We start from the raw sequence: 64,205 nt of genomic DNA on the forward strand, positions 1-64,205 counted from the left end.
TGTCATTTAGTCAATTGATTGAGGAGCCCCTGTGCTTTTGTCCTTTTCTCAGGAATCTTTATGAGCACATGCAATGTGGATGTTCGCTGGTTTCCTTTTGACATTCAGAAATGTGAGCTGAAATTTGGCTCTTGGACGTACGACGGCTGGCTGCTGGACCTCCAGATGGTCGACGCTGACATCTCCGGCTACATGCCCAACGGAGAATGGGACCTAATAGGTGAGTAGGGGAAAAAGTTTGCATTGCATTCACTTTTATTCAGGCATGAGCAACCAAACTAGTTTCTCTCCTACTTCCAGGAGTTCCTGGAAAGCGTAATGAGGTCTTCTATGACTGCTGTAAGGAGCCCTACACGGATGTGACATTTGTTATTACAATAAGGCGGCGAACGCTTTACTACGCCTTGAACCTTCTCATCCCATGTGTGCTGCTCTCTTCTATGACGTTGCTCATTTTTGTGCTGCCTGCTGACTCCGGGGAGAAGATCTCATTGGGTGAGTGGATCAAAAACATGTTTTAAAAGACTTCACAGAAACATGAATCCCCCCCCCACACACACACACACACACACATTTAGGGTAAACCAGTCTGAGAATCAATGCAAGCTCATTTGAGTTAAAACATACTTTGTAATTTTTGCAGTTTCTTGCCTCTAGTCACTAATCTGCGTGTAGCCAAGAAACAAAGGGACACCGGTAAAATACCAGGGAACTGTAAAGCAGGTAATCATGAATGCAAACAATGAAAGCTTCAAGTGCAAGATGCACACAGTGTAAAGAGTAAACCTGAAGGAAAATAGAAACTTCAGGCACATAAACTCACTACACAGCCAAGCTGCTGTAATACATGGAAGAAGCGAGGTGTCTTCTATGAAAAAGATGGTGCCCCAAAAGCAGCACGTGTGGCCATGACTTTTTGTAGTTTTTAATTGCTCTGCTTTCAACTTTCTCCAAGCATGTTGCTGCAAATGCAGTAAGACTTCCAAATGTCCCTTATATGATTGAAACGACTTGCAGGTTTTACACAGTGTTCGGGCTTTTTGAAACGAATGTATATATTTTGTAAAAAGAACGTGTCAAATATGCAAAAATCTCCAACTTGCTCCCGGGTTTGAGTGAAGTAGTTTATAGGCTGCCAAAAACTGAGCTCACAACAAGCAAGCCATCCCGGAATAAATTCAAGAAAAAAAAAAAAGAATCGAAGGAGTGGCACTGGAGACTACGGGGAGGCATGAAACAGACAAAGGGAGAGGGGTGGGGAGCTGAGAGAGGAGAGGGATTACAGGATAAAATAGAAAGATGAGAAATGCGAGGAGGAGGAACACAGACCGATGGGTGTGGGAGGGAAGCAAAAAGATAACACCGACAGGAGAAGAATTCGAAAAGGATCAGAGAGGACAGCACAAAAGAGAGAGGGACGACTGATGAGGAGGAGAAGGGGAGAGACATCCAAATCGCACAATAATGGGCTGGAAGAGAGAGAGAGAGAGCATTGCCGGGATCAAGCAGCAGCTGCAAATATGTTTTAATATCTGCTTCAACCTGTTTAGAGATGACTAATGTTCATCTCCTCAGGACATTAAATAGTCCAGATTTCACGTTATCTGACATTTATAGAGGTAAAGCTGTTAGGCAACTAATGGAAGAGGGAAGTGGTTGAAAAATTATGACTATGTTTGGGAAACCGATTAAGTTTTATAAAGTAAAAATAGAGAAAAAGTCTCAGCTTTACATTTTTTTAATCTAATTTAATTGGTTCAAGATTTTTTTGTGTCACTTTTGAATTTTGTGAAATTTTGCATTATTTTTTCCACCATTTATTTGACTAATTGTTTAAGAAAATAGAAAATTGCAGCTTGATATTGCATTAAGTTCACCTTGGTAACTGGATAAATCTAAATGCTCTTTGACTCATGTCTGCTTGGGAGGCAACAGCATTGTCAAAGCCTGACCTCACCCCCGATGCAGGATGCATTACGCAGCATTTCTCCATAAAAGGAGGAGGTGGGGGGGATGCCAAGCCTTACACACACGGACGATTAACCTATTGATGTAATTAAAGCTAGTGAATTGATTGGGGGGAGAGCTTACACACTGGCTTCCAGAAAAATACTCTGTCACTTCAGTTGATGGAGGAGACGCGTGCACCGAGCGGCCGAGCCGTTAGGGTTAGAGGAGCATGCTTTTAAAAAGAATAAATGTCATATGTGAAGAGAAAAAGCGACATAAAAGACGCATTTTTAATTCACCTAATATCCTTAAAGAGCATTCATATTTTATCTCTCGGCCTGGGAGTTTAATTGAATGCCTCTGAATGGGGACAGTTATGCCAGCAAAGCACTCCCTAAATTCCGTTTGCTGGAGAAGTGAGACAGATTGCGTGGCGGTGGATAAATGAAGATGGAATTGCGGTTCGCGTGCACACCGGTGGTGTTTGAACACCTTTAAAAAGGGTTATGTGCTGTGTATGCGGAAGTGCTTTTTTTTTTGCTTTAGAGATGCACAATGCCAAAAAAGTGATTCACTGTACGAGCGTTAGCCAGTCATTTACATAAATCGAACCCGATCTCCTCCTGAGTGTAACTATTTATCAAAATACCAAACAGACTAATGCAGTTTCTCAGAAGTAGACAGAGCGACTGAGGGGAGGAGACCAAACCACTGGATCGATGGCCTAACAAAATGTATTATTTCTCTTTCTATCTGCAGGTATCACCATCCTCCTGTCTCTCACTGTTTTCATGCTGCTGGTCGCAGAGATCATGCCAGCCACATCTGACTCCGTCCCTCTCATAGGTATGTGAAAGATGGATATATTCATAGGAAAAAGAATCTGCTGCCATCGCAACACACAGCATTAAATCAGGCTGTCTGACTCACTGGAAATACTGCATGCAGTTTCTATCTGATGGGCGCGATCGATACTTTGTGCTTGTTTTTTGTTTGTTATAATTGATAGTTAGCCTGTGGATGCTGAACATGTTGATTAAACAGTTAGGCTGATAATTCGTTGGGAAAAGACACATTTTTTTTGTAGTTTCGCCTCTGTGTGTCACCTCGGTGGATTTTAAACCAAACAATTAAGATGTGATTGAAGTGCAGGCTTTAATTCGAGGCTTTGATTCTGGGGTTTTACAACAAATTTAAATGAACTGTTTAGGAACTACGGTGACTTTTGTACACAATTCCCCATTTTCAGAGGCTCAGGAGGAATCGTACAGACTAATATAGTTTTAAATATCAGGACTGTTGGAGTGAAATCCAAGGCTCAACTCTAGAACCCGTGAACATCACCAGATGTTGTGATTCCTCCCTTGAGATGCTCTGCTGGGCGTTTAGTGCAGCCACCTTCAGTTGCAGGCCTAAACATGCTGTCTTGGGTTGACATCAGTGACCAACCATTTGAAGAAAATCCCATTTCCTCTCCTTGAGAAACTCTTGGGTTGCTTTAGTAGTTTGGTTTGAGTCATTATCCATTTGCACTGTGCAGTCCACTTTAGACTCTGAGCAGGGAGTACAGCCCTGTGCACTTCACAATTCATCCTGCTGCTTCTATCAGGAGTCACATCATCAATAAGCACTAGTAGTCCAGTTCAGTTGGCAGCCATACATGCTCATGCCACAAGATTGCCTCTACCTTGTTTCACAGATGATGTGGTAAATTTGGATTGATGAGCTGCGTCTGTCCTTCTTACTTTTCTCTTCCCATCTTTTAGGACAAGTTCATCTTGAAGGCTCTGCTGATTGTAGATCAGCATCTCTAAGAGCCTTGGTGACTGTTAGATGTTGTGAACTTGTCTTCTGTGGTCTGTTAGACATTTTGGTGTTGGCCAGTGCATTCCTTCTTTTTAAAAAACTGTTGAAATTACAAATACTGTCCAACAAATAATGGACCTAACTGTAGACTTTCCCAAGGTTTCAATGACCAAGTATCAATTTAGATGGGATACACAAGTGTCCCTGTGACCATTCAGATGGTGTTTTTATATGCTGATAATGCTTTCGGGTTTACAGGTTTTTTTTAAATTCATTAGCTGAGTGATGCTGCCTTTTATACTTTGCCTTCAAGGCTGAAACGGAGGAAGTATGTTGTCTTCTGCAACGGTCTTACTGCAGTGCAAGAGTATAACATGAACTATGAATGGATGAAAGGAACATTACCCAATTGCAGGCTGCACAAAATGTTCCCATCAGCTGCTGTTCTGATAATCTGAGAACCCTGAAACTACATGAAAAGCTACCAGAGACAGTAGTTCTCACTTAACCACTTTCAGTGGAATGGGACTTTTTTGTGTTTTTTAAGCCATTTAACAGTAACCCATGGCTCATTCAAGCATGTAACAGGCTCCTAACTCCAGACACAAACCAGTGTTATTCTTATACATGACAGAAAACTTCATTTTAAATTTATTAGCAGCCTGTTGCAAAAACATATACATTGTTCCACAGTTTGGCAGACATAAAACAGTATTTTTGCACAAAGTCATATTCAGTGAGCTGTTAGCTGAAAACTTGGCATTTCTCTGGATGATGTGCAGTGTGTTCTAAAACATTTAAGGAAACTTGACAAGTGGAGGAAAAAAGAAGTGACCTAAAAAAAGTATCTACAGCTGATGAACAGTATCCGAAAGTCCTGTCCTTAAGAAATGGGAAAAAATGCAGCAAAGACCTGATAGAGGACCTGAGAAATGTGTCTGACCCTTCAGTTGATCCATCTACTGTTCACTGGACCCTCATCAGAAATAGTCTGAGTGGAAGAGTGGCTTTCAAAAAATCCATTCTTAGGGAAGGGAAACAGGGAACTGCAGTGAAAATCAGTGGTAACAGTGATCTTGTCAAAATTGATGAAATTCTGAATACACAAAAAGTGCAGTCAGGTTTTGATCCATAATGCAATACCATCTTGAAAGTGTCTGATTGACGACAGCTTCATCTTTCAGCATGACAATGATCCTAAACACACTAAGCAGTAAAACCACACCTGGATAGAAAAACTCACAATGCAGCACCATCAGTCATGGACTGACCTACCCAGAGCCCGGACCTCAACATTACTGAAGCAGTGTGGGATCATCTTGACAGAGAACAGAACAAAAGGCAGCCAACATCCAAAGAGGAGTTTTGAATGTCCTTCAAGAAGCCCGGAGAACTATTCATGAAGACACACTTAAAGACACAACAAGAAAGCTTCCCTAAGACAGAAGAATAAGGGTGGTCATACCAAACACTGACTTTCAAGCTGTTTGAATTGTACAGATTGCCTTATACACTTTATTTCCATGGATTTCATTTTGCACATTTTAATCAATTTTTGCACCTATTTCCCATTTTCATTGCAAAACATGGAAAATTGAGGGACTTTTGCACAGTACTGCACTACAGGAGACCAGAAAATCTACACAATGCTCCCCCCCAAAAAACTGTAATCACAGGATTTACTGTGGCCACCTGCTCACCTTAAAGTTTAATAGTCTAAATTGATTGTGGGCACGCTGCTGGAAATTATGTTTAGCAAGCTTAGACGGCAACCGACACAGATGCAAGGCCATCTTTGCCTGAAGACACAAATCCTGGTCATTAAAAGCGTAAGAGAAGAAAAAAAAGAGTCATAATCATTAGTGTTTTCCTTTCTGCTTGTTTTTTTAATTAGGAGAATCTGCTGTGGATTTAATCTGTTTGATGATTTTTCCCCCAGGAGTATAAACTTGGCAGAAGTTGTGTTATGAAGACATCCACCTTGAAAAAAACAGGAACACACCATCCTTAAAAATTCACATTTTTCTTGAGAATCCCATCATAATGTGTTTCAGTGAAATACCTCATCTTGCTGACCTTAGAGTCCTTGAAAACAGACATTAAGCCATCATTTTGTAGATCTTTTACTTCTATACAACGATTGCTGGGCTGTTTCCTAAATAACAAGCTGTAGCAGATATTGTGAAGCTCAGTGAGGCAGTAGGAAATTACGGTGTGACTTAAAAATGAAATATTTTACTCTCTCCCACTCCTCCCAGGTCAGTACTTTGCCAGTATAATGATCATCGTTGGGATGTCAGTCATCGCCACAGTGGTGGTTCTGCAGTATCATCATCACGATCCGACCGGAGGAAAAATGCCCAAATGGGTGAGCCTAACTCCACAAACATCATCACTTACGAGTCTTTCTAATTCACGCAGATATATTCAAATGAATCTTTTTGTTAATCTCTGTTCAAGCTTCAGTATAATTCTTCTGCTCTGCCATTTTCAATAACATGTCATCCATTTGTTAGCTCTATACCTGTGCTCCTCTGCCAGTTTTCTTTCGCTTTTTATTCTCCGACTTCCTCGGCTGTGACTCATCCAGCAGTGTCAGTCTGCCTGAGTGTGTTCATCAAATGCCTCACCACAGACTTCAACAGGAGTGCATTTCAAAGCACTCTGGATTTGTGGGAGGATTTGATTTGCCTCATTCCTTCTTTTTTTATTTTCCTCGCCTTTTTAATGATAAAAAATTCATCAAGCTTTGTTTTAACAAAGGTTTTGTCATAACGTGAATTTTTTAAAACATGAAAAATGTTGAAAGAAGGTGTGAAATGAAAATAAATGTCATGTAATGTAATATTAACCAACATCTTGAGATGTATTTATCCGGTGATTTATGTGTGGACTGCAGAGACGAACTGACAGGCCTGCAGTTTTCAATACATGTGCATCAGCTTTACTGCATGACGGCGCAGATGCTTGATGTATCGACACAATTCAAGGACGCTTTGTTGATGAATGGCTCGTTCAGACAGTCCAATGGCCAATTAACAGGCTAATTGATGTGGTTCAGATGAGGGCATCGAACCAGCGCAGTTCATAATTACAGCCCTTGAAAAAAACCTACGTCAACGGCAGCAGCAACAGAGATGGTTACCTGGCTGGTAAACATACTCTGTCGAGTGTAATTGAGCAGTCATCTGGACATTAGCTGCTCATTAGATGCCAGACACCCATCTGGACTCTGCTGGGCCAGAATGACTTTCAGGGGACTTGGAGTCTTTTTTGTATTTTTTGGGAGAGCAGAAGCGAAGGTTTCAATTTGAATAAGGTCTCTATTTAAACATTGTTTAATGAAACATTACAGCAAACTTGTTAGAGTCATAAAACAGTAATGTGAGCACTGCTCTCAATATTTCCACAGTTTGAATGTATGCCTATTTCTAAGTTTCCTCTCTGTGGGGAATGCAGTCAAAGAAAAAAAAATCTTTTCCTCAGGCGACCCTGGTGAGGATCTCGTACTTCTACAAGTGCAGCTGCAGTTTGAAAGAGACAAATAACTGCCTATTAGCCCAGCTTAACTGGCGTTAGGTGCAGGTCAGGATGTGTAGCTGCTTTTAGTGCTTTGTGGCTGCTTTCTTATGTTTTCTTTTACTTCTTTGAGTGCTTTTATGCTCTGTGCTCCCTCGAGTCCCCCGCTCTCATCTCTACATATCTCAGTGTCCCTCTCTCTCTCTCTCTTACTAGGTGCGGCTCGTTTTGCTGCAGTGGGTCGCGTGGTTCCTGCGGATGAAGCGCCCGGGTGAGAGTGACGACCCAGAGCGGCCACCTTGCGCCCCCCACCTGCGCCGCTGCTCCTCGGGGTCACAGAGCGGAAGCATCCCTAACCCTCCGGACTCCCTCCACCCGCTGCACCCACAGAACCTGGCTCCCCTCCAAACAGGGCCGCTTCATGCAGGGCACCCTCACCTCCAGGCTCAGACGAGTGCTAACAACAACGGGAATCTTCTATATATGGGTTTTCAGAGCATGGACGACCCCTCGGTGCTCCCGGAGAGCATCCAGAGAAACAACATCTCCGCTGGGCCTCTGCGAGTGGCGGGAAGCCCACCTCCACACCTGCCGTCACAATTTTGCAGCTCCCCTCCACCGCCTACCCCTAATGTGGAAACTGTAGGATGTCCCAGCACTGTCTCCAGTGGTGGGGGCTTTGGAGGTGGGGCCGGAGGTCTTGGAGGGTGCTCCACTGTAGGGATGGGAGACCCCCAGCTCCAGGCCATCCTGGAGGAGGTGCGTTACATGGCGGACCGCTTCCGGGAGCAAGATGAGAACGAAAGCATGGCGGAGCAGTGGAAATTTGCAGGCGCTGTGATTGACCGCCTCTGTCTGGTGGCATTTAGTGTTTTCAACATCATATGCACCATCTCAATCCTCATGTCTGCTCCCAACTTTGCGGACGCTATTTCAAAAGACTTTGTCTGAAAACAAAGAAAAAGAAAAAAAAAAGAGGAGGAGAAACGTGAAGGAAAGGATGAAAGAAACTAAATATGGGATAAAAGATGGAGTGGGCCCCGATCCAAGGAAACCCAATTTCCAGTGGACTGTAGGCTCTATGATTTGTGATTGCAAAGCAATCGGAAACAAAAAAAAAAAGGTTTTCTTTGCAATACATTCTGTTTTGGAACTGAAATAAAAGAAGAAAACAGATGAAGAAGGGGATGGAGAGTGAAGGTAAAATGAGATTACGGCAAGCAGGGTGCTTTATCAGATTCTTGAAAAGGTGAAATGGATTCTTCTGGTTAATTCAAAGACTTTCCTCCAAAATTAGGGTGAGCGCTGAGCCAGAAATGGATAAAGAAAGGGAGGATTATCAGTGTAATCCAACCTGGAGTAAGAAAGCTCTTAGAGCAAGAGAGAGAGATTGAAAGAATAAGGGTGGAGAAGAGAGAGGCAGATAGATAAATGAGGCAGACATTTTACTGTTTTATTTTCTTGAAGAGAGAAGACAGCCCCAGACTCCCACATGTTCAGAAAATACTGCATCATTTAGAGTGATGTGAGGACGAGAGGGCGGGGAGAGGAGACAGAGACTTTTACAAGGACAGACAACAAAGAGCAGTCGTGAAGGAACGAGACTGCCTCTCCCACGGCACTGGCACAGTGAGGCGCAGTAAGCGGCTTGTTGCTGGATACGCAAAAGTGGACCGAAGAGCAAGAAAGCACAGAGGAACAGAAGAGGATCTCATCTATTATTCAATCGCACCCATCTAATGACCGTCAAATTGAAAGACCTCGGATAATCTTCAAGACTAATAAGCTTTTAAAAGATGAAGTCCCTCCACTGCTCGCGAGCCACTTTAAATTTGCGAGGCCTTATCTCTTTGAGACGATTGCCAATCTGCAACAATCAGCAGAGATCAAAGCTCCTCAGCAGTGTGCACAGTGTGCGGCGCTAATCATGACTGGGAAACTGAATTAACTGGTCATCAGTGATGCAGTGGCCGGTAGCTGCACCACAGCGGAGACCTGAACCGATAATAACTTACGAGGCAGTCATCTAAGTGGATCTGGCAGCTCGTAATAGACCAGCGAAACTCATTGGATTTCGTATTAAAAGGTTTAATAACTCAGAGGGGAGGTCAGGGTTTTAAAAGGGCACGAGAGGCAGAAAAATAGGGCTAGGGCATTCTAAATAAAAAATATATATTACAGCGAAAAAACATCCCATCAAATTTCTGTACGATCTATTGAAAGGTTTAGAGTCACCTCAGTGATCTAAAATGAGATAAGAGAATTTAATAGGATCATATTTTCCATGAAATACACTGCAGTGGCATTTTGAAGGTTTATGCCAACACACAGACTACTTATATGGACAAAAGTAATGGAGCACACCTCTTAATCTTTGAATCCAAATGCTTTTAGTCCCATTGCTGCAGGTGTATAACAGCAAGCACTCAGCCATGCAGTCTGCATTCAAAAACATTTGTGAATGGGTGAGCGAGTGAATTACAGCGTGGTACTCATATTCAGTTTGTGAAGCTTATATTGATATTTAAAGATCAGCTGTAGCATTGCTGCTTTCAGCTGCTACCCTGTCACTACAGGGTCGCTGCAGCGGGTAGCTCCACGTTTGCCGGATGTCCCGCAAGGCAAATTAAAAACAACAACAACAGCAAATAGTAAAATGCTGCAAAGGCGACCAATACACAACGGAAATAGAAAAAAAAATGCAATAAAAGCTCACAAAAAACCAAAACAGCTAATCCTGACAGCTAATGATGATAATATCATTAGCAGTTGTCTTTTTCTGCCACACAGCACAGATGAAGCCTCTGCTTCCTTTAAGCGTGTCTCAGTACAGTTTGCATATTTTGGTTTCTGTCACATCTGCAGCTGTTCCATCACACTTCTGTTGGGTTTCGTGTGCTTTTTCCTATTTGCTGGTGGGTTGTTTTTTTTTATTTTAGTTGGAGTGCATGTGAACCCTCAGAGGAACCATACGGATGCCCTTCCTGAAGTAATTTGTATTATTGTAGTGTAGAAGTGGAAGGAAACACAGCAACTCTGACACATGAAGTTACAGAGCGGTGTTGTTGAACGCTGAGGTGCATAGTCCGTAAAAGTTGCCAATCCTCTGCAGAGAGATAACCCTCCCCTGACGTTAATATCAGCACAATATCTGTTCGCTGGGAGCTTCATAGCATGGGTTTCCATGGCCGAGCAGCTCTTGTAGAGGCAGTGTGCCAGTGCTTTTGTCCATACAGTGCAAGTCCAGTCAAACAAAAAATGAATTGTCTCTACAGAACGCATATAAAAGATTAATGCAGAAATCGTGATGTCAGCGATGGTTAGCAAAGTCCCCATCCCAGTCCAGAGCCTGAGCTGAGCATGCTGGCTGTTTGCCATCTTGATGATTTAAAACTGGAAACGATGAGGAGGGAGGATGTGACTGAGAAACTGAGGGATGCTGCATGCTCGTAGGGTAGCAACTTGTCAGTCACAGGACAGGCACGCCCTAATGCACACACACCCTGCTTTATCTACCTTTAAGGACAGTGAGGAGATCATATTTTACTAAATAAACATCGTATTATCCAAGAATTGAAAGTAGCAATCACAATCATAAACTCATCAAGAGTGTTTATTGAAATCAAAGATAAAGTGAGTAGGATATTTGTTTTCCCCATAGACTATTTTTGGTCTGAGACAGTTATGTATTGGCTGCACCTTTTAGACTCTGTAGCTTTATCTACCTTTTATATATGCTTTATATTTGGGTGTCTGCAAACAGTTTGAAGGTATGCAGAATGCAAAGTTAGTCCTGTTTACAAATATCTATGGATTAATGGAGCTTCTCCACTCCGGTCTCGACAAAGTTAGACTCGCTTCCCTAACTTTGAGTGTTTCTCAGCAATTTACGGTAAAAAGAGGAGGAAATTGTAAAAAAAAAAAAGGTCCAATGTGCTTTCATTGTACTTGCACAGGATGTATCTAAAAGTGTTCCCTCGTTGTTATATAACACAACACGAGTGCACTTAACAAGTCCCAGAACTGAATGGAAATGTAACATTGTGAAAAATACTAAAGTCGTGCGACCCTACATTTAGTCAGTGACAGCGGAGATGGGAAAGGAGAATTTATAAGTGTCTGAAATCTCAATTTGATCCTCACTATGGAGTAAGCTATACTGAAATAATGGGAGTTTAATGATGCGGGGATTTTGAGCACAAAGATTATAAGGGAAGGATGAGTCATTGAAACAGCTAGGATAGAGCCCACCTTTAACAGCTCAGAGTCTCCCAGTGTTTCACTGATGCTATTATCTGAGCATTTCAATGTGAATTTCTATGTGAGTACAATTCTAGTGCACAGCTACTAAAAAATGTTCAAACTCCCACACAAATCAGAATTGGATAAGTGGTTAAAAAAGATGGAGGGATGAATGGAAATTGTTCAAACTAGTCTGTGTGTTGCTTTTGAAAGAGATAATACGAGTGGTTGTCTATTAGGATGTAATGCAAATACAGCAAAGTCCATCATTTGATGGTCGAGACACAACTGTTATAGTTTTGCGTCTATACACCACTACAGAGGATTTCAAATCAAACAATTACAATGTGACAACCACTTTTATACGTATTCCCCCATTTTTAGACTGGACGTGAGTCTGCAGCATCCTAGAGAAAAAAAAACATCTTTGAACAGATGAAACTAAGATGAATTTGTACCAGAATGATGGGAAGAAGGAGAAAAGCAGCTCATAATTTGAAGCCTACCACATTTTCTGCCAAACTCAGTCGAGCGCTTCACAGTGCAAATGGCCAAAGGCAAACTGCAAAAGTCAGTGACCTGATCTCAGCCCCAAAAAGCATGCTTTTCACTTATTAAATACAAAACTGAAGAAAGTGAGACTCATTTCAAGAGAGGAAGCCCAGCATTTGGTGATATCCATGGGTTCTAGACTTCAGGCAGTGACTACAAAAAACTTTCATACAAGTGCTTAAAAATAAGTCCATATATATTTAATAATATGTTAGTAAGTCCAATTAATTTTGAGCCTCTGGAAATGGGGGAGTGCGGATGAAAAAGGCAGTAATTACTAAGCAGTAAATTCAAGCAACACTTGAATTAAAACTGCACTTTAATCACATATTCAGTGTTTGCTTTAAAATCCACTTTGCCGGCGTGCAGAAGTACAAAATATGCCGTGTCTTTCCAAACACGGAGCCTTAAACAGCCCACAGAGGTCTGTTTTAACATTAAACTGTGGATAACATGTGTTTTCTTCAACTATGTGGCAGGTGTTGGATCTCACTAAGCTCACTATTGGACCATACCTTTAAACTGTAAGCAGAGACATAAATCACTTTCATTCAGTTTACCTGACTGCTGTGTGGGAGAATATCCTCAGATACTAAACAACCCACTGAAGGATAAAAGCAGAGTTTCTCTGTATTTTTCAACAAATCCCAAGGTTGATGCTATTTTTCTTCTTTTAATTTGAAAAAACAGCTAAGCAGTGCACTTTCTAGCAAGCGTTTTACACCGTCAGACGCACATTTGTTGCTGTTCTTGCAGCAACAGAACAATGGCTGAGGGATTTACCCTGATAAAATACAACAGAGCCCGTGTTCATCATAACAGAGGAGCATGACACTCAGTGTGAAGTGTGGCTCATTAATGCGTTCCTCAAAATTTTATGACACAAAGGAAAAGGAAGCTTTGACCACACAGGCAGTCATTTCAGCAGATTTGTTTTAGTTTTAATGGGACTTGATGATAATAAACAAAAATCTCCTACTTTACTCCTCTAGGACAAAATATGTTTACTGCATTACATTCCTGACCAGCACTGTCTGTGCACATGTATTTTCTCACTGTGAACTGATAGAGTGTAGAGACAGCTGTACAAGTCCTTTATAACTCCTCTCTACTTGCCTTCATCTTTTGTCTTCTCTCTCTTCCTCTTTAAAGCAAAGTCCTCTAGCAAGGCAGAAGGTAAACTTCCTGCCAGAGGGTTTACGAAAGGATGTTTTCCTTCGAGCACATACTGACACCTGAACACTCACATCTCTGTACAGAGCATTTCTCATCCTGAAAATAAAAGATTCTCTCTTTTTGTTTTTCCTACTGCCTTTGGTCTTTTCTGCTCCCTATCCTGTCGTGTTGGTGGTGGCTGGCCCAACACCCGAAAAGAAGAAAAAAATGACAGGGAGGGGATAAGAGGAGGAGAGAAAGTGCTGACGTGCACTGAGCGCTGGACAGGGCCTTAATTGATCACTCGTTCAGGAGGGAGAGAAGAGGGAGGTGGGCAGTAGGGGAGGGTTAATGGAGGAAAGAGGGGGGATACTGGGTAATTCATTGGATTTATGAAGGACAGCGGCAGGGGAAATAGGCTCGCAGACAAGTATAGCTCAGTCACAGACATTAGACGAAAGGCCATGCACTATATCACACCGCAAGGGAAAATATATACATATTTAAATTGAAGATTCACGGTTCACAACTAAAGACAAACACTTTCTCACTAAAATCTATTTATATAGCACTTTTTAAGACAGGAATCTATTACAAAGTGCTTTACAGGGAATATAATAATATCTTTATCGACACTAATCGTTGTCGGTAGAAATATTAAGAGGAATTCTTTACAAACGACCTCTCCAGATCTCCAGCCAGGAATTCCAGTAAAAGTGTCTGTTTCAAAGCTGTCAATCTTTAAAGGCACAGTGTTTAAAATCTCACCACTAGATGTCAGTAGATTACAGTCAACTGATTCCTGTTTTCTTACCACTCCTCCTAGCGACGGTGGTCGCTATAGGACAAACAACTCTGACTATCATTCCTCTGTAGTTCAAGTGTAGGCTCTCAATCTGCTGTTTAGCTGGTGTACACGCCGAGGCTGTAAAACTGTGTGAAAGGCGTTCAATACAAAGTCAATGAGTCTGTGAAGCTCACTTCTGTCCAACGACAGCGATACTGAAAGAAGTTGTTGTGCATATCCTGAACTTTTCTATTGGTAACGCCTGCTGTTAGCCTCTGTTAGCTGCTATTAGCCGGTGTTAGTGAAACTTTCTTTGAGGTAGACTTTGACACTTAGTGAATAAACTCTCATACAATATGAGAATTTAATCAAACTGTTAATCAGAGGGAAAGTGTAATTGTTAGGACACTGGAGCCTAACACTAGCTGGCATAATGTTAGCATATAGCCAGCTGTTTTTACTGTTTAGCCAGTTTGTTGTCAGCTGTCCAGAGACAGGAGGTCACATGTCCAGTCCGCTGACAATAAGTAATTGTGATAATATTGGGAATAAATGAGCAATCTGCCCAGGTTTTTTTTGTATTAAGTGTCCTGACATCGATTGAAGAGATCAGGCTTGAAGTGAGGAGGAAGACAATGTGTTATCTAAATACTGGTTGCATTCTCTCTTTCCTTCATGTTTTTGCTTCTTTGGTGAAGTGGACCCCATTTTACGTGACAAAAAATTATCCCTCATATGGGTAAATTTAAATTTACCTCCATGGCGTCTGAACGCCTCCAAGTTCCCTCCTCCTCCTGTCACGGTTAGTGGTCAGAAGGACTCATAATGCAGACTCTCGAATCCTCTGTACAGTGCATTTATTTACAGCGACAAATGATTACACAGAAGAGCAACAATTTGGTGTCTGGGTTCTGAGCCAGCTGGAAGTCCTGAAGGCTCCAAGCCTCATTCCAAGCCAGAAGCAACAGCAGAAACAGGTCCACAACCCTTGACTCAAAGTCCAGAACACTCACTCTTAAGTCCACTCTTACCAGGGTCCGGGACTCAAATTCAAATTCAAATTCAAATTTTATTTGTCACGTACACAGTCATACACAGTACGATATGTAGTGAAATGCTTGGACAACTGCTCGTGACCTAAAGAAAAAAAAGGAAAAGGCTATGAATAAGATAGGAAATAAATATGAAAAATTAAAAAGGGTAAATTTAACTAGGAAGGAATAAAATATAAATTAAGGTTAAAAATGAAATAACTGTACAACACAAATTAGAATGAAGGGTAAATTTAACTGGGAGAATAAGATAAAATATATAAATTAAAGTTGAAAATAAAATAACTGTACAACAAATACACAATATAGAACTATATAAGAATGTATGAAGAAATATAAATAAATATATACACAATAACAGCAGCGTGATTTAAGTAATGAAGTGAAAACAATGTCCAGAATGTCCAGTGTGTGTAAGAACTGTATGTGTGGGTCAGTACTGTGTGGTGGTGTGATTGAGAGACCGTATCGCCTGCGGGAAGATGCTCCTCCTCAGTCTCTCTGTGTTGGTCTTCAGGGAGCGGAATCGCTTTCCTGACCTCAGCAGAGAGAACAGTCCGTTGTTGGGATGGCTGAGGTCCTTCACGATCTTCCTGGCCTTGGTCCAGCACCGCCTGCTGTAGATTGAGTGCAGGTCAGGGAGCTCGGAGCGGATGGTGCGCTCAGCTGACCGCACAACCCTCTGTAGAGCTCGTCTGTCCTGCATGGTGCTGTTCCCGAACCAGGTTAAGATGTTTCCCACCAGGATGCTCTCTATGGTGCACGAGTAAAAGTTCCTGAGCACCTTGGAGGGCAGTTGGAAGTCTCTCAAGCGTCTGAGGTGGTAGAGACGCTGTCGGGCCTTTTTCACCACGGTGTTGATGTGACAGGACCATGACAGGTCCTGCGTGATGTGAACTCCGAGGTATTTGAAGCTGTCCACTCTCTCCACTGGGCACTCGTTGATGACGGGGTCTGGTAGTTCCTCTCCTGCTTAGTGCTGAAGTCCACTATCAGCTCCTTTGTCTTACTGACGTTTAGAAGGAGGTTGTTCCTCTGGCACCAGTTCTCCAGATTCCTAATCTCCTTCAGGTAGGCCGTCTCGTTGTTATCAGAGATCAGGCCCACCACGACGGTGTCGTCAGCAAACTTGATGATGGTGGTGGAGCTGGTAGTGGCCACACAGTCATATGTGTACAAAGAGTACAGCAGGGGGCTCAGAACACACCCCTGGGGGGCTCCAGTGCTGAGAGTGGTGGAGGCTGAGACATGTCCGCCCATCCTTACTGCCTGTGGTCTGCCAGTTAGGAAGTTGGAGATCCACTGACACATAGATGAGCTGAGTCCCAGATGCTCCAGCTTGGTGGTGAGTGTGGAGGGAATTATGGTGTTAAATGCAGAGCTGTAGTCTATGAAGAGCATTTTAACATAATTCCCCCTTCTAGTGTCCAAGTGAGTGAGTGATGTGTGGAGGAGATGAGAGATGGCATCGTCTGTGGAACGATTTGGACGGTAAGCGAACTGTAGTGGGTCCAGTGTGTCTGGTAGTGAAGAAATGATGAAGTCTCTGACCAGGCGTTCAAAGCACTTCATCACTACTGAGGTGAGGGCTACAGGGCGACAGGACTCTAGCTTAGTCAACATTCTGGCAGTTAATGAATATCTTCTTCTGCTTTAAATGGAAACTGGCTGAAGACCAAATCCCTGGCAGGTGTGGTATTTAGCCCAGGTGCAGATAGGCTGGGACCGGTGGAAGACACACCTCCACAAAGCAAGGTATGTTTAGTGACAACAGACAGAGAGCGAGAGAGTGAGAGATATGCAAGGAAACCAGTAGACTGGAGGACCTTCACACCTCTGCCTTTGGTGTACTACATATGTGGCTGGTCTCAAGCAACATACATAAAACACAGTTAGGCAGATGTTAAGATGTTCATCTTGGCCACCGTATTCATGATGGCAGGGAAACATGGGAGCTCCAAATAAACTGAACCTGCTCTTTTTTATGTTTGCTAGAATAGTTAGAAATCTGTGAGAACACATCAGGTGATGGAAAACATAATTACATGCTAATCAGTGTATATTTATGAGCACAATATTCTGTTTTTCTGTCAAATAACCTCAAAGCAAAAAATAAAAGGACTGACTTTGCCTTCAAAGTCTGCTCTGCTCCTGGAAGACTGTTCGTGTGAATCAATGCTCTATCACAGCAACTTTCACAGGACCTTGGTATTGTACAGATGAACAAAGCAGGAAAATGCTACGAAAACATTTCTAAAAACAAACAGAGGAAAGTGTGAGCTGCTGCTGTTGTCGCTCAGAGTGGGCATCCTGCAGAGATCACGCCAGGACCATGTGCACTCCTCTTAGCCAGGAATAACAGCAAAGCACCTGCAGAAGTTCCAAAACCCAGCTAAATCCTGTGTTCATGTGTCCACTTTGAGGAATACCAAAGGAAAAAGCTGCTTGTGTTAACTTTGTGAAAGACCACCTAGATCACAGATGTCAAACTCATTTTAGATTGTGGGCCAGACATCAGCCCACTTTGATCTTGTGGGCTGGAGCAGCAAAAACCATCTTTCTCTCAGTGTTAAGAAGTTTAACTAGACATATAATCCTTGAGATATCTTAATACAGCATAAAAAAGTGCAATTTCAACAGAATGTCTCAAATTTTCTATGAAGAAAATGAATGAAATCTGCCAGCACGACTCTGAAATGACATCAAAATACAGTTAAACGTCTCAAATTTATGTCCTCTGGGTTCTGGTCCTTATGCTTGACACCCCTGACCCAGATGTGTCCTGGATTGAAGCATTTTAGGAATAAAATAAATAAATAAATCAACAACATAATGTTTGCAAAATACACAAATTCATGTTTTGGAAAAGGCAAGCCAAATTCTTTACTTTACCCAAATTGAGATGCTGTGGCCTGAACTGAAGACTGCTGTTCAGTCAATACATGCTCAAAATATTGATGAAATCAGACAGTTTTTTTGGGAGGAATGATCCAATATCCCCCCTCATCTCCTCAGACATCTCATTAGCAGCTACAGGACAGCTACAGGGAATATCTGCTAAATAAGATCACAAGTTACTGAATTTCTGCCTGGATTTAGACCTCGAATCAGTCCACTCCACTGGGTTAATGATTCATCTGCCATCCTGACATTAAACAGAGGCTTTTCGATCAAAGCGTTAATCGGTCCTATGAGCACAGCAGGAAGACTAAAACTCGGCGCCACGGGTGGGATTATCATCATTGTCAAGCTGTGGTCAAACGATGGAGTGAGACAGGCATCTTTTAAACAGCCAGTGCTCCCCCTCCACACGACAAATGAAGGAACAGGCTGTACAGCTTTTACTTCTTCTTTGCTAAACCCTTTAACGCCTGCTAAATCCAGCTTTTTTCTTTTTTTTTTTTAGCTTATTAGTGCATCAGTATAGACTTTAAACGATATTAGACTCTTGTAAATATGTTTGTTCTCTAGTAATTATCTGGGAAACCTCTATAGGCAGCAAATTGGAGTGAATGTAATATCAAACTGAAGACAGAAGAGAGGATCTGAAGGATTATTTTGCAGAAATCCTAGTAATTCAAAGGATAGTGCACCAAAAAACAAAAACAAAAACCACTATGTATTTTAACACATCGATAAACCCATCAAAGGGGACTCTGAGTGTTTATGTGTGGCCTTCACTGTCACTCAGTCAGTGTGTCAGACTGAGTAAAGAGTCAGGGAGTGTATTTATAGTAGTATTCTGGTCCTTATTCAGCCAAGGCAAGGCTCCCTGCTTGATGAGCCAACTTGAGGGTCGAAAAATGTGCAGCGCTAGCAATCTGGCAGCACTTAGATTTACTGTGTTCACTCAGATGGAATAAAAGAAGAGCGAGTGTGCGAGGACTGTGTGTGTTCATGGGGAAGATGAGCCTCAGGGTTCGGGTATATGCACAGAATCAATCGTGTTTTTTACCCCGCTTTTTGTTTTTTTCTCTCCTGATTCTCATTTAATAAGGGCGCACAGACCTAAAGGTTTCTCTCAGGCTTCAGATTTTATCAAATGGATGAGTCAACTAAACCTCACTAGAGGCACATGCAGCCAGCTTTATGTAAGCTAAAAAGATGCAATTACTGCAATGTTTATAAATCAAACAGAAAGAAAACAAGTTAAGCTAGAAAAAAAGGACTTAAAGCATAAGGACATCTATTGCATGAGCTAAAAGCAAACTACAACAAAACTACTGACATTTGCGTGGCTATAACACATTAATTACATGTGTAAACACATGCAAATGCACCCACACATGAACAACCACACCTGTTCTTTCTGAGCATCCCACTGCGCTGTGCTGCTTGACTGCATCCCAGCATCTTGCGGCTGAAGCCAATCAATGCCTTTTAATTACCAAGGGCCCAAAGCACTGGTCGATGCAGCAGAGAGAGAGAGAGATGCTCCAGACTTTGATTGATGCTCACTCTTCCCAGTGAGCCTACCTACAGATGTGTCGTTAGACTTGATTAATCCTGCCAAGCCACATCCACTCACTTTACAGACCGCCGTTTAACCAGCCTGGGCTGCTGCGGTCACAAGGTTAAGTGGACATGAGGTGTCTGCACGAGGAACACGGACCCCTAACAAATAAGGCAGGGGTGGCTGACTGCGCTTTACATTACTGGCTAGTTGCCTGCTATATTCTAAGCTCACTGACTAGCGGGAGATACTCTCAGCATGCCAAAACAAAAATCCTTCCAACAAATATATACTCAGTGATCATAGAGCACTGGCAAAGACATGAATCCTTAGAAGTTTTTACTCCACTTTTAAACAGAAATAATGGACTGAGACTAATCTCTTCAGTCATCTTTTTCAGTGTGCTCTCCATTGATGTGACATTTCACTTTGATAAAGTTGGGAAACCAATACAGAAAAGAAATTAAACTTAAAGCAGCAGAAGCAGAAATATTCTGACCTAATGTTATATGATTAGATCTCCCACCTATTCGACAGCTCCTGGCTTTTTAATCTCATTTGAAAAAAAAACCCCTACAATGCATGATTCCTGTTTAAAAATATCCTGCATTTAAGTTTTGAGTTAAATCTTCAGAAGACCACTGTAAGCATTGGCGTCTTTTTGTGACATGTAAACTAAATAATGGTGTGATTTGTGGGATATATTTATGCAATAACAGACTGTCTTATGTTTAGTTGTTGCTCTCTGGAAAATCTGCAATTCACTGCAAACCCAAAGCAGTGTGTAGTGACCTGATACTCCAACTACTTTTAATTATGCATTTCGTTATTATATAACACTATTTACGATGTCAAACTACAAAATAAGAAGAGAACACTTAAATTAAAAAAGCTATTTGCTTCACACATTGAAAAAAATACACCAGAAAGGACACAGAAAGAATCAATCAAGGAGTAAAGATCCTCTCAGATGGCTCTGTGTTAAACTGAGAATGGCACATCGAAAAGACTCCCACACTGTTTCACTGTGACTTCGACACAAGTGGACATTAAGTGGACTCAACACATTTTCCCTCAGGTGTGACCACAAGATAAGCAGCCACTCTGTGGGTCTGAGGACATTGTTCCAACCTGACAGATAAAGTGGCTTGACTGTTCGGCAGACAGGCCTTCTTGTTCCTCCTCCTCCTCACCACCACCACCACATCTGATCGATCAAACAGTTGCTGTAGCTCCATCTTAGCCCTCAACTCTGGTCTGACTCTGGACTGTTTATACTACTTATTGATTGGTGAATTTCAGTAAACAATGGTGGAAGCAATACTGTAATATTGTACTTGAGGATCAATGGTCAGTGTAAAAATACTGCACTATTAAAGGTCAACTGCTAGCCTTTTATTAAATATACTTAAAGGAGACTCCCTTGCTCACTTAAGGAGTCCCCACAGTGGCTCAGTCTGGCTCCATCCTCTTTTCTTGTGTGAAACCAGCCCTCTACATCCATTAATCTTCTCTGTGGTCTTTTCCTCCTGCCTTGCAGCTCCATTTTCAACATAATATCCCCAGTATATCCACTATCCCTCCCCTGCACATGTCCAAACCATCTCAGCCTGGATTCTCCAATTTTGTCTCCATCCTGTGCTGTCCTTCTGATGTACTCATCTCTAATCTTGTCCATTCTGGTCACTACCAATGAAAATCTTAGCATCTTCAACTCTGCCACCTCCAGCTCAGCCTCCTTGTTTTTTTGTTTTTTTTGTTTGTGCCACTGTCTCCAAATCACACATCGTAACAGGTCTCACTACCATTTTTTAAAACTTTCCTTTCACTCTTGCTGATGCTCGTCTCCACCCTGCCTGCGCTCTCTTTCTCTCTCATGAGTCTGTTGCCTTACATGTTTGACCACATCGGCCTTCACTAGCTCTACTCCTCGCATCTTTACCTGTCTCCATCTTCATGCATCATGTATTCTGTCTTGCTTCTCCTGACTTTTACTCTTGTCTTCAGGGCATACCTCCACCTCTCCAGGCTCACTTCCACCTGCTCACTACAGATCACAACATCATCTGCAAACTCCACAGAGCAGAGGTGGGACCAAGTCATTGTTTTGCAAGTCTCAAGTAAGTCTCAAGTCTTTATCCTCAAGTCTCAAGTCAAGTCTCAAGTAATGTCAGGCAAGTCAGAGTCGAGTCTCAAGTCACTGGTGTAAAAGTCCGAGTCAAGTCACAAGTCTGAAACTTTGAATTTCAAGTCCTTTCGAGTCTTTAAAAAAAAAACAACGAAAAAATAATGTTGCAGTTATATGCTAAATGTAAATATTAGACCATGTAATTTTAAAATCTGTGTTTTTCTCAACACATGACAAAATAGTGAACTTAGAAAATATACACAAATTGTGAAATTGCACCTCTTTAAAATGCAGCTCAATTAAACCTAGCTCCAAGAATAATTTTCACCGACAGTTCTGAGATAAGCTGCATGTTATTCTTGGATGCGGTTGTAGGACCAGCTTTAAAATCGCATGACAAAAATATCATACACATTAAAAAAAACTGTATCACCAACGTAGCCTGGACAACATTTGCTAGTTAGATGAAGTCAGCTATCTCATCGTAGCATATTTATATGCATATTTATAATCATACGGTTCTTGGAGTGAGCGCATACACTCATGAAGTTTAGTAACTTCAGGTCACTGCAACAAGCCCAGGTACAGTTTACCGACGGATGGGTGCAGGACCTTGAAATGCACCGTGTAGAAAGTAAAGACCATCGTACGTATCATAAGTTTACCAGTCTCACAAATTGTCGTCATAAATACACATTCCTTAACCGTTTATTAATAGGACCTTTGAGCTCAACGGTAATCAATTAGTAGTGGAAATAATTTCTGGTACGAGTTACAGAAATGTAGCAGTGACAACAATATTGTATGCTGTAATCGTACTGGGCAATTAGTGATACAAAAAACCTGTTTTATCCTGTGAATAAAAGTATATGTTTTTGTCAATGTACCATAATAACAGAAGCGAAACGCAATATTGTGTCAGGACAATTCACTATTTATGCACAATAAATAAAGGAGCATAGCGCGACAATTTCTGTTCAGCGCCAGACTTGCTTGTAACCTATATCACTAATTATGTTGTGAAAATGACGTATTAACTACAACAGCAGACTGACCTTCGTGTAAATGCTTGGAGCAGACTAACATGTGAGCTGGTGTTCTGGGATGTTATATTTGATCTTTGAATGGCTGCAATCCAGTCGCCTCTTTGTTACTTCGGAAACATGGCTCGAACAATTTCTCTTCAATGACGTAATCCGATAACAACCGATCTCTTTACTCGTCGGCTTCCCGTGGCTGTCATGTGACCGGCTATTGCAGTTAATAATACAACGGCTTCTTGACATTTTTGTGTTTCTTTTTATCGCTGTATAACTGATTTTAATTGAAAGCCTGCGTGCGCTAGTACCGCTTGCCACGAGTTCCCAGAATCCTTTGCGGTTCTACCCGTGAATGACGTCACATTTTCAATCTCTATATAATATGCATGTTAAATTTTATATTTGGGGTCAAATATCAAGTCTTTTCAAGTAAACCGGTTCAAGTCCAATTCAAGTCCCAAGTCATTGGTGTAAAAGTCCAAGTCAAGTCACAAGTCTTACAACATTTTTTCAAGTCAAGTCTAAAGTCATAAAATTAATGACTCGAGTCTGACTCGAGTCCAAGTCATGTGACTCGAGTCCACACCTCTGCCACAGAGACTCATTTGTTAACCTATCGTCACTACAAACAGTAGCAACTGTACACAATTATACCATACAACATTTATAGCTATAAACACAGATGCCAAACCCAGCAGCAGTTTAAACTTGGCTTAATCGGGGAGGAGCTAAACTGCTTATTTCACACAGTAGATGAAATGAAGGTCCACAAAAGGCCCATAAATGATGATGTACCATGAATAAAGCAAAGCTTCTTTGGCAGAGTAAAATATATAGAGAAAAATATCGAAATTGTTCTAGACTCTTTTGAGTTTGTGTTAAGCTAAAGACCAGTACATACAGCCGTGCATTTGTTTATATCAAAATATTATTTGCTCACCTAAAGCGGAGTTTTTAATGGTCAAATGCAGACCTTATTATCTCCCCAGAGAACTCACTTCTATCATACTCACTGCAGTGTATATCCCCCCTGACTCTAATGCTAGGTTGGCCATGAAAGAACTTTCTGCAGCCATTAACAAACACCAGAACAAACACCCCGAGGCTGCTTTTATAGAGATTGAAAATGTGACGTCATTTCCGGGGTAAAACCGCAAAGAATTGTGGGTACGAGTGGCGAGCGGTACTAGCGCACGCGGGCTTTCACATGAAAACAGTCACGCAGCGATAAAAAGAAACACAAAGAATGGCAAGAAGCTGTTGTATTATTAACTGCAATAGCCGGTCGCATGACAGCCACGGGAAGCCGACGGGCAAAGTGATCGTTTTTTATCGGATTCCGTCGTGGAAAAGAAATTGTTCAAGCCGTGTTTCCGAAATAACAAAGAGCCGACGGATGGCCTGGATTGCAGCCATTCGAAGACCAAATATAACGTTTCAGAACACTTCAGCTCACATGTTAGTCTGCTCCAAGCATTTCCACAAAGGTAAGTCTTCTGTTGTAGTTATTACATAATTTATCACAACATAATTGTTGATGTAGGTTACAAATAAGTCTTAATTTTAATTGAATTTGTTGCACTATGCTGCTTTGTTCGCGGTGGCTTTGCGGGCTAATGTTTGTTGTGTTTTGTAGGACAACCAGCCTACAAAATGCTGGAATGCAATCCAGACTGGACGCCCTCTATCAACCTGGGTCATACCGAGTTTAAAGCTGCTACCACAGTGAGATTTAATCGGTTAAGAGAGAGAGCGAGATCAAAACAGACACGAAAAGTCCCGCATATATGTGCTCAAGTGTTGTATTGAAGCAATCAGCTGAAGAATAACTGTTTTCCAGTATGCTGTTTTGCAATGTTGTTGGGGTTTTTTTGTTGCATTGTTGATTTGTTTTTCACCGAAGCAGCTAATAAAGCACAATGGAATACAATTTTGCGTCTTTCCTGTAAGATTCTATAATAGAATGAAATAATAATGCCAGTTATAAATAAAGACAATAATTGAATGAATTACGAAACTCTTTTTTTTTTTTTATTAGATCCGAAAATGTTGTGTAACACTACAACCTGAAACGACAATTAGATTGCGTTGGCCTGTACAGGAGATAAAGAAAAAAAATCTAACAACAGCTGTGAAATGGAATAGTCCAAATCACCAAAGTAAACTGGACCTGGGCTTGTTGCAGGGATCTGAAGTTACTAAACATTTTGTGAGTGTATGCACTCACACTTAGGACCATATAATAATAATAATGTGCGTGATGAAAGTTGGGCAGCACGCTAACGTCCTTACTCCACTCTGTATGCTTGTATGGGTCTGACCCTTTCACTCCTTTGATTTTTTTCCTCATACTTTTTTTTGCCTTTTCGTCAAGTCTGTCTTTGTATGGACCTGCCGTGCATCGTTTTGTACATAACTGTTTTTGGGGTAAATAAAATGCAAGTAGGGATTAAAACTGCAGAATTAATGATTACCGGTGCTGGAAATGCTAGCGCTTGATGCAGTGTTTTGATTTTGTTGCCACTTGTACCTACAATGCAATGCGCGAAAGTCACGTTGTCTGTCAATCTCTATTGTTGCTGGCGACTTCAACCACACAAACTTAAAGACAGTCCTCCCCAGATTCCACCAACATGTCTCCTGTCACACCAGAGGGGACAAGACTGTAGACCATGTTTATTCCAACCTGGCTGGAGCCTACAAAGCAACACCCCTCCCCTACATTGGACAATCGGACCATCTCTCCCTGTTCCTCACACCTTGGTATTCACCACTCATCCAACGTGTGAAACCTGCTGTGAGGACAATTAGAGTGTGGCCAGAGGGGACAGACGCAGTTCTCCAGGACAGATTCAAAAACACGGACTGGAATACGTTCACCCACACAGACCTGGACCAGTATGCCTCATCTGTACTGGATTACATCTCCAAAACTACAGACAGTGTCAGTGTCTAGCGCCTGGCTAGCTCAGTCGGTAGAGCATGAGACTCTTAATCTCAGGGTCGTGGGTTCGAGCCCCACGTTGGGCGGTGAAATTTTTTTGAGGGTGGCTGTAGCTCAGGTGGTAGAGCAGGTCATCTACTGATTGGAAAGTTGGTGGTTCGATTCCTGGCTTCCCCTAGTCTGCATGCCAAATATCCTTGGGCAAGATACTAACCCCAAATTGCTCTCCGATGCATCCATCGGAGTATGAGTGTGTGTGAATGTTAGCTATAAAGCACTTAGAAAAATGTGCTTGTGTGAATGGGTGAACGCCCAAGTTGTATAAAGCGCTTTGAGTGCTCAGATGAGTAGAAAACAAATTTCCCACCTGTTGGACTAATAAAGCTTATCTTATCTTAAAAGCACTATATAAGAACCAGTCCATTTACCATTACCATTTACCACCCAGAAACGGATCACCATGTACCCCAACCAGAAGCCTTGGATGAACCGGGATGTTTGTCTCCTCCTGAAGGCCCGCAACACCACCATTAGGTCAGGAGATGCACACGCCTACAGCACAGCCAGGGCTAATCTAAAGAAGGGCATCAAAAAAGCCAAACACCATTACAAAAAGAAGGTAGAAGAACACTTCTCCCACTCCAACCCCCGACGCATGTGGCAAGGACTCCAGACCATTACAGACTACAGGACCACCAAACCCTCCCCCGCATCCTCTGATGTCTCCTTTCTCAGCGAGCTCAACAACTTTTATGCTCGTTTTGAGCGAGGGAACCCCACAACCACAACCAAAGCAGACATGACACCAGGCCACCAACCTCTGACTCTCTCCCCCACCGATGTAGGAGCGGTGCTGAGCAGGATCAATGTCCACAAGGCTGCAGGTCCTGATGGCATCCCCGGGCGTGTTCTCAGAGCGTGTTCTGGGGAGCTTGCAGGAGTGCTGACAGACATATTCAACCTGTCCTTGGCCCATGCTGTGGTACCGGCCTGCTTCAAATCCACCTCCATCGTCCCGATACCCAAAAACTCCAACCCATCTAGCCTCAATGACTACCGCCCAGTAGCACTCACCCCCATCATCACAAAGTGCTTAGAGCAGCTGGTCCTAGCACACTTCAAATCCTGTCTCCCCCCCACCCTGGACCGCCACCAATTCACATACTGTCAGAACAGGAGCACAGAGGATGCAGTCTCCATCGCAATGCACTCTGTCCTCTCACACCTGGACAACAACAACACATACGCCAGAATGCTGTTTATAGACTTCAGTTCAGCGTTCAGTACAATCCATCCCTCGCAACGCATCAGGAAACTGACAGACCTGGCCATCAGTTCCCTCATCTGCAAATGGATACTGGACTTCCTGACCAACCGCCCCCAACATGTCCGGCTGGATAACCGCTGCTCATCTACAATCCCACCTGTCCTCAGACATCCTGGTGAAATCGCTGCACTATCGAGAGCATCCTGACCAACTGTATAACAGTCTGGTACGGGAACTGCTCTGCCTCGGACTGGAAGGCGTTGCAGAGGGTTGTGAAAACTGCCCAGCACATCGCCGGAGAACCACTTCCTGCCATAAAGGACATCTACAGGAAGCGGTGTCTGAAAACGGCTGGGAAAATCATCAAAGACCCCAGTCACCCATCACATGGACTCTTCACCCTCCTGCCCTCTGGGAGGCGCTACAGGAGCCTCCAGACTAAGACCACCAGGTACCGGAACAGCTTCTTCCCCACAGCTGTCAGACTCCTGACATCTGACTCACATTAAACACATGGACTGGACATACAAACACCCACAACCACCTACACACACACACACACAATGGACAACTGTACCCTCATACACACAATAATAACATGGACTGAACCACCACTCACAACCACTCTGTAGAAATTATCCACATATCTCACTTATCTTAACTGCACTACTGTATAATTCTGTATAAATAATCATTCTGTACAATACGATAATTTTTAATTCTACAACTGTTTATAACTTGCATAGTTCCCATTTCTGTATAGTTTTTCATATTTATATCCTGTTCATAGCCTGTACCCACTACAGCCTGTACATACTTATAGCATATTCACAACATACCTTCATACCGTGTACATTATAACATACCATAATAGACCCATTTCTGTAATATACTTACTTACTAATATATTATTATTGCTAATATATATTGTAATATATCTGTATCATGGCTAAAGCACTTTCTGGATGGATGCAAACTGCATTTCGTTGCCTTGTACCTGTGACATGTGCAGTGACAATAAAGTTGAATTCTATTCTATTTAAAATTCTTAATATTCTAAATAACTATCTGTATATGTCTTTGTGCTACAACACAGCAATATAAAAAGTCATAAAACAGAAATAATATCAACAGAGAACGCTGTACTTTCATACAGTCTTTGAGCACATGTTTTTACCTTTGACTGTCAAACTAGAGAATTTTCTTGACAAAATATCAACTCAGTGTTTGTTTTTAAGGAATCTTCACCATCATTAACTTCAGGTACCGCATATTACTCTCAATAAACTTTGACCTTCAAAAACCTCATAATACTGCTTGCTAGGGAGTCAGTTCCAACACTTAATTAATTATCAGATGAGGCCTATAATAAAGACAATTATTCAGATTAGAAGAAGGAAATCAGAGGCTACGGAGCTAAATGACAAGCACAGTTGGTAACTTTGGCTACAGATAATCATCTTTTTAAGTATTAAATATTCTGTGTAAACTGCCAGTAGCAGTTCATATATTCTTAATTAGGATTAATGGCAGGCCAGCATTAAAATGTGATAGATAACGAGCATTACCAACTGGGGAGGTGGACATAAGAAAAATGAAGTCGTGAGGGCAGGTGGTAAAGTAGGGGTGGCAGCCTGCAGTCAGCACGTAGCGCCCCCGTGAGATGGCTCTAATGAGATGAGTATTTTCACCTCAGCAGTGCCAGTACACACAACATTTTATGGGCTCCGTTCCACGGGGTGCATTAAGAGACCTTGTATTTTTTGGTCTGAATAATGCCTCACCTCAAGTCTCCCCCTGCCTCCCAACGGACCTCGACAGCTCCTGTTGAGCACAGTGAACAACATTAAGATCTGAGCAGCATGTGACCATCAAAATGTCACTGTGCTCGTTTCTCTGCCAGAATAATGTGCCTGTGGACTTGTTAGTGGCTGCCTTGGGACTTGTAACATGCTGCACAGGGCCTCTCCTGTTCCTACAAACCTGAGGCTAATTTGGAGGCAAATGTGTGGTTTTTTTTGTTTGTTTTTTTAAAGATGAGGACAAACACACAAGACAGTTATAAATAAATCCAAAAAGTTGTGACATTATACTTCCTATTCATCCGAGACCTCCTTAGCTGTTGAAATGTTTCCTGCCAGCAAACTGTCACATTTGTTCCTCGTCGTGAACAGCCTGCCTTCACTTTGTAACCACTGCAGCATATAAAGACAAAAATTGCTGTCAGATCAGCTTCAGCCCCTTAACTCAGTCATTCTGTGCCAAACTGTTTTGCTCTGAACTTACCACTTACAATCAGCGGCTCAGTTTGAACTGAATTTGCATAAATGTCACCCACACACGCAAAAAAATTACAGGTTTTATTCCTCCAAATGGGGCAGTTAATGTAAGCCTGAGAGATGAATAAAAGGCATGAATGAAATGTACCTGAAACAGCAGCATGCTGGGCAGCTCAGGAAAGAAACGCTTATAGATGTGGTTAATATATCCTGAATAATATTTTGACTAATCTAAATATGAAGACATTTAAAGCCTCTCAAGTGGTCTCATATTTTTCCTCAACAAGTTAATCGGTCTGAGATGAGCACTGCTGTGTCTTTATAGGTGGACAGTCTTCACATTAGCGAGGTCTTACCAGACAGGAAGAGTCTGTACACTGCTAGAACGGTCTGAGAGCCATTTCATTTAACAGCAAGTGAAAATACTCCATGAAGCTAATTTATCCTCTCACCAGCCACTTTATTAGGTATACCTGTTCAACTACTCTTTATTATAAATCACATCAGCCAGTCTTGTGGCATCCACTATGTGCATGTAGGCATATAGACATGGTGAAGACAATCTACTGAAGTCCAAACGGATCATCAGAATGGGGAAGAAAGGTGATATTAGGGCCTCTGAATGTGGCATGGTTGTTGGTGCCAGTCTGATCTCAGTACCTCAGAAACTGCTGATCTGCTGGGATTTTCCCACACAACATCTCCAGGATTTACAGAGAATGATCTGAAAAACAGAAAATATCCAGTAAGCGGCGGTGAAAATGCCTTGTTGAGGCCACTCGTCACAGGAGATTGTCCAGACTGCTTCAAGTTAGTAGGAAGGCAACGGGAACTCTAATAACCACGTGATACAAACAAGGTACGCAGAATAGCATCTATGAACGCACGGTATGTCAAACTTTGAAGCAGATGGCTAATAGAAGATTAGAAAAATGTTGTCTGGTGTGCTGAACCTTGATTTCTTCTGTGACATTCAGATGGTAGGATCAGAATTAGGTACACACATTAAAGCATGGATGCATCCTGCTTTGTATCAATAGCTCAGGCTACTGCAAATCTGAAGCAACTGTGTGATGCTATCATGTCAGGAATGTTTCCAGCGCCTTACTGAAACTGTGCCATGAAAAAGAAGGGGGTCCAAGCCAGCACCAGCGGGGCACAGTTGATGCTGATGAGTGTACGTTTTGAGGGGAGTAAAAGAAAGCAGATCAATAGGATATTTTCCCAATATATAACTTTATTTAAAATATTGTTACAATTTATTACTCTACACAACATTTTCAAAACTTTTCTCTTTTTCTTACACTGGTTAGTAAACCTTCCTGGATAATTTTAGATATAAAACTCTCCATTTTTCCTTTTTTTTTTAAGCCTCAGGTGTTAATGTCTTTATACAGTAAATGAGACACCGCTTCTCTTTTAAACACCTTTTCTCTGTGTGTTTCACAAACGTTCCCCTCCTCGACACACACTCACACACGCGCACACAAACACACACACAAAAAAAAGATCACTGGTGGCTCTAACATTGTACACTATAATTTCCCCAATCTTTATAGTTTCTTTTTTTTTTTAAATAAATAAAAAGTTCTGAGTTGGAGAAACAAGAGTGCATTATTATTATTTTTTTGTCAGAAGAATATTCTTTTACTTTTTAAAACAGCTATTTACAGGTTATGCTGGAGATAGCAACAAGGCTTAGATTTGTAATCAACGTCGGTGTCAGCTTGCAATGGGAAAGCCCCCGTCTCTGTAAGCAATGAAGAGAAATTAATCACATGGAGGCCAGCACTTTTTGAACACCAATTACATCCACCCTTCAGATTAGTCATAGGGAGGACACATCAGCTAAAAACAGACAAGCCTACAGCTAATGTGCTCTGACCCAGATGTGCATTCCAGAGGTCCAAAGACATCAAGTTTACAGAAAAATGCTGCTGACGACACCAACATAACCTCTGGACGAAGTCAAAAAAACAAAAAATAAATCAAAACTTCAAACAGATTAATCGAAACGCTGCAGCGTTCAAACAAACAGGCCTTCATATATTATCTGCCACTGAAAGATGTTATGAAAATCAGCACTGATTTGGCACACAAGACTCAGAAAACTGATGTGTTACTATAGCAACAGTATCATGTAGATGAGCGTTTCAGTGCTGGTTAGTGATGAAGACAAACTTTCTGAGCCCTCGTGTGCAGTCCACGCATGGACATTTTTTATTCTGCCATCACCACGTTTGCATTCACATCATCTGTTAACCTCTTACAATCCACCCCGGTTGCTGGTGACCTAGTGCTAGGACAACGGGGACAACAGCATAGCCAAATGGCGGGGAAAAAAGCAGATTGGGAGAACCGTGAGGACAAAAATGACGTATGAGGATTAATCTGAATGTTAATGGTTCTGGAAATGTGCTCGTTTAACATGCAGATAAATCGCAACCAGGTCCCCGGTGACCTGCTGGATGTTAAAAGCTTAAGCACTGTGTGAAAATTTTATCTCATCTTCATAATTAAATACTCACTTTGAAGCCCAGGTGGGCCACGGCACCACAAATACGCTGACAAACAGAAAGTAACACAGATCGACTGTACAAAGACATGCTTCTTAACATTCCCTTCATCTCTTAGCTGTCACCTACGCGCTGCTTTCTATGACATTTAGCTCGCAGAAGAAACGTCTCCAACGGACAACAGCTCACAGGGTACACACACCTGCCTGTGACTGAGCTTAAGATGGCATCTGGTGCAGACAAGACAAACCGAACCAGCGAGAAAAGAAAAGGAAAAAAACAAAAACAAAAAAACAACTAAACAAAAAACACAAAAAAACCACAGGGAAAACAGCAGCTTTCTAAAAGCCTATTCACAGCAGCACGAGCCACGGGGACAGAGAACAAACATCAAACAGTAAAAACACACCGCTTTGAATACATTATTGGGAGGACCGAGTCAGTTGGCTGACAGGAATAAAAGGAACAGAGGCTGCACTGAGCGTGTGGAGACAACGTGGTGCTGCCACGGCAACCGCATCTCCTGCGCTGACGGGAGACCAACCTGGAGAGAGTACGAGCAGAGGACAGACAAACCTGCACGCAAGCACACAATCTAGCTTATACCCCCCACCCCAAAATAAATAAAAAAAAAACCCCATCATGGTTGAATAGCTTTGATTCTTATGTCATCCATCTCTAAATTGCCTATTACTCTGCCTGTCAAAATGCCCATCCTGCATTGCAGTTTTTCCCCCCTCTTATTCCAGCTACTTGTGATGTGTTGCAAAGAACAAACAAACATGATACTACACTGAGGTATGTATTTCTATAAACTCCTGTATAACTGAGGCCTGTGCTCAGAAGCAACAATTGGGCTGCAATTAAAATATTTTGTGCGGCTGCAACAGTTTTGTGAGAGTAGCAGGGAGCTGGACTGGTGGCATTGGGGGTGGGGGGGTGCGCGTATGTGCGCTACGCTGAAAAAGCATGTGAGCGGCAAGGAATGTTTGCTAGACAATAGGAGACGCTTCCCCATTTGTCTCCATCTGTCTGGCGTCTCTGCTGTCGTACAGATACAAAACCCCCATCTTCATTTGCTGGCTCTGACACCGGCAGCTCATCAGACGCGGCCAATCAGAGCCTAAAAGCTTATCAGCAATGTCAATGATAAACACAGAGGACACACTCTGGCACAGCACACAAACATGCCCCAAGGTAACCGACTGAGAACAAATATACGGCTAAAACCTAGGCCTAAAATGAACAATTATATAGCCGAAACCTAATTTGAACTGTTTCAACTAATTTCAACTTCAGCGTAAAGGAAAACTTGGACCCGCGCTCCAAAAATTAGTGTCAGTTTCAGGGGTTTTTTTGGCTTTTTTTTCCCCACCCAATGCCAAGATAAACTAGTAGCCCTTGGTAAGATTAAACAAAACTTAAATCAATACATGTATGGAAAGAATCTGTGATTTTTCTTTCTTGTCAACATGTAAATCTGCTTTCTACATATTTCAGGTGAGAGAAGAGTAAAATCCGACTTTGACAGAGATAAAGAGAAACACAAGTAAACCTGAACTGTAAAATAATCACGAAATTATATTATATTACATTGACACATACACAACTAATACTGTATTCATTTAGGTGCAGCAGGAGGGGGACAGATGACTGCACTGCTATGTATGCTGATGGCTCACACAACCTTATGCACCATCTACTTTCTGCAGCACACGTGCACGCACACACCCCATCTATCCTCCTGACTCTTGGTTAATGGACAAATTGCAGTGGAGTGATACTTTTGGGTGAGTTACAGAGCCAGAGGCATCGGTCTTTAGGAAAGTCTGAGAAGACTCCTCATACGTATGCTCTGCTGCTCCCTGCTGCCTGCTCAGGTAACTGCAGGCATTACAATCAAAACTCCCTGTTCGCCTTGACAATCTGTCGACAAGACAGCCCACATATAAAGGTGTGAAATTTAAAACAAACAAACAAACGCTTTGGCCCGTCAACCTTTTCTTCCAGAAATTACTCCTGCACAGAGCTAAAAATGAGAACGCCTCCTCTCCTCAGCTTCCAAGCCCTGCAAAATTCACCACAACAAAACACACACTGGGGGGGGGGTAGCCATACTAACATTAACGGGCTGACTGCCAACAGATGTTGCTCTGTAGTCAAGGTGAAAAATGGAAATTAGTTATAGCATCTCGAATGAAATTCAGTTAGCGTTTCACTGTGTTATCTCAAGAAACCAGTTATTACAGCTCTTATATTAATCTATATTTTATCAGAAGTAAGATTGTTAAACATACAAATAATTACAAACACATTCTCTCAACATCCGTTTCATGTAGTTACATTTGTGCCGTTTATGATTTCTGATGAAACAGAGGACTCCAGAGACATAAAACACAACTTCTGTGTTAATGTCCAGCATCGGCGTAAAGGATGATTTTACTTTCGTCCTTTATCACAACCGTGAAAGAACCACCGAACTTTTTTCTGTTTCCCTCCATTATTATTTTCATCTCAGCTCAGTTCAGCAGACAAGGTCACCGCCGCGGGATCTGGATGGGTCCTGTTGGAAAAACCGAACGTCGCAACCTCAATTCTGGACTGTCAGCTCTCTCGACAAGCGGCGTTTCACTGCGGCGCTCCCTTCGCGCTGTGGTGACCCTGACCAATCACACGCTGTGGTGAGAATTCTCTCATGTCTTGCCTCACATCATGGGGCAGATGCATGGAGGAAAACAACAGTTACACTATGGAGGATCTAATAAGTGACGTGAAAGTTGGCTCTTGTTTATCTTCTTTCGATGCTCTTCCTACTGTTTTCATGTGTGTGTCTACATGTGTGTGTGTCCCTGGGTTCGGCAAGTGTTAATAATCCAATTTCCCAAGTCGGTCACTTCCAGTTTGTTTTTGGGGCAGGGTTCGCCTCGAGTCTGTCACTCAGTACTGTGTTTGTCGATGGGCTCTCTCTGGGGTGGCTGTGATGATGCAAGTGGACCAGTTTTAGTTCAAGTGATGACAAGTGACGGCTTTAGGAAGTTGCAATCTCTCCCCCTAGGTGGCGCCATCCCTTCTGCTGCGTCTCCAGAGGAGGCAGAAACTCTGCAACATAGATAAGACGATTCAGAATAGGAGGAAGTTTGAAGACGGTGTGAATTAATTACTGCACAGTCCCCGTGCAGCATCCTGAAGGCCTCTTATCTGAATGTCCTCAGCTTTCTCAGGCCTCAGCTGTCTGTTATCCTCCTGCCTTTGTGGTCTCTTGTCCATATTTCATTACATTTCACGTAAACTTTTACCATAATGCACAAAAATAAAAGCATGCATTAAATCTTATCCCTGCCCTTGACATTTTAACTTCTGTCATATTGGATTCCTTTGTTTTTTGCATAATTCATGCCGCCTGATGTGTGCCATCAATCAAAACATAACTCCGTACCAGATCTGAATGCAAATTTCTTTATGATTTGCCTCTGATCAAATTGGAGGCTCTAATCTTTCAGTGATGCTGTTTATCTCTTTGAATTGAGGGCAAAAAGGAGCACAAACAAACGCTTACTGCTTACCGTTGTTGCTGCAGTTTTTGTTGTCTTTATCAGACGCTTCTTCCTCAACCTGAGAGCAAAGAAATCAATACACCAGAAATATAAGACTAATCATTTTAAAGCAAAGACTAAAGAAAGGCTCCTGGATTTAAATAGAATACAAGAACAGGCTATGTTTAGAAAACCGAAGCTGGCATAGAGTTGCATGCTTCCCAGAATGAAAGAGGAAAGGAGTGGTTCTTACCTGTTTCCTCCACTTCAGCTCACAAAAGATCCGCTCAAAGCACTCGTGCATGTAGTTGAACTGGGAGGAAAAAGTAGACGTTATTGTAATCCAGGCTTCTAATACACCACAATTAGGAGAGTCACTGTGTAAAAGTCATGTTTCTGTTTACTTTTCCTGCTTCTCATTACTAAAGATTTTATTACACGTGAAGGAAAGTGGGTTGATTAATAAATCGGGGATTTTCCTATTTATTAAGCGTTTGTTCCCATCAAGGTGTGTCACTCTAAAAGCTGCTAACACAACAAAAAAAACCAGAGAATGGCACACTTGAGTGTACACTTACATACGGAGTGAAGATCTTGACCCAGCGAGGTTTCTTTTCTCCTCTGGCATACTCAAAGCAGAAAGCCATCCCCTCCTCGTCCGTGTCCCAGCGCTGCATCTCCCCCCACTCAAAAGCTATTACCTGGTTCTGAGAGAGAAACAAGAGATGATAGAAGTTAAGCTCCATGCACAGAAATCTATACAGTGGTCCCTCGTTTATCGCGGGAGTTGCGTTCTAAAAATAACCCGCAATAAGTGAAATCCGCGAAGTAGCCAACTTTATTTTTTACAATAATTATAGATGTTATAAGGCTGTAAAAAACCCCACTACACACTTTATACACTTTTCTCAGACAGGCATGAACATGTTCACATTTCTATCTCTTGTTTAAACACTCTCAAAGTTCAAACCTTGTAGAAAAATAAGTCCAGTATTATAGAATGAAACCAAAGGCACCCGAAGGTGACAACATTTCGTCGACAGTGTTGCGTGTTGGGGAGAAAACTTACAAACATACAGTACAACACTTCAGAGTCACACTGCTAGCGATCGAAGATGTATGTAAATTTGACATTCTGTACTGTGCAGGAGATACGGCACGAGATTGACTGACAATGCTCTACAGCCAATCAGGACGCAGAACACAATGCGCTGTAAAAAAACAAACAAACAAAAAAAACAAAGCATGCAAAATTGCACCAAAAAAAATCTGCGAAACAGCGAGGCCGCAAAAGGTGAACCGCGTACTAGCGAGGGAGCACTGCATTGACGTTTAGCTTAAAAATATAAAACGTTATCTATTTAAATGCTCACCTCCAGCGTGCCGTCCTCAGTGCAAGCATGCAACTTGAAGTGATTGATGCTGATCGCTGTGATGACGTGGCCCTTCCTTCTGGAGTCACAAGAGCAGTGGGGGAAGACCACCTCGTTGTAGCCCTCGCATGTCCGCAATAGACTCAGGTACTACGGTATTATAGAGGAAAAGTAACAGTCAACTTTATTTTCCTCCACAGAACACACTAAGGAAAGAAGTTAACTTATGAGAAATCTCATTACTGATGTGACAATGCTATTTTTTTATTGTTAACACATTTGAGCTGACGGTCTCAGAAGAGCTTGCAGTTTGAGCTGTGAAGACTGACTCACAATGTGGATGAACTATAACACTGCACTCACGTCCACGTGTCTCTGTCATACAAACACGGCTGTAGATCCAAGTAAAGTATATGTAATTTTTCTGCTTTTTATTTCGTTTTAAGTTTAGAAAACCATGCTGAATACTTCCTAACATTTGGAGCTATTAGATTGCTTGTCGACACGTGAATGAACAAATAAATGAACCTTTTTCCTTCTAAGGCTGACATTCAAAGCCTCAGAAATGCTGCGTGAAAGCAGTAACATAGCTGCGAATGTCATCCAAATTTACACACATGCCACTTTCAGTTAATGTTCAACAAATATTCAAATACACCCAATTCCTTTATCTCTCTTTACACCACAGAGGGAAGAATTCTGAAGTGTGAAAGGCTTCTGAGACTGTCCATTTTTATTTGGTAGTGTTTTGGTGATAGCGCTGGTCAGCAGGCACAAAGTGTACTTATTCCAATCCCCTTCCTGAACAAAGACTGGTCTGTGGTACTGACCGTGGCCATCTTGCGCTGCTCTGCCAGTTTCTGCAGCTGGTAGGATTTGTCCTCTGTTTTTATGAATCCCTTCTTCACATCATCCAGTGCCTACACGAACAGGGAGAGGGGATGGGGAGACACAACATTTATCATTTAAGGTCATAAAATATAAACACATATATACATTAAGGCCATTCATCATGAAGACATTCTCCCTTGTGTGAGAAAATTCAAACAATGACCGTAAAAATTACGTATGTGCATTTTTAGGCAGTCACAATGCATTTCTATATATTTTATTGAATGACTTTCAGCCTCCTAGCCCATAACTTTAATGCTTTGGTTCACTCTCGTCTCACAGCGTCATTTCTGGCTGCAGCAGGCAGCTGTGCACCAACTGTTCAGCCTCTCTCTCAGCTGTCTTCTGAGAGTGTGAGAATATTAGAGTTATATTTGCCAGGTACAAATAAATGAAAGTGTACTTCATAACTGTGTGTGTAAAAAACAGCTTTTCACTGATATAACAATCTTTACCAGCTTAGTGGGTGATATGTCACCATTGTGTTCCCAGCTTTGCCCCCTTGGACAAACCCCACAAAAGTCATGGAGTTATTGCAGGTTCGCACACACTGGTGTGATTCTTTTTCATGAGGCACGCTTTAATGGGTCACTGCTGAACTTTGCATGCTTATCATGCTTCAGCTAGTGACCTTTACTGGTCAGTGGACAGCCTGTAGGTGGGTACTGAAGCTAATTTTAGTGAATTTAAATGAGGAGTATTTTTCTCAAGTTCACCTCTTCTACTTGAAAAACTGTGGAGGTTTTTGTGGATGTATTTGCATGAAAACTGACCCGAGGTGGGGCTTTGACCAGCTGAGAAATTATTAACTTTGGGTGTCGACCCAGATCTGGATCCAGACATTTTAATAACATTGTAAGACAAGGCAAAAATGGACATTTCACATCGTATCTCCATAAACGCATATTTAGCTGAAAGAAGAAGAACCTGGGGATCATCTTGATGTCCTCAGGAAAAGGAAAAAAAGACAGAGACTCCATTCACCCATCTTGTGAAGGGAATTTTTCAGCCTCGGAAGAAGTATGATATCTCCAAGCGCTCTTTTATTAGGGTGACATTATAGGTAAAGGTTTCTGTTATAGTCTGTGTCCAGAATTATAACAGAAAATACTCCTAAGCTAGAAATAATTCAGTCATCACAAAGTGAGAAAGCAGCTAGCAGGTGCCACAGTAGCTCACCTGGTTGAGCAAGTGACCTTTATGCTAAAGGCTGCAGCAGGGATCCAGGCTCAAGTCTGGCCCTGAACATTCCCTGCATGTCAGGACCAATCCAGGGATCTTTTGCTCATTAGGCCAATGTGTAAACCACTACACTATGAAGCCACTGAGACCAGTATGATCAGTTTAGTGTAAATCAGCAGTGTAATTGACCAACTTTCCCTCAATATGTTTAAGCATTTTCAGCTCAGAAGAATAAACTCTGAATCAAATCACTGTGTTCAGCTCCCCGAAATCCACGGCAAGAGGAATCCAATTACTGTTATTACCTGGTGAAAGCAGTAGTGCAGTGCCAGCGGATTGTCTCTGAGCAACTCCTCCTCCTGGAAGCTGAACAACCATTTGCGGAGTGCTAAGCAGGTCCCCGGGACGGCCGACGTGTAGTTCTGCACATATAGCTTGTGGGGAAACTCGTTAGGCGCCAGCTTCCGCACTGCAACAAAAACCGAGTAGAAGGAGAAGGGTGATGAACGGGGTTTGTTACTTAAAAAAACCCCCAACATACTAGTAACCTATACCAAAATACCTGCCCTTGCTGCCCATGATTACTCATATACCCAGAGGCCCAGTGATTTAAATTCAGAGGGTTTTATTTATTTTTAGTGGTCATGTCATAAACCCCCGAAACAGGATGTGCAAATTAAACAGGAGAGAATGTGAAAAAAAGGTCAGACATCTTTCCATGTGAAGTGCAACAAACACACGTGCAGCTCTTACCAAAGGAGTGGTTGATAACTTCAAACAGAGCAAAGTAGCTCGCCATAATACTGTCCATCCCAACCTTCATCACTAATGCCTACAGAAGATCAACACAACATCAGTTAGTTGTGGGGAAAAAAACACTGATGGAAAATATTGTACAATATAGCTGTACAACTGGGAGTGGTCTTACCTGATACACCTGGTCTGTGGTACTGTTCTTACGGACTCTGACGGAGATGGTGGTCTTGTCTGGTAGGGCTATCCGCAGTTCTACATCTGACACGCCGTTGTAGTTCTGTACAGTGAAGCCAAACAGAATGAGAACAGCTGTAGAGCTGTGTTTACCCCAGTGGATTAATGAGGCTTTGTACGTGCTTGTTTGAATATGCAAGCCTTTGTTTGTTCTAAGTTACCACTAAGTACTTGTGGATTAAAAAACACAAACAAAAAACCAACAAGCCATAGCCAAACAAGACTTACAATCGGCAAGAAGTCTTAATCCCCCAAATTGCGCTTCTTTAAATGTGGGATTACATCAGTGCATTGGTATTTGTTTTGCTGCTGCACTTCCTTAAAACACCAGCAAGGTAACCAATTTCCAGCCTGCGTCACTGGCCAACACAGCTCTCAACTAAGCTCCCTTTAACCAGTGAAAGCTAAATGATACTAAATGATTCTCAAAATAGGCCAGAACAGTTTAAATACAGCTTAAGAGACTTGGAGTCAGATCCAATGCTGAAACCCCCCCTCCATTTTTGAGTTTGAATTCCTATAATTATGGAATACAAACAATAACATCTTCGGAAATTAAATCTCTAACTAAGATAGTACATATCTGATAATATAATATAATAAACAAAAAATGGACTGTTGAGCACTGTGCCAATTCAGAAAGTCACAAGTCCTAACAGTTTGGTAGGAAAAGAAAGTTCAACCCACAATATTTCAACACCCAGAATAAAAAGTCGCATTGCTACAACAATAATGCACGAGATGCATACCTCATCTGATTCCGAGAGAAACTCCTGCATGATGTCACTCTCCCCAATCACCCGCACAGAGCACACTAGAGACGAATAGGAAGGGAAAAGAAAAATGGCGAGCAATATATTAAATCAAGGTAAATAAAATAAACAAAGGGCAGCTAAATAACACTATGAATCCAGTGTTTAGATTTACTGTGTAATTTAGAAAACTAATAACAGTGGGTGCATGGTGTATTTTCCATCCTAACTACATATTCAATATTTAAATACATTTAATTCTTCTGGGACAGAAGAGCTAGTGATCTGTCCAAATCATCTTACCTCGCTCGAGATATTCCTCCAAGCCTCTACGTCGTGCATCCAGCTGCTGTTCTGATAGGGAGAAGGGCCATTTACCAGGAAGCTTTGGGAAGTTGAAGTTGGAGAATTCCCTTTTCAGGTTCTGGTGCAGGATGGCAAACTCACGATAGCGTTTTGAACACAGCTGCCTCCCTGACATATACACATTGTATACCTAGATGCATTAAAAAAAACAAAACATGAAGCAACTTTAGAGAAGACCGAGAGAAGGAAATGATTGCATCAGAGGGTTAAAAGTTTTCTTTCTACCACAGCATTAAAAAACATGTTTAGAGCAACCACAGGAAGCCGTTTCTTCTGTTTTGTTTTTTTCAAGAAAGAATTTAAGGTAACAGTGTTGCCTCTACAGCTGCCTTGGGAGGACGGACCACCTCCTGAGGTGAGATGGGTTGAAAGATCTTTAAGAACTGTCTTTAGATCGAACGCTTAAGCTCAAACATGTTATTCCACTTAAAACTGAAGACGGACAGGTCCAAAAGTATTTTAAAAATCAGGCAAACACACACACTCGTGGCCGCCCTCTCCACCCTTCCAGAGAAGCCCAGTCCCAGGCGGAAACATGTCAACTGTCAAATCAGCACTTACCACAAACCTCTCGGAGTGCTGTTCTACGTGCTTGTATGTGGGAATAGAAATGGGCACGGCCTGCTTGTCACTGTAGTCGTAGTTGGGCTGGACTTCCTCTCCTCCTTCCAAACCGTCAGCCTCCTGAGGTGGAACAGACAGCACAGCCAGAACCAGCTCCTTCTCCCCAGCACGGATCAGGTCCACCACCTGCTTATGAGTTGCACCTTCCACGTTCACGCCATTACTAGAAAAAAGAGAGAAAGAGCGCAGGAGAAACATGAGGCAAAGGGGAGGAACAAGCAGCTCTGACTTGTTCTCACACATTCAGACTATATTTGAATTGGAAGTTCATTCAACTCTCTACAAAAAAGGGAATGACGGATACAATTCAAAGCATTTAAAAATACCTCTGGAGAGATATTAAACTCTCTCCAGATTCCAATTCTATACAATAAATCAATGCATCTTCCAAAAGAAAAAAAGGACCTGTCACTATTATAAGCAGTTAAATTTAAAGCTAGACTGGTACAAAACAAACTTTAAAAAAAGCTTTGACCGAAGGGATTTGGAATGTGAGAAACGACCACACTGATAGATAAACTGCACTTGGTGCGGGCTGGTTATGTCGCAGCTGATAACTGATGCACTTAATGCAGTCACTACTGCTACAGATCAATGCAGCTGGGATTACAGTAACACAGTATAATCTATACATCATTCGAATAAAACTGGTACTCTTTTAGCTGCTAATGTACGCACTGTCCTAACATACTGTCTGGTAATATTAGCCCATTGTTCCCCATTTACTAACACAAGGCTGTGAGGCTTAAGCAATTAGGTTGGCTCCCATGTCCTTTTTCTCCTGGTGCCTTTTTGACTTCGCTGAGAGCAGATGGCACAAGCATCAGGTGTCTTTGCTAATCTTCCAATGAGAAACTGTGGGACAGACACTGAAAAGGAGGGGGCGAAGAAAAGTGTAGGCGTAGGCCTGCCCATTGATTGCCATGTTAGACGTAGCATTTATCTGTGTAGTGTCACTGACTTAAAATAGGAAGTTAAACATACAGAAAAAGAAGGGGTGTACATAATAGTTAACAGAAGAAGATTTGGAGTGGGGTGATGGGGGGAGCTAATCTGAGTTGTTTGAGTGAAAAGCCAAATTAAGGGTGGGACAGAACCAAAAGGGTGAAACTGTCGTCATGACTACAATGTAAATTTGGCTAAGGCAGAAATAAAAACGGTATTAATACTTTTAATTGCTTAGTGAAACTGTTTGATGAAATATTACTCAGAGCTAAAAATAATACTAACAATAATAAAGAAATAATAATATAAAATAATTATATGCGAGCAGATATGTGTGTCTTGCAGGCTTTTACTGTTATTAATTATATTTTTTATCAGCCATTCCACTTGTTACTCTTTACTGTAAAATAAAGTCGCTGGTGAAAACTGATAAAAGCTCACTGATTAACAGTCAACTGATCCCCTAATTTGGCAGCTGGGAGGCACAGTGGTTTACACTCTGAGTACAGAGTCATAGGTTCAAACCCGTGGGGAGTTTTCATGTTCTGCCCATGATTCTGTGGGTTTTTCCCCAGCTGCTCTGGTTTCTCCCACCTCAGAAAACCGTACCAGGTTAACGGTGCTTATGTGGGCCCAGGATGCTCTCGCAAAAGAGGTTGTCGATCACTAGTTTCACTTCCTGGTTATATAATGTTTTACAAGTTGAACTTTACTGAACACAGCATTATCTTCTAAAAACACACACAAGGGCGAAGCAAGGTCATTTTTATTTGTTTCCCCTTTTTCTTGTCTTTTAAGGAAATCATGAAAAAAACAAAACAACTATGCTCACTCAGGCAGTAGTGATACACTCAGACAAGAAACACCACCTGAGCTGCTTACTGTAAATAAAGTACATTGCTGGCTTTCTTTGTTTGCTAAGTAAAATGCTGACAACTAACATATTTAACCGGCTGAAGTCCAGTTATGAGGCTTTTTTTTTTGCAAAATGGTCAAACGGGTTAACAGGTCACATGATAAGTATTGCCGCTATCATATGACAGCAGAAAGAACTAATGAGTAAAAAAAACAAAAAAAATAAAAAAACCCAACGGAAAACAACATGCTGATGCCTCAGCAAATGGAAGTGAGAGCAGTGTTCCTTCTTTACCGTTTCTGTTCTTCCTTTTTCTAAGACAGCTTTATTGCTCCACTGTCAAGTGACATCAACACTACTCACACTAACTAAACACTGATTTTAAACGTAAGCAAAAAAGTTTGTAAGAACTGCTCTATTACCATTAACACTTCAGGTTTTACTGAAGGCCAGGGCTTTACATTCCTGCTTGTAGATTTGTTCACTTGGCTGACATTATTACAGGTTCTGTGTATGGACACATTTCCTGTTACATTTAAATGCCAGCTATGACTCAAAGGGAAGCAGTGTTTCACCGAACGCTAATAAATGGAAAGAGACTTGAAAGCAGACTTGACGAATGCTGGCACGATAGATAACATAAAAGCACTTCTAAAATGATCTCTTCACGTATATCAAACCCACTCGAGGTTACATATAGCGATAGAACAAAAGCAAACCCTAAAAATCAATAGAAAGCACCTCAAACTTCCCATGTAAACAGCACGGCTGGTGCGAATGCTAGCTAGTGAAAGCAAGTAAGACCACACACTCCTGTCATATGATACTGAATTTGAGTGACAACACTGCCATCCTCTGTCATTTCACAGGCTAAGAATACATATCAACACTATTATGCATATGACAACGCAGTGGAAAGTGGACTGTCGTCTAAATGTCGTCCTACATCTCCCGCTGGAGCTGACACTGAGCAAGGAGCTAGCCAAACACATTAGCTACCTGGCTCGCTAGCGAGCTACAGCTAATCAACATGCACAGGCTGTTGTCCAACTTATGTAAGCTGGTTAGCTTTCTAGTTATCTCACCGGAGCTAAAGCCTTAAATATTTACTCAGGTCAAAACGCTCCAAAGCTGAATAATTAATAAACTAGTGAGTTACTTTAATGGCAACAAGAAGCAAACCTCGAAAACGGAATAACACATGCTTGAAACTGGATCCACACAGGCTAAACTGGGTAGCTAGCTCCAATTGCTAACTCCGCGTCCTAACTGGAAGGGACAGAAGCTGACTTACACCTCCAGGATCCTGTCACCCTTCACTATCCCGGCTCGGTCCGCAGCACCTCCGGGTAAAACAGCGCTGACATGCTGAAGAGGGGCGTACAGCTCCCCGTTGATGCTCCGAAGCTGTCCTCCTTCGCTCACTTGACCGCGGACATTAAACCCGTAGCCGGACTCCGACTTGACGATCCTGACCATCCGCGGTCCCGATGTGACCATTGCTGCGCCGTGGCCCGCGGTGCCAGCCGACGAACCGACAACCGGACCGTTACGGGATGCCGAAGGGAGAACGGGCCGAGTTTCATCGCCTCCTACATCCGCCATCTTATTCACAGGCACTACCCCTCTCCAAATCGGCGTCTTCCAGCAAATTCAAAACAACACTCGGGCTCCGATCCTCTCTGTGAGGTTAGCTCCACAGACCGACTCTGTTGGTGATAACCCGCCCCCTGGCAGCGTCACGGGACACGGCCATGCAACGTGACCTGCCGGAGGCGTCACCGAAAGTGTGTTGTTTACTCTCGTTTCCATTCAACGCATTGAATGAAACAATGTCGTTGTTGATTAAAACGCATTCTTAATCCCTTTATTTTCTACTAAACCCTTTCTGTTTTATCTTAACAGACAAAGAGTGCCAGTGATTGCATTTAAATGATGCTGCAAACTTTGCAAACGGCAGGAGTTAAAGGATGAGAGGCACTGGACCCAACCACTATTGAGAAATATAAATGTATTTTTTTCCCACAATTTTAGTTATGATTCTACAGAGGAATCCAGAAATAAAGACATTATAATTATAAATACGTACAGCATTTTATCAGACATGTACACATATAGTGCTGTAAAAATATTTAGCTTTTTTCTGATTTCTTCTATTATTTTAATATTACAGATAACCTCGAGTAGACACAAAATGCAAGTTTTAAATAATTATTTCATTTATTACCAGAAAAAATAAACACACCTACCTTACCCTGCACTCACCCCCTAAACCTAATACTGGTTTTGCCACCCTTGGTAGCAAGAACTGCAATTTTGTGAGTCTTTCACAAAAGCATTGGATTGGAGTCCAATCTGTCCACTCTTCTTTGCAGAAATGTTTTTATTCACCCACATTGGAGGGTTTGTGAGCTTAAACGACCCGTTTAAAGTCATGCCAAAGCATCTCAAATGGTTTTAAGTTGAGACTTTGACTAGGCCACTCCAAAATCTCAATTTTGTCCTTTTTGAGCCATTCAGAGCTGAACTTGTTGGTGTGTTTTATGCTTGTCCTGCTGCAAAACCCAGCTGCACTTCAGAGCATGATCTGATGGCTGGACATTCTCCCTCAGGATTTACTGGTAGTGAGCAGAATTCATTGCATCAATTACAGCAAATCGTCCAGGTCCTGAAGCAGCAAATCACCCCAGACTGCCATGCTACCACCACCATGTTTGACTGCTTTGACTGATATTCTTTTTATTAAATGCTGTTGTAGCTTTACACCAGATGTAATGAGTCCTAGTATCACTGTGGTTCACCAGAGTCCCAAAGCCTTAGAAATGTCTTTGTGATCCTTTGCAGACTGATGGATGTTTATTACTTTTTTCCTCTGGTGTTCTTGCTACCGAGGGTGGTAAAACAAAGGCCGACGACTTTATCACATAGGACCAGGTTTGTTTAGTCTTTCCCCTTAATAAATAAAATCATCATTTAAAAACTGCATTTTGTATTTACTCGGGTTATCTTTGTCTAATATTAAAATTTGTTTGATGATCTGCAACATGCAAGAGTGACAAAAAGGCAAATAAATAAATAAATAAATAAAATAAATCAAGAAGGGAGCAAATACTTTTCACAACCTTGTCTTATTTTAATGTTCAACATTTCTTTCTCATTTATGCTGAACAGCTGATTGTTTTATGTTATCTTGTGTAAGCCTGCTAAACAAGATTGCACAACACATTTGCTGATTCCTTGTTTTAGAGTACTGAGGGAGAGATAAGCTGTCACTTCCTGTCTTATTTGATTGGAATGAAAACTTGCAGGTTGTAAACCACTAAACCACATGACTTGTCTTTATTGCCAACAATGCACTACGGTAGAATAATATGCAGTCATGTTAAAAAAGTTTTTGCAGACATATAAAACTTAAGTAAACTCTTACCGTTTCCAGAGGGCAAGTATTAGCTAGTTGCTGCTAATCAAATGCGGTTGATTAAATGATCATCAGCAAGTGTGAGCACCTCTATAAAAGCAGATATTTTGGCAGTTTCCTGGTCTGGAGCATTCAGGTGTGTGTTAAAAGAATGCCACATTCTTGCCAAAGTGCAATGCTCAGAGAAACTGCAACAGTCCATCAACTACATCTCAGACTCTGCCTAGTTAGCATGAACAAATGTTAAAGTTCATGACAGTACAAATAGAAAAAGAATGAACAAGTACAGCTTGTTTAGAAGTGTTGCCATGAGAAGGTCTCACAAATTCAAAGTGGAGATGTTAGGCCATGATACTCAGATATGGCAAAAAACAAACAAATCATATCAGCACAAATACCTCGCACCAACTATCAAGCACAACGGTGGAGGAGTGAGGGTTTGGTGATGACTGAAAAAAAAATAGGTGCAAGTGTAGGCCAGAATCTTTGTAAAACTCTGCTGGAAAACCATGTGGACCTGGGGCTTTGTTGTTTGGGAGATGCTGTGGGGCTTCTGGGAATTTTGGACATTGAAAGAGGTGAATCCAGATCCACAATCTGTCATGTAGTTTCGGTAGATTTATCTTCTGCAATGTCAGCGCTGGAAGGATTCATCTGTGTGGAGTATAAAGCTTCATAAAAGAGTAAAAGATTTTTTTTATTTGTTGTGGATCATGAGTAATGTTCCCAGTGGAATCCTTCATAGAATAAATAGTTGTAGTTGTTTTTTCTTTATTTAGTTTTAACTGTTCTGTTGTTTTTGTTCTACTTCCAATAAAAGCGTTTAATCCCTGCTTTATCTTATGTGAACAGTAAGATATTATTTTCCTCACAGAAGACATGGTGAAACTGCTGATAGTGATTGGGCTTGTTTTGCAGCCACAAGACTTGGCCACCTTGCAGTCATTAAGTTGACTAAGAACTCGTCTGTATACCAAAGTATTTTCGAGTCAATTGTGAAGCCAATTGTCTGACAGCTGAAGCTGCAACAGGACAATAAATGTAAGAACAGCAGCAAATCTCCAACAGAATAAATGAAAAAGAAAAGACTCAAAGTGTTACAATGACACAGTCAAAGTCCAGACCTCAGCCAGATAAAAATATTGTAGTGGCACTTTAAGAAGGCGGTGCAAAAACAAATGCCCACAAACCTCAATGCACTGAATTCAATTTCAATTCAATTCAATTTTATTTATATAGCGCCAAATCACAACAAAAGTCGCCTCAAGGCGACTTTTACAATGAAGCAACATTGTAAAGATGAGTAGGCCAAAATTCCTCCACAGCAATGCAAGAAACCGATAAAGTCATACAGAAAGTGATTACTTCAAGTTATTGCTGCTAAATGTGGTTTTACAAGTACTGAATCATGGGTTGTAGGTATTTTTTCACAGTACTGCATAGAAGCCTGTGAGAAATTATTTTTCACGACTCAAATATCCATCGTATTAGTACTGCGAACGATTGCCTAGAATTCCAAAGATTCATTCATTGATTAATTTTCAAGAAAAAATGTACAAATAAAGTAGCAAAAGTGGGAGATGGATAACATTTTGAAAATACTATATGCAGCAGTGCAACACACACTCTAACTATGCAACAAAAGCTATGAAATAAACAGGAAGGGTATATTGTGCCCCAAGTATTAATTCATTTTCAGTCTTACAGGAGTTACTTAAATGTTACACAAGCAAAGTCATGTGCAAAGTCATGTGCTGTTGTCATGGTTTTCTAGGAAAATGGGAAATAGATGCAGTGATTTATGGAGACCTGGACAAAGCTACATGGAAATACAGCACAAACAACAAAAACAGAATTTGAATGATCCAAAAATCTTTGGTATGACCGCCTATTCTTTGACATATTAGAGTAGTTTTCTAGCCAATTCTTTAAGAATTCTTTAAGTAGTCTTCAGGATTAGCTCTCCAGGTTTCTTCAATGACCTAAAAAACATTTTTTGTGTTGTTTTTTTTCTGTTGTCTGTCACAGTTTTGTTGCAATATACCTTCACCTTATAATATTTGTGTAATTTAGTATATAGCAGTCTTTTCTCCTTGCTTTCCTATCTTAAGAATGACTTCTTTATAGCTTCCTTACACTGAGACTATTTCTAATGAGGCTTTGGAGCCACTGAAAGTCCAGGGACACCTTCAGAAAGTCTGAAGCACTATTGCTCAAGACAGCACCCTATTTTTGCAGGATAACAAGCGAACAAGGCAGAGTAGCTAATTTTCAAACAAACAAAAAAAGTACAGCGGTTAAAATAGGTTTTGAACACGTCACCACTTTTCTAAGTAAACATATTTCTAAAGGTGTTATTGATGTGAAATTCTCACCAGATGTCAGTAACAACTGATCACATCCACACATGCAAAGAAATGAAACCACAGATATCCTTAAACTGTGTATAAAACTGAGAAATGACACAGGGAAAAAGTATTGAACACGCTTACTGAAATTTATTCAACACTTTGCACAAAAGTCTTTGTTGGTGATGACAGCTTCTTGATGCCTCCTGTATGGAGAAACTAGTCGCATGCTGTGCTCAGGTGTGATTTTGGCCCATTGTTCCACACAGTCTTCATATCCTGAAGGTTCCGTGAGCCCCTTCTGAACTCTGACCTTTAGTTCTTTCTATAGATTTCCAATTGAATTCAGGTCAGGTGATTGGCTGAGTCATTCTAGCAGCTTTATTTTCTTCCTCTGAAACAAACTGAGAGTTTCCTTGGCTGTGTAGTTGGGATCATTGTCTGCATTTCATCTTCATCAGATGGCAGCAGATCTTTATCAAAAATGTCTCGGTATATTTTTCCATCCTTCCTTTGATTATATGAAACGTGCCAGTACCGTACGATAAAAAACAGTCCCACATCACGGCGATTTTCACAGATTTTCTTCCAGTATTTCACAGGCTTATCTAAATGTTGTTCAGTAAACTTTAAACATGCTTTAACATGCTTTTTCTTCAGCAATGAGCATGGATACAGGGCAACGTGGTTGAGTGCATTAACTATTGTTTTCTTTCAACTCTTCAGATAATTCTTTTCACTCCTCTGTGTCACGGTACTGGGTCGTGTGACCCAGTGTTTGAGTTTTATGTATTTTTTGTATTCATTGTCAAACTAGTTAATTTCTAGGTTGCTGTTCAGACCTTATTTCTTAGTTATTTCTGTCATCTCCCCCCGTACTCAGTAAATTCATGTCATGTTTCATGTCTGTGGTTAAGTTCATCTCATGTTTTATCTCCATGTCTATGTCTCTGTGTTTCCTGTTTTATTTTGTAAGAGTCTGGTGTTCTTTGTTCATTGTAGTTAGTGTTACTCTCCCCTGTATTGTCATTATGTTTCATTCGAGTCAGCTGTGTTCTCATGTGTCTCCACTTCCCCTGATCACCTCATGTGTGTATTTAAGTCCTCAGTCTTCCTTTATTCGTTGTCGTGTTGTCTGTGTACCGCTCCCTGGTCAAGTTAAGTGGTTTTCAGGATTCTGTGCAGTTCATGTTTGCCATTTGGTTTATGTTGTTTTTCATGCAGCTGCACAATGAGGTTCCGTGCAGGTCATGTCTGTTTCGTCACGCTATTTGGTTCACAGTTACCATGCATCTGCACAGCATTCTGTTCACAGTGATCATAGTTATTCTTTTCAGTCAGGTTAGTGTTTCTCCTGTTTAGGATTTTGGTTAGTTGCAGTCTCTGTCCCTATTATGTTTTGTCCACTCCCCTCTGCATCAGCCTGAATAAAGGCTCGCTCTCAGTTTAAGTTCACTCCCATCTCCTCAACTGTGTTCGCGCCTGGGTCCACCACACACACTCTCCACACGGTCTGCCCCCGCTGACCATGACACTGTGCTTGAAATCTTGCGGGGAGTACCTGGTCGTGGCCGGTTTATGCTGCAATTATGTTCTTTCCACTTTCGGATTATGGCCCCAACACTGAAACCTTCAGTAGTTTAGAAATTCTTCTTTAACCAATGAAATCAGTATGTTTTGCAACAATAAAGTTGCAAAGGGCCCGAGAGAGCTCGTTAGTTTTGCCCATCATTAAATGTTTCTTCATGCATTCAGTACTTTTTCCCTGTGTCATTTCCGAATATTACGCATATCTTAATTCATTGTGTGGAAATGGGTTCCAAAACTGAAACCCAGAGTGTGTTAAATTTAAGGATGTATGATATAAGGATGTTTTGCTTAAGAAGTTCACTTTTTATTAGTAAGATCAGGCTTGTGTTCTTGCTTCTTTCAAAAGTTTCTTCAGTGCAACTTCAAAAAGCCTGCTCTGGTAGATATTTTCAGTTCTGCATCTCTGTCAGCGTTGGTGACATCCTTCCTGTCAGAACTTGCAGTGGTATTGCTCCTTTCCTGAAGACACTTTAGGAAACTTAGACGATACTTCAGCTGCAAAGCATGAACTCTGCTGATAGAAAGATTTTGATTTCCGAGGCAAACATTCTTGTTATCATAAGCCTTCCAAAGATTCTGCAATTGCTCAATACTGGAACAAATAGTTCTCCCAGTTAAAGAATGCACAAAATGCAACTCTAGTCTTTCAGAGAGAGAAAAAAAAAAGATTTATTTCATTTTGGATTTCAGTACAAGTTTGAATTCAGTGTCATATATTTGTGTTTATATCTTTTTCAAAAAAGCTGTCAAGGGACACTTCCTGTCACCGAACGGCAGCTCTCTCAGTTGGCCGCAAGGTGGCGCTTGGATCCTTATTTTTCGGTGAAGAACTCGTTGCAGAGCATAGTGATGCAGGCGACCAGCGTGACATACTCTTGAAAATCCACAGTGCCGTCCGCGTTTGCGTCCAGATCCTTGAAGATCTTGTCCAGTTTTGCCTGGTCAGTGGATTTCTGCAATGGAGAAAAGTGTTAGCTTGAATTTAGACACTAAGTGATCATAAAACAAAGAACTGCTCAGCCTACTTCTGCCCAAATAGTTGCGCAAACCACAGGGGAAAATCTGTGTATTTTCCACTCTCTCAAAGTAAAAGCTCTGCATCAGTATGGCAGTGTTTTCAGGCAACCTACTGGGTGTGAGATAGAGGGAGGATAGAGACCACTCACGCCAAATATGTCTCCAAGCTCATTTTGAAGAAGTTCCTTCAGCTCTCCCTTGCTTAGGGTGAGTTTGTCTCCCTCCTTGCCAGAGTATTTATGAAAGGCGCCAATGAGCAGTGCCATAGCCTGCTGGATGCTAGAAGACATGCTTGGGGCTAGTTTAGGGAGACAGAAGGAAAACAAAATGTTACGTCTGAGACTGCAGTGGTATTTGTTTATACAGGAAATCCACACTGATTAAAGAAAGATGCCTCCTCTGAATAACGTTTACACATAATTCTGCTATGACTCATTATCTGGTGCAGATTAGGCTGAATCACGTGGTATTGTGGTCAAATGTAGGATCTTAACAAAGGACATCATTGATATTTGGAACACGAGGAATTATTTAGAAGTAAACGAGGGAGAAAAAGGGGAATAGGCAGGGCCTGTTTGGTAAAACCAGAGTGAAAGAGATTGAGTCGTTTAACCCTGTGAGGTCCATTTTAGGTTTGCCTAAAATAATGATGCAGTGAAGCTACTCAGTTACTTTTGAACCACTTCTACAAATTACATTGCTAATATATTTAAATTCTGGAATTATACATGTATACATGCAGTAAAACATATGCATGTGCAAGTGCATACTGGAGGTCATAGCAGAAAACAGTGGCTGATATTACTGTTTGTCTTTGCCAAAGTTTCTCTGGGTTCTCAGTGGAGCTTGATAAAAATAAACTCAAGATTTCCACCTGGGCCCCACCACTCTTATTTCCCTTTTCAGCGGTCTCTAATGTAGCGTCTCTGCCAAGTGACACAGGACATTGTTATGGCAACAGCAGAAGGAGATAAGGAAGCAGGTTGCAGCTTAATTAAAGTCCCCAAAGCAACATCAGATGTCTGTTCTTCTAACATAGTATATCTAAATTATGCGTTCTTTCCACTTGACTGTATAAACCCAAGAGATTTGCTAGTGGTTATGTTGTGAGTCATACAATGTTTTTCCCTCTCTAGGGTGCGCTAAGCTGAAGAAACTTTGGCATCAGAGAGTTTGGAAACCGAAGGGAGTTACAAGGAAAGAGAGCACAAAACCTGTACCGCATCATTCCTCAATTAGGTTGCAGTTAAAGGTGAGAATCGCTCCTAACCCCCCCAAAAACTTTAATGCATTCGTAAAAATGAGTTTCCAAACAAGTTAGTTGGATTCAGACAAAATGAGCTCAGTCTTTTGCAGCATCAAGTTTCATAAGCAAGAAGAGAAGTTTAAGCATTAAAGTCCACATGGATGTGATAAACTTTGCAGTTCATCAATACTTTTCTGCTAATTCTTAATGTGCATTCATACAAAACTAACTGTAATGAGCATTGCTTGATCAAAACGAACAAACAAACAATCAAGAAAACCCAGGAAAAGTTTCCAGAGCGAGCAAAAAAAGCACTTGTAGGATTTTCTACTCACCAGTGCTGAGGTTTAAGACAATTGGAGGCTACTGTTGATCTTGGTAGAGCTGTTGTGATGAACCAGTGGGTGGCAAAGATGCTTTATACATCACCACACCCAGTATCCCTCCCCCCTCCCTCTAGAATGCTCCTTTCATCTCCAACCACTCCTCCTTCCTTCACTTTTTTAAAACATATTCTTTAACAAACACGACACTCGTGTGCTGTTACAGTGAATGTTTGCATTTGAGGATTTGGAGAATTCTAAAAACTTGCTGCATGTTTTACAAAATGTTTCTGATGTTATGATCTCAGGACTGCTTTTGAATCTGGAATTGCTGCAGAACAAAAGACAATAAAATATGAAATGTAAAGTTTGGGGTGTTGTGTCTTTAAGAGGACTCTTTGCATGAGACTATTAAAGTAAATTAAATAAATAATGGTCATGTAACAGTCTTGCATGACCGCATGCATGACATGTAACAGTCATGCATCAGGGATTTGACGGCTGCTCTCGCCGAGCGTCACGCTTCGCTCACCCAGGCTGGAGGGGGCACGGCAGAAACGAGGCGAGGCACTGGCTGCTCAAGTGGCGGAGAGACGTGGCTTGTTGGAGCACGCTGGGCTCATGGTGTTCACGCAGGAACTGTTGAAAGAAACAGATCCGCCCTGTTTTGTGCAGGCTTCTTGCCAGACTCATAACAGGTTTCCTTTTTGTTTACACTGAGTAATCACTCTCTGATTTGATAGAATAGATCTTAGATTAGCGCTTTCTTTCTTTTTTTGAGGGGAAATCTTCAGAGACTTCTCTTCGTGCATTCTTCTCCGTGTTGTTTGGCTTCAGGGTAGAAGAAGCAGCCTTAGAATGTATAGGAATCATAACTTCCAATATAGGATTCATGTTTTATAATTGACTTGCTTTTCAGCTGATCATCTTGCCAAATAAAGAAACAGCATAAGCAGTGTTGTCAGTAAATCCAAAGAATAGCACAAAATGTGTGTATTGTCAAAGTTTCCAGTACCATATTTTTATTCTTGGAGTTGCTTTGCATGAGTCTTATTTATATAATAATAAGCCCCTTTGTTATTTTCTTACTGTAACAAGCTGTTTTACCTCCCGTGCACCTTTGGGCCTACATTCTTATGACTGGCTGCCTATTTTATTACATTTACTGGGACTATTTGTGCATACCCTTAACTCATTATTAGAAAGTTCAGTTTATTGTTGCATCTGTTATTATAAAAGTAAATATCCATCAGAGAGGAGGCAGCAGACATGAAGTCTTTTGTTACACTTTTCAACAAGACATGCTTTGCTGAGGGTTTATAAGTATTAATGGTATATGTTGTTAAATAAGTGGTAAACTGGGTGTAGTTATATTGCACTGCATTATATAGAAAGTGTGATTGCCATGCGAGGCACAGTTCAAGTTGCATAAAGGATAGTAATTCTACATTATCATAAGACTGCATGGATGGAACAGTTATGGTTTCTTTCCATGTGCAAAATATGGATTTCTGACCCACTTAAATTGCAACAACACAAGAAGAAAATACAGAGACCCCTTTACATTTACTTTACTTTTGTTTTTCAGAGCCCTCCACTGGCTCTTGGCTGCTTAGCAAAAGGCAAAGCAATAAATTACCCAGGCATACTCACACTTGTGTGCTACATTCCTGTTTTCTTCTACTCAGTAAAATGTGCCTCAGATTAAATTGTTCTCATCTGTTTTGCCTGTCTCGCTCAGGTGCTGACTTGTCCAGAACACGACCAGGAGAAGCTGCAGTTCTATTGTCGGTCATGTCAGTGGCTGCTCTGCCCCCTCTGCAAACTGCGCCGCATTCACACCGGACATAAAATCCTCCCAGTGGCCCAGGCGTACCAAGCGCTGAAGGTTTGACTCACAATCTGACATCTATCTCTGTCCCGCACAGTGAAAGGTTTACTAGAGGCAGGAATACACACAAAGCAAACATGTAGTAGTGAAGCCAGCATATATGTGAATAGTGTGAAACCCTCCATTTCACAGTTTAAAATAATATATTATAGTAGTCAAAGACTGCTTCACTGCTTCCTCTGACAAACAAACTGAAATCAGCTGATTGTTGCACAAGTGCAAATGCAACCGATAAACAAGATCGATCGGCAGGCAGACTAACAATTCCAAGGAATTGGACTAGAGAACCGGTTCTTGATTCCCGTCCCTATCTATCCTTCCATCTTCTTTCACTTGTCTGGAACACCTCACCCAGGTGCCATCTGACAAGGTCAGATAAACAACCTCAACTAGCTCCTTTTTATTTGGAGAAGTAGCGACTCTGCTCCAAGTCTTTCACGCAAGACTGCAGAGATGAGATTCTGAGCTATCATGGAGGAATTGTTGCACCACTTAGACTAAGTCCAGATCTCTAAAATAGTTTTGCACTTCACTAACATTTGAAATACAACCAGCAAATGCAATGAAGGTGAAGATAAAAATGATGCAGTGCTGTTTAAAAAGCTACAGTAATGCAGCTTTAACTGTTAGACAAGCATAGTGTGCAAGATAATGCAGATGTGTGGCTGTGTGAAACTGATAATCTGTGTGCATTTGTTGTTTCTGTGTCACATATTCGGTGTTAATTTGACAGGAGAAGATTACAAAGGAGATGAACTACATTCTGTCCAACCAGGACACAGTTTTGGCTCAGATTACCCAGCTGGAGAGTTCCATCACACAGACTGAGGTGATTAATACTTCTGGCCCACAAAATCTCCCAGAACATGGGATTAAAATCAGTCAGCAGCTACTGCAAGTATTTGTTCAGCTTGACTGTTTAGGATTGGATACTATGCAACTGCTGCATGTTTCATACATAACTCCAAACATGTGTCTTTTCTCAAAGTGTTTTATAATGTTATTTGGACCCTTTTTAAGAATGTACCAGCAGAAGCCTGGTGTTAGTTCTCCAAACTTGTCTTTGTGCTTTTTCCTCACCAGGTAAACAGTGTATCGGCCAGAGAGCAGCTGGCTCAGAGCATCAGGGATTTGACGGCCGCTCTCGCCGAGCGTCACACTTCGCTCACCCAGGCTGGAGGGGGCACGGCAGAAATGAGGCGAGGCACTGGCTGCTCAAGTGGCGGAGAGACGTGGCTTGTTGGAACACGCTGGGCTCATGGCATTCACGCAGGAACTGTTGAAAGAAACAGATCAGCCCTGTTTTGTGCAGGCTTCTTGCCAGACTCATAACAGGTTTCCTTTTTGTTTACGTTGAGTAATCACTCTCTGATTTGATAGAGAGTCTCTTTTATCCCTACTGCGTCTTGTCTCCTTAATGGCAAATAATTGTCCTTGAATTTTCTATCATTATTATTGTTATTATTGTTTTATAGTATTGTTCTGTTGTTCTTATCCTCCTGCTGCTAAACTAATTTCCCCTTGTGGGACAATAAAGAAAATTGAATTTGAATTGAATTGAGAATAGATCTTAGATTAGCGCTTTCTTTCTTTCTTTCTTTTTTTGAGGGGAAATCTTCAGAGACTTCTCTTCGTGCATTCTTCTCTGTGTTGTTTGGCTTCAGGGTAGAAGAAGCAGCCTTAGAATGTATAGGAATCATAACTTCATTGGTTCCAATATAGGATTCATGTTTTATAATTGACTTGTTTTTCAGCTGATCATCTTGCCAAATAAAGAAACAGCATAAGCAGTGTTGTCAGTAAATCCAAAGAATAGCACAAAATGTGTGTATTGCCAAAGTTTCCAGTACCATATTTGTTATTTTTTTTCTGTAACAAGCTATTTTAGCTCCCTTGCACCTTTGGGCCTACATTCTTATGATTGGCTGCCCAATTTATTACATACTGGGACTATTTGTGCATACCCATAACTCATTATTTGAAAGTTCAGTTTATTGTTGCATCTGTTATTATAAAAGTAAATATCCATCAGAGAGGAGGCAGGGAACACCCTGGCTAGGTTCAAATGTAAATATGTGAAAGGAAATATGGAAAGCCCCACATACAGCACAGTATCTGGAAATAAAAACTGAAGGGATGTCACTAATGTGCTGTTTATATTCTTTTTATTACAATAGCAATATAGATTAAAAACAGTCTTATCTTTTATTCATTAATTTTTCTTTTTCATACGTCCTTAAAAAACTGTGAGTCTTCCTCACTGTCCCTCCTGAAAGCGTTTGTTGATTCCTTCCTTGCCCTCTGCCCCCTGAGTCTTCACCATCCTGGCACTTTTCTGTAGAGTATCGCCGTCGTGGTGTAGTACCAGGAGGAGCGTCCAGAGGTGGGATCAGAGGAGGACTGGCTGCTGCACGCTGGGGCTGGCAGCGAATGGACGAAGTGAGTGGAAGCAGCGCTGTGATTGACAGGTTGGAAATGGACAGCGTGTACGTGCTGCGGGTGAGAGGCTGCAACAAGGCGGGCTACGGAGAGTACAGTGAGGAGGTGTACCTGCACACCCCGCCTGCACCAGGTGAGGGTACACACCGAGCTTCTTAGTTGTCCTTATTAACAACTGAACAGGAACACTTTGTCACAGTGTAAACACACCCAAACAACATGGCTGTTTGAGGAAAAAAAAAAAAAACAGAAACATGTCAAACTAGTTTGACATGAGGTTGTTTACATGCATGTCACAGATTATCGTGGGAAAGCAACCACACCTTGAAACTGGACTACAACCAGTTTTATACCATATATATTTTTGGGAGTCAATGTTTTATTTATGAGCTCTTATCTGCCGACTCAACATTTACCCCAATTAATAATCATGACTATGACACCAAGCAATTGCATCCCAGTTTAAAGTGCAGTGACTTTCAGGCATTGCTTCAAAAAGGTTCAGATGGTTTCCTGCATAAAGTTTTTTAAATTTTCTGCACAGGCGGCCTCTGTAAGCACTGTGACTTTGTCAGAATTATCACCTTATGATTGTATCTCTCTTTCACCAAGCTAACTGATAATAAACATGCTGTGTATAAACACTGTTGTGTAAAAGTATTCGCCCCATCTGTCTTAGTTTTCTTCATATGTCACACTTACATGTTTCAGATCATCAAACTAATTTTAGTATTAGACGAAGATAATACAAATACAAAAAGCACGTTTTTGTATGATGATTTAAAGTTCTTAAATGATGATTTCAATTATTAGCAAGGGGGAGAAAAAGCTATTCAAGCCCACCCGGCCATGTGTGAACAAACAATTGCCCCCTGTTACGCCCCAGTCTAGGGGTACAAGAACATAACATAAGAGTTGAAAAGGATTGACCCTGCCCTGGTCCCCAAAACCATACACAGAGGGAAAACCAATTGCTTCATGAACAGTGGTTTATTGTCTGAAGCGTGACTCCGGGGTGAACAAAGGCCAAAATAACAAACAAAACCAGCTTAATCAGTCAAGGAGGTGCTACCTAAACCCTACGTGATGAAAAGAACAAACAAAAGACAAATGCTACGCCTAACTCCCTAACTGAATAAACAGGAGGGAACAATACAGAAAACAACAAGGCAGCTCACCCTTTCGGCTTCAGTGACTATTTACAAGGTGCTATTTACAAGTGAAGGCTAAATTACACACTATATACAAACTCAATAGGTCAAGAGAATCACAAATATCACAGAGTTTGGAGGCCAGGGTCAGGTCTGCTGCTGCTGTCAGTTGCTGCCCCGGGACAACTGCTGGTGAGGGATTTTGAAAGCGACCACATGATCAGGGGACCAATCAGCAGCTGTCAGCTTATCCAGTCAGGGACCTGCAAAGACTTAAAGACACAGAAAAAGAAACAGCCACCAAAACACATTATGGCCTGGGCCATAACACCCCCTAAACCTAGTCATTGGTTGTGATGGCAGCAAGAACTGCAATCCAGCTTTTGCAATGCCTGCCAGTGAGTGATTCTCCCAGTCAGTCCTGCTCTGAAGGACCTTTGTGGCCGCCCAACTGACTTTTTCGCCGCTGCCCTCTGTGAAATCTTTGGCGATGACATACTTCCATCTCCTCCAGAACTTGACAGAGCTCACAATACATTAGCCCCAAAGCCGAAACCGGGCGACCGACCACGATCAGTGATTCTACGCTTCCACAGGTTTCAGACCAAAGAGCTCATTATCAGGGAGACGCGTCGGAGGGGTGTTCTAAACTACCGGACCAGCCGATTCGCATCGTGGAGGATTACAGCCCCAAAATCTTAAACCAGAGGGCCGAGTACAGAGAGGTAATGGCAGAGCTTTACAATCGAGGCCTGAGGCCCTCATTGGCATACCCTGCCCGTCTCCGTATCACCTTAGCCGGAGGAGAGAGGAGGTGGCTATGTTCCGTTGAAGAGGCCTGGCGATACATCGACAACCACCCTACTGTGCAGCCCACACAGTAACTGAGACAGACTGACTTTTGGATCAACACAGCACCCTTACACAGACGACAAACCCCCTTTTTTTTTCTCCTCCCTTTTGTTTTTTAAGCACCCTACAACCTTTTCAAAGGGCCTGGACTCACCGTCAGCGCCTGAGTTACGGTCAGGTGACATAGCGTTTTAATTCCATACCCTCCTGTTCCATCTTAACTCAGAGGTAGAAGTGTTTATATATTTACATTTATATTTATTTTATTTTTATTTAATTTATTCACTTGTGTTGCCTTAAGTCAGAGCTTGTTAGTTTTTACTTCCAATAGTGTTAACCAGTGTTGGGTAAGTTACTTTAAATTAGTAACTTAGTTACAGTACTAGTTACTTCTATCAAAAGTAACTCAGCCACTTCAAGTTACTCGTTACTTTCAAAGTAACTAGGGAAAGTAACTTTGGTTTTACTCAGAATTCTCTTGTTAATGTGTTGCTTCCATAACTTTACCAGTCTTCTAGCTTGCTTACTTGCCACAAATGCACTGTGCCACCTACCAATAGAAAATAAAATAAAATAATGTGCATATTTCCACGAGAGAAATCCCACGCCTGGACCGTCATTGACCACTGCCATGATTCTAGCCTACGTTACAGCGTCATGTGCGCTTTTTACATCGAACACAAAAACTGCAGTCGTGGTGCTTTTGATTGTACTCAGAACTCTGAAATTCTGCACTCCGAGTAGGAAGATGTAGGTAACACCAGACTGCAGATGAGCTGCATACAGGGCTGGACTGGGACAAAAAATTGGCCCGCCATTATAGGAAAAATCATAAAGCCTTTGAATGAAAACAAACGCTGTTGTGACAGTGATGTACACTGTCTTGATGGTATATATGTATCAATCTATCAATCGCTTGTTGTAAGATTCAGATAATTATTTTTTAAAAGCTAGACATTTTAAATGAGAATAAGAAAGAAAAGTATTTCCTTGTGCCCCCCTCTCCCTGTTAATGCCCTACCTGGCTCCCTGGCAACACTTTGCTAGACCCGCCCCTGCACAGTTACCAGCTGTCAGCTACTTAAAAAAGGATCCTGGTGTTATTTGTCTCTCAGAAACAGTTCATAACTTCCCTTCAACTCATTCATGTCACCTAAAAGGTAAACCTGTTTCTCCATCACATGCTCAGCTCTGATGACTCGGTAAGAACATTTCCTGGTTTCATCTTCATGTTTCCCTCTCACCAGATAACCAAACCGATATCATGACCAGCAGCTTTTATGGCTGTGGCTCCAGCAAACATCAGCTGATAGTAGAAAGTAATATTAAATAAATTCTAACAACAGCTGATCAAGTTTAAACGTGCTGCTGTTGTTTAACGCGACATCGGCATGGTTTCTTTCGATAAACAAACAAGAAAGAAAAGCCGATCAGCTGATCATTGATCAGTTTTCATGATTGAAGTAGAAACAGGAGAGAGAGGGTGAGAGAAGAAGAGGCAGCTGTGCAGCAAACACGGAATAACTCCAGCTTTGTGTCTTTTCCATTGTAGCTGAAATCCGGGACAAACTGCATTACTTTTTACATCAATACAGGGAGTGCAGAATTATTAGGCAAGTTGTATTTTTGAGGAATAATTTTATTATTGAACAACAACCATGTTCTCAATGAACCCAAGAAACTCATTAATATCAAAGCTGAATGTTTTTGGAAGTAGTTTTTAGTTTGTTTTTAGTTTTAGCTATTTTAGGGGGATATCTGTGTGTGCAGGTGACTATTACTGTGCATAATTATTAGGCAACTCAACAAAAAACAAATATTTACCCATTTCAATTATTTATTTTTACCAGTGAAACCAATATAACATCTCCACATTCACAAATATACATTTCTGACATTCAAAAACAAAACAAAAACAAATCAGCGACCAATATAGCCACCTTTCTTTGCAAGGACACTCAAAAGCCTGCCATCCATGGATTCTGTCAGTGTTTTGATCTGTTCACCATCAACATTGCGTGCAGCAGCAACCACAGCCTCCCAGACACTGTTCAGAGAGGTGTACTGTTTTCCCTCCTTGTAAATCTCACATTTGATGATGGACCACAGGTTCTCAATGGGGTTCAGATCAGGTGAACAAGGTGGCCATGTCATTAGTTTTTCTTCTTTTATACCCTTTCTTGCCAGCCACGCTGTGGAGTGCTTGGACGCGTGTGATGGAGCATTGTCCTGCATGAAAATCATGTTTTTCTTGAAGGATGCAGACTTCTTCCTGTACCACTGCTTGAAGAAGGTGTCTTCCAGAAACTGGCAGTAGGACTGGGAGTTGAGCTTGACTCCATCCTCAACCCGAAAAGGCCCCACAAGCTCATCTTTGATGATACCAGCCCAAACCAGTACTCCACCTCCACCTTGCTGGCGTCTGAGTCGGACTGGAGCTCTCTGCCCTTTACCAATCCAGCCACGGGCCCATCCATCTGGCCCATCAAGACTCACTCTCATTTCATCAGTCCATAAAACCTTAGAAAAATCAGTCTTGAGATATTTCTTGGCCCAGTCTTGACGTTTCAGCTTGTGTGTCTTGTTCAGTGGTGGTCGTCTTTCAGCCTTTCTTACCTTGGCCATGTCTCTGAGTATTGCACACCTTGTGCTTTTGGGCACTCCAGTGATGTTGCAGCTCTGAAATATGGCCAAACTGGTGGCAAGTGGCATCTTGGCAGCTGCACGCTTGACTTTTCTCAGTTCATGGGCAGTTATTTTGCGCCTTGGTTTTTCCACACGCTTCTTGCGACCCTGTTGACTATTTTGAATGAAAAGCTTGATTGTTCAATGATCACGCTTCAGAAGCTTTGCAATTTTGAGACTGCTGCATCCCTCTGAAAGATATCTCACTATTTTTGACTTTTCTGAGCCTGTCAAGTCCTTCTTTTGACCCATTTTGCCAAAGGAAAGGAAGTTGCCTAATAATTATGCACACCTGATATAGGGTGTTGATGTCATTAGACCACACCCCTTCTCATTACAGAGATGCACATCACCTAATATGCTTAATTGGTAGTAGGCTTTCAAGCCTATACAGCTTGGAGTAAGACAACATGCATGAAGAGGATGATGTGGACAAAATACTCATTTGCCTAATAATTCTGCACTCCCTGTACAAAACTCGTGATATTTTCTCTGAATACGGGACGATTCTGTTTTTTACGGGAGGTTGGCAACTCTAATAATTATCCTTATGAACAAAATAAAGTTCAACATCACTAACATCATAGCACCCACCCAGCTGTATGTCATGCTAGCTAGTACGCAGTATGAAAAAGTCAGAATAACGAAAATAAACTCCACCTAAACTTGGTTTATATCTGACCCAGACAGACTGCAGGTCATAACTTCTTACCTGAAGTTGGGACCGGCGGCCACCTCGGGTCTCTCTTCCTTCTGCGTCCCCTTTCTGTCATCCACCTGCTGGCCTGAATCTGTGGAAGCTCCGCGATAACCCCCACACGAAGTAACGAGTAACGACCCTATCTAAATCCCAGTAACGACTAACGCGTTCCTGATTTTGGCATAATAACTAGTTACCGTGCTCGTTACCACAACAATAATGTGATTACTGTAACGCGAACGCGTTAGTCCCAACACTGGTGTTAACATACTACACAGGTCATGAACAAGATTTTTTTTTCTTTCATTCAAAGCAGTTAATTAAAAGTAGTCTAACATAATGTCATGGTCCTGAGTCTGAGGACTCAGTGTTTTTGTCATGGTCCTGAGTCTGAGGACTCAGTGTTTTGTGTTTCCTTATGCTTTTGTTCATTCCGAGTGTGTATTCTGTTGTGATTTTGCCATTTGTTAGGTTTCTGTTCTTTGCCTGCCTGCTCCCACTTCTCTGTGTTCCCTCTGTCTGTCCATGGTGTTATTGTGTCTGCTCATGAGTCTGCCTGTCAAGTTCAGTGTCCTGTCTGATTCTCTGTGTCTGTTAGTTTCCTGTTTTATTCTGAAAGTTCATGTCTCATGTCAGTGTGTTCAGTTTTACCTCTCCCCTGTCTCGTTAGCCTTATTGCTCCCAGCTGTGTCTCCCTCCTGTGGCCCATTCCCTGATTACTCCCCGTGTATTTAAGCCCTGTGTTTTCCTGTGCTCTCTGTCGCGTCGTCTGTTTAGTTCCATGTCAGTCTGCATTATTCTGTTACCTGGTATTCATTCTGCGTCTCTCTGCCATCTCTCTTTGTGCATTTCGCTCCTCCTCCCGTGAGTGTTTGGTTTAAGTTTTGTTCTTTAGTTTTCCCAGTTTAGGTTTGTTTACTCCCCGCTCTGCTCTTCCTGTTTTGTCACCTTCTCACTGCTGTAAATAAACACTCACTCGCACCCCAGCCGGTACCTGCATTTTGGATCCTTTTTTCAATACACCACACGACTGCTGTGCAGCCGTGACAGTACGACGCGACCACAAGATGGATCCAGCGGTCTTGGCCGGGGAGAGCGACCTCACATGTGCCCTACGCCTGGTGGACTGGGTAACCCACACCTCCAATGCACGAGCGAAGGTTGTGGGGATAAATGCCGTTGAGGCTATCCTGGCCGGAAATCCTTATCTCCACCAGGTCCGGGGATTTACAGACTTAATCGCTGAGCTGCATAAAGCCCGGGAAGCGGTGCAAGCTCGGGAAGTAGCGGATTCTGCCCAGCAACAATGGACTATGACCGCCACAAAGCATCCGTCTCAGATT

General features: G+C 41.7%; 4 protein-coding genes and 1 non-coding gene across 6 annotated transcripts in view; 3 read left to right on the forward strand and 2 right to left on the reverse strand.

Annotated features, from left to right (window-relative positions):
• The window catches only part of chrna11 (cholinergic receptor, nicotinic, alpha 11), a 20,398-nt gene extending 7,021 nt beyond the window's left edge, over positions 1 to 13,377 (forward strand). For both annotated transcript variants that reach the window (XM_085446118.1, XM_085446117.1), the window contains 5 exons: positions 53 to 220; positions 301 to 495; positions 2,710 to 2,796; positions 6,015 to 6,124; positions 7,492 to 13,377. In XM_085446118.1, coding sequence (XP_085302244.1) covers positions 53 to 220; positions 301 to 495; positions 2,710 to 2,796; positions 6,015 to 6,124; positions 7,492 to 8,226 — 1,295 coding nt within the window. In that variant the 3' untranslated portion in view covers positions 8,227 to 13,377. The remainder of the gene's footprint in view (positions 1 to 52; positions 221 to 300; positions 496 to 2,709; positions 2,797 to 6,014; positions 6,125 to 7,491) is intronic.
• Positions 13,378 to 25,641: 12,264 nt separating this feature from the next.
• On the forward strand, positions 25,642 to 25,714 carry trnak-cuu (transfer RNA lysine (anticodon CUU)). The gene has a single exon. It is a non-coding gene; the product is annotated as a tRNA-Lys (tRNA).
• Positions 25,715 to 33,938: 8,224 nt separating this feature from the next.
• snx27a (sorting nexin 27a) lies at positions 33,939 to 44,906 on the reverse strand. The gene is given in 14 exon segments (XM_085445650.1): positions 33,939 to 34,736; positions 34,739 to 34,789; positions 35,254 to 35,302; positions 35,477 to 35,536; positions 35,802 to 35,930; positions 36,597 to 36,746; positions 37,427 to 37,516; positions 38,975 to 39,138; positions 39,423 to 39,501; positions 39,598 to 39,702; positions 40,409 to 40,473; positions 40,715 to 40,907; positions 41,339 to 41,564; positions 44,497 to 44,906. Coding segments are annotated over 14 exon segments (1,713 nt in total). The 5' UTR covers positions 44,808 to 44,906; the 3' UTR covers positions 33,939 to 34,695.
• Positions 44,907 to 51,208: 6,302 nt separating this feature from the next.
• On the reverse strand, positions 51,209 to 53,241 carry LOC146682943 (ictacalcin-like). Its single transcript, XM_085445799.1, has 3 exons — positions 53,157 to 53,241; positions 51,725 to 51,873; positions 51,209 to 51,511 (listed from the first exon to the last, which is right to left on the reverse strand). Exons 2-3 carry the CDS (start codon positions 51,863 to 51,865, stop codon positions 51,371 to 51,373), a joined length of 282 nt encoding a protein of 93 aa, XP_085301925.1. The 5' UTR covers positions 51,866 to 51,873; positions 53,157 to 53,241; the 3' UTR covers positions 51,209 to 51,370.
• A 1,625-nt stretch (positions 53,242 to 54,866) lies between these two features.
• Positions 54,867 to 57,165, forward strand: LOC146682944 (tripartite motif-containing protein 46-like). The gene is made up of 3 exons (XM_085445798.1): positions 54,867 to 55,032; positions 55,769 to 55,864; positions 56,119 to 57,165. Exons 2-3 carry the CDS (start codon positions 55,787 to 55,789, stop codon positions 56,365 to 56,367), a joined length of 327 nt encoding a protein of 108 aa, XP_085301924.1. The 5' UTR covers positions 54,867 to 55,032; positions 55,769 to 55,786; the 3' UTR covers positions 56,368 to 57,165.
• The last annotated feature ends 7,040 nt before the right edge of the window (positions 57,166 to 64,205 follow it).

The sequence above is a fragment of the Copadichromis virginalis genome, linkage group LG22 (genome assembly GCF_057382275.1).
Source record: "Copadichromis virginalis isolate Kocher_CV1m ecotype Utaka linkage group LG22, C_Virginalis_male_GT1.1, whole genome shotgun sequence".
Taxonomy (NCBI): Eukaryota; Metazoa; Chordata; class Actinopteri; order Cichliformes; family Cichlidae; genus Copadichromis; species Copadichromis virginalis.

Coding starts and splice junctions, on each gene's coding strand:
- LOC146682944 (XM_085445798.1), top strand. CDS start 55,787: ATGAACTACATTCTGTCCAACCAGGACACAGTTTTGGCTCAGATTACC. Junction 55,865..56,118: donor GTTCCATCACACAGACTGAG/GTGATTAATACT, acceptor TTTCCTCACCAG/GTAAACAGTGTATCGGCCAG.
- LOC146682943 (XM_085445799.1), bottom strand. CDS start 51,865: ATGTCTTCTAGCATCCAGCAGGCTATGGCACTGCTCATTGGCGCCTTT. Junction 51,512..51,724: donor AGCTTGGAGACATATTTGGC/GTGAGTGGTCTC, acceptor TCTCCATTGCAG/AAATCCACTGACCAGGCAAA.